The sequence below is a fragment of the Ambystoma mexicanum genome, chromosome 13 (assembly GCF_040938575.1).
Source record: "Ambystoma mexicanum isolate Mex_15411 chromosome 13, UKY_AmexF1_1, whole genome shotgun sequence".
NCBI classification, from domain to species: domain Eukaryota; kingdom Metazoa; phylum Chordata; class Amphibia; order Caudata; family Ambystomatidae; genus Ambystoma; species Ambystoma mexicanum.
In genome coordinates, this window is record NC_090938.1 from 335,025,937 (window position 1) to 335,094,656 (window position 68,720).

Consider the following 68,720-nt stretch of genomic DNA (forward strand, 5'->3'; position numbering starts at 1 on the left):
CCCATCTAGGACAATTATTGATTATTTGCCATGCTTGGGTGCACGCTAGTTGGGCTGCTATCTGGTACTTCTGGAGGTCTGGGACCCCCAGGCCGCCAAGTTTTGCATTCTCCATCATCGAGTCTCTTGGTATTCTGGCTTTTTTCCCCCTCCAGATGAATTGCAGCATTTTCCTCTGTAAATTCCAAAGTGCAGGGGTCGGGATCATCACCGGGAGGGCGGAACATGCATACAAAAATCTTGGGAGCAGGTTCATCTTGCATGCTGTGATCCTGCCCATCAGGGAGATCTCCTGAGACGCCCAGCGTTTCAGGTCGGTCTCCAGTTCTTGGAAGAGTGGAGAGAAGTTCCTGCGGTAGACATCTGTCGGTTTGACCAGAATCTGGACCCCCAGGTAGTTGATAGCCTTTGTTTTCCACTGGATTGGCCACATTTAGATGAGGTCTTCTCGCTCTCTCAGTGAAATCTTTATTCCCAGCGCTGCTGATTTAGTGAATTTAATAGTGAAGCCCGTAACCTTACCGTAGTTGCTCAGTTCGGTCAAGGTGTGTGCCAATGAACTTCGGGGGTCAGTGATGGTCAGAAGGACGTCGTCCGCGTAGAGGGCCAAATTATGGTGTGTGGGGCCTACCTGAAGCCCCTTAATGGAGTGGTTCAGTCTGATCCGTTGGGCGAAGGGCTCCATGATCAAGGCAAATAGGAGTGGGGACAGTGGACATCCCTGTCTTGTTCCGCAGGTCAGCGTGATAGGGGCTGAGAGATTGCCATTTATTCTCAGTAGGGTTCTGGGTGCTTTATAGTTGGCTAGGATCATCATGCGGAATTCCGGCCGAAATCCAAAGGACTCCAGGGTAAGCCTCATAAATGTCCAACCTTGTCAAACGCCTTGGTTGGGTCCAATGCCATAAGCACCATCCTTCTTTCTCCATGTGTGGGTAGATCCACTAAGTTCAAAGCTCTGCGAATATTGTCCGCTGTAGATCGGTTCTTCAGAAAGCCGCACTGGTCGGGCTGGATGATAGCTGGAAGGGTGTGGGCTAGCCGAGTCGCCAGAACCTTAGAGTAGATATTGGCGTCAATGTTGAGGAGGGCGATGGGTCTATAGGAGGCTGGACATCTCGGGTCACCTCCAGGTTTGGGGAGCAAGATGGTAATCAACTCTTGTATGGAAGGGGTTATCACGCGAGTCTCTCTAAAGGAGTTGCACAGCTGGGCCAGTGGGGCGAGTAGTTGGTACTTGAAAACCCTGTATAACCTGGTTGTATAGCCATCCGGACCTGGCACACGAGATTTAAGTGCTTGTATGGCTTCATCTACCTCCTCTGTGGAGATTGGTGCGTCCAGGAGGTCTCGTGTAGAGTCTGGGATTCGAGGGAGAGCTGCTTTGCGAAGGTATTCCCTTTGTTCGCCCACATCCCGTGGTGGAGCAGTCATTATCTGCTTCAGATGTTCAGCTGCCAGGCGTTGTTTGTCCTGTTCTGCGTATTGGATTTGACCATGCGTGTCCCGAGCCCAATAATTGTGTTGTTTCGTTTTGTTTTGGCTAGTTTGGCCACCAGTAGTTTATTTGCTTTATTGTTTTTGGCATAATAAAATAAAGCTAGGGTGAAGTCCCCGGAAGATGGGGGGTGGGATTTGTCTAACGTAGGGTCCAGCACTCCGTTGAAGTCGCCACCGATGATAACTTGGCCTTCTAGAAAAGAGGGGAGAGTGGCGCATAGGGAGTCGTAGAAGGCGGCTTGAGCCGAATTGGGAGCATATATCGACACAAGAGAGTATAGTTCCCCAAGTAGTAGGCATTTCACCGCAACAAACCGGCCCTCCGGGCAAAGCTTTGTGTCGAGGATCTGGGGGTTCACCCCCTTCCCAAAGAGAATAGCCGTGCCCCCTTTTTTGGAGTTTCCAGATGCAATAAATTGTTTCGGGAAGAGACGGGAGCGTAGACGTCCAAAATCAGCTGGTAGTAAGTGTGTTTCCTGCAGCATGGCTACCGCGGCTCCTTCGTTTTGAAGTTTTTGCAATATTGACTTGCGTTTGGCTGGGGAGTTTAGAACATTCAGTGAGACGAAATTCAGGATAGAGTGATCTGGGGTGCTAGGCGAGGGAGTCGCTATGTCTGGAGGGGGCACAGGGAATGGGGTTGGGTCAGCCAGCATCTTGTGGGCATTGCGGATGCGTGCTTCCCTGCCATTGAGATTTTTGCTCCTGTCTCCAACAGGGAGGTGGAGATTTAACTGAAGGGGGGGCAGGTTTGTGTGTCCAGCACCCCCCCTTGGCCAACATGGCCACATAACTGTTCATAGCCAACATGGCCAAACTTGTAGGTATCGCCTTCCAAGGACTTAGATGGGTTGTTCCTCGGAAGCGGGCATGAGCCGTGGGTGAGGCAGCCGCCCCGACCGCTGGGGACTTCTTTCGTTTCTCAAGGACAATGGGGTTCCTTTAGTTATGGCTATTTCTTTCTTCTGAACCTCGGGACTCTGGACCAGGAGTTTGCCTTAGCAATGGGTGATTTTGGAAGGTCAGAGTCCGAGGCCCTCTCAGAGTTCATGGGTGACCGCGCTTCAAAGGGTATCGGGTTCATGATCTTTTCGGCATCTTCCAGGTGGCTGATTCTTCGTTGGGTGCCTGATTGCAGAAATGGCTTCCTTTGTCGTGACGAAGTGCACTCTGGTGATGACATCTGGTGGGGAGTCCGCTTCCACTCCCTGGCGAGGGCGCATCCTGTGAGTGCGGTCCAGGAGGAGTTGTGAGTTTTCGAAATCCGGTAGGAGAGCTTGGAACAGGTCCCCCACGTATTCCGCCAGGTTTCTGTCCAGAACTGAGGTTGGGACCCCTCGGATGCAGAGGTTGTTGCGTCGGGCCCTGTTTTCTAGATCTTCTTGTTTGAATTCTAATATTTCACATTTATCTTGGAGGAGTTTGACTGAGCGCTGAACCCCCGCCAGGGTAGACACTTGGTCCTGTGTCCGATCCTCTATTTCTCCCAGCCTCTTTTCGGCGTCTGTTACCCTCTGGTCGGTGTTTTCCAATTTGGTAGATAGTTCCAACATGCATGATCTGAATTCTGATTTAATGTCTGCCATGAAGGCGTTGATATTGTTTTTCGTGGCAAGGGTACCTTTGTCTTCCGGGGCTTCTAGAGAGGTGGAACCATGGGGTTCCTGTTTTTTTAGTCTACATCAAGATTGTAGCAATGTCTGTGGTTTTGCCGGATTTGGTTTGTTTAGACATCACGTTCCCCCAGGCGACGTGGAGCTCCTGTCTCCTGTATATCTCGGAGTCGAGGGGAGGATTGCTGCGATGCTGGGGGCCAGAGAGACACAGTGGGTAGATAGGGGGTTGCAGAAGGTGGGCCGGGGCACCCCAGGAAGATGGAGAATCACTGCGTGTGACCGGTAGGTAAGGGTCGTGTCTGGTTATCCCCTCTTGTTTGCTGGTGGGAGCTCACCAGGCCCGTTCAGGACTCGATGTGTAAGTCCTAGCTTGTTTTCAAACTGTAGCTTGTCTCTCTCGGAAGCTGATCGGAGCTGCAGCAGGGGGAGAGCGGGGGAATCAGATTTTACCCCCCTCCCCAGAATCACCTTCTCTCCAGGCCGGGGCTTCTTCGTCTGTTCTCGGCACGGCAAGCCGCGTCTGAAATGGGGTCTTCCCGGTCACTTTCTGTCCGTCCGGAAGGGTGGACCGCCGTCGGTACCCTGCAGCCGGAGTCAGGGGGAGAGCCCGCGTGCTTCGGCCAGGCCGCACAGGCCGCATTGAGATGATGAGTCATGGCCCACAAGCCGGGCAAGAGGAAGGAAAGGGAGGCAATCCACGGCAAGGGAAGTTTTATGTGCGGGCCGCTGTAGTGGGGGAGATCGCAATGGAGATCTCCCGAAATCAGGAGCTCCTCCCCCTCTCTACGCCGCTCCCTGGCTTCTGCGATCCTCTGGGCCCCTATCCGCCATCTTGAAGGAAGGTGCGGGCGGAGAGATTAAAGCCTTGTATCTCCGCGGTAGGACTTCGGAAGCCTCCCGGAGTGCGGCCACTTCTGCAGCAGGCTTTCAGCAAGCCTCGGTCATGTTATGGTCCATCGTGCCAGCCTAATATTGGTCCCAATTCGTCATGGCAGCGGGCACCCTACGGAGGCCATCAAGGGAGCGACCGCATCGACGGCGCTCCAGGCCACGCACCCTCACATTATTGGATTTTTAAGTGAAGACTATACAGCCTGTAGCAACATGATATGGCCCGAAGTATGACATTGTATACTTTCTGTTGCTCCCTTGTAGGTGATGCTGATTATCCCCCTGATGCCATGGCTGATAACCCCAGTGAGGCAACCACACAACCATCACGAGCAGGCATACAACCGTGCGTACTCGGTGCACAATTGAGCATACATTTGGCCTGTTAAAGGCGAGGTTCCGCTGCCAGAGCGGAACAGGGGGAGCACTAATGTAAAGCCCTGTAAAGGTAGGAAAGATAGTGCTTGCCTGTGCCATGTTGCACAACATGTGTATCATGCGCAACGTCCCACTGCCCCCCAACATGGAAATGCACCCACCAGAGGCGGAGGAGGACAGTGATGAGGAGCTTCCAATTGCACAGCGCCTTGATGGCATGAATGGACGTGTAGCATGAGATGAACTTATACACCACTACTTCTGATCACCTGACACAAACGCGACACAGGCCAGCTAGCGCACTGGGCACTGCACATTAATAAAACCACTCACTTACACTGCAAAATCAATGTCCAGTCATGATTTGTTTGCAACACCAACTGTAATTTGTGCTGTGAAAATATATACAAATGCGTAACGGATTAACTGGTAATACTATCCCCCCACTAACTATCCCTCCCCACCCCCCTCCCCAACTGTCTGTAGGCAAGTCCTGTCATGTTTGGCTATGTTCATTTACAAAAGTCACAGACGGGGCACTTATGTGTCCATTGCCTGTTTTCTTCCCCTTTTTAGTCTGATGTGCGGCTGTGTGCCGAGCAGGAAAGCCGCATGGAACGCTTTCTTGGGCTGCTCTGCACCAAACTAGCAGGTGTTGTGCTTGTCGATGGTGCGGGGGGAGTGCCAAGGGCCGTCTGTCCGGGAAAGCCTGGAGTAACATGGCCATTGTCTCTGTGATGCAAGACATCACACCGTTCCCCTCCCGTACCCTCCTTTCATCTGTGCGATAGCATGTGTACAGCAACCAAGTGCACGTGATTTAAGGCATCCAGTGGCCTGGACGCTCTCGCGCATGAGTTGCGCCTCTTGAAGGTGCTTCTGCACTAGCGATGTAAGGGCATCCTGGCGTTGCTCCATTCTGGTCAGTCGTCCATGATTATCCCGCACACTGGGGAATGGAGAACGTTGTGGGCTAATTGGGCACATGGGGCTGAATAGCATGGGCTCATCAATGCTGTGGTCAGTGGTATCTCCGGTTTCCACAGCACCGTCGTCAGCTGTGTCCTCTACAATACACGCATGTGGACAGCCTTGTGGCTGTGGGGTTGGTGGCGGCACTGCTACATCTCGGGCTGCCTGGATGGGTTCATCTTGTGGGGCCTGAGATGGGTGGGCTGGTTGCACCACTGGGGCCTGAGGTGTGTGGGCTGGTTGCACCATTTGGGCCTGAGGTAGGTGGGCTGGTTGCACCACTTGGGCCTGAGGTAGGTGGGCTTGTTGAACCATTGGGGCCTGAGGTGGGTGGGCTGGTTGCACCATTAGGGCCTGAGGTTGCTCAACGGATGCAACTGGGGTCGCAGTTGCAGGCTGGTCTGTTTAGGCTTTGGAGTCCTGGTTGAGGTGGTGGTGGTCCATTGGGCTCCTCAGCGCCGATGCCTCGTGCCCCTTGAGGTGCTGGGATGGGCATCCTCATTGCCAGATGATGTGCCTGAGGGAGTCAGAAAGGCAGGTCATCAGTGATTAATATGGATTGATGAGGCAGAGATTTATGCTCTGGCTTTTTAATGACAGTGCTGTGTCAGGGACATTGCGGGGGACATGGCATGGTGCACACAAGTTTGTGTCATGCATACTGTGTGGGTTGATGTGTGATGTACGTACATGGTGTGTGGTGTGCCGGAGATACTGTCGTGGTGTACTGGCAATTGCTGGGTAGGGTTTTAGGGGTGTGGCACACACGCTGTATGATGTCGTGTTGTGGAGGGTTGTGCCATGGATGGGGTCGCCATTTGCCTGCTGCCTGTAGCACTTACAGGAATAGGTGGCAATTTGTGCTCATGGGTCAGGCTGGCTGGGATGTGGGAGTTGCATGTTTCCTTGTTGTGTGACGCTGGTCATTTGTGGGTGGTGAAGGTGCTTGGCATTGACATGACTTTGTGCCAGGGCTAGCAATGCAGACACACATCAATTTTGCTGTGGCAGGTGGATGTGTCTCTGAGTGGGAGCAGGAGCATGTTCTGTTGGTGATACAGGGTGCCTGTGGTATGTTCTATGTGTATTTGTGGTTTGAGTGAGGTTTTGGGGGGATTGTTGGTATTACTGGCATGCCGGCGCTGCCGTTTCCGGCATGCCGGAATGTGCATACACGCCAAAACGTAATCATCCGGTGTTTCCTGCATCACAGGTTGACAGACACAGTGGCACCGGCCTGCTAGTAATTAGGATTAATGTAATGAGGCCCAAAGAGTCCATCTGTGACTGAAAATGCAACAGGGAGCTGTATCATCACTGGCACAATCATCTTTTTAAAACTTCACCATGGTTATTCATTCCTCCATGGGCCTTGCAGTTTTGCATGCTGCCTTTAAAAGAAAATATATATATTTCACCATTAGAGTCGGGGATTTAGCAACTTTTTTTCTGGTAATTTCTGCCAACTAAAAACATGCAAAATACAGTAATATCAAAGTTGACATAGAGGCGTCTCCATCCCTGGACCTTTGGATTTTCTCACTTGACACAATGTCGGCCAATCACACTTTGGGCACTTAATGCATAAAACTGACACCACCGTTGTATGGCATCAGCATCCTGGTTCTGTCGAGCAACCTTCTTATCAGACAGGCCGTCAGTAGAGCACCTTCCACCAGCTTCCTCTGCAGCTTGGCTCCAAGAAGTTGGGGCTCCCAGGTCACTAACCTATTTGCACACAGAAAAAGCGTGTTAGGCAATATGGTGTTATTTTTCCCTGGGCTCCTTGCAACATGGCATTTCCACAAAATGTGGCTTACTCTGTTTCTTTGTCTGAAGTGTACATTTGCTTACCATTCACATCAACAAACATCTGACATTACTAGCATAGTTAGAATTGAGTTATATGTCAAGTAAGTGCTGTTATCATCATTTCCCCATCCCACCCCACATTCTCTGTTTCTCCACTCCATCTGCATGTGCAGGATGTAAAATTGATGAGCAACTCAGCCCCTGGTTGTAGCCTATAAAAACCTGATTTGCTTGACAGCTACCAGAAGTTTCCCCTTGTGAAGTCGTGCCATATAAATAGAAATATGTGACATTAACTCTGTGTGTATGGAAATGTGTGCTAAAGAGAATTAGGAAACATTTAGAAGGAATTTAACCATAATGTGTCATGTATAATTAATGGTCGAAGTGTACGACAACAAATGGACCTGTGTTCACTATTGGTCTGCCCCCTCTCTCCACAAATCCCATTGCCACACCGCCTAAGACACGCAATACAAAACCCATATCTGGGTTTGTTTCGCCCTTCCTCCATTCCACCCGACCACTGTGCAAAGGCTGAAAGAAACATAGTGAAAATAAGTCTGTTTGTTTCCGACGAGACCCTGCTGGCATAGAACATGACTTTCCTCTGAAAAACGCTGCCAGGCCTTTGTACTTCGAGGATGGCACCAAGCCTAACAGCACTGACATCACTATTTTCTATGGACTTGGGCCAAAGTATGCAATATGGGGTGCCCTTACTAATTCTTCTGATTTTGGTGAATGTTTCTTCACAGGATAGACAAGAATGCTGTGGATTCATGAGGAAAGCCCATATCAAACAATTCTTTCAAGACAAAGAATTGGCTGAATTGACAAACGATACAGGTCTACACAGAAAATACACCTTCTTTGTACCCATTCAGGCACACAGTGCAGAGGTTAGAGTCTTTGAAAACAGAGTATTAGCAGACCTAGAGACTCTTGATCAACGGAATATAGGAACTACTACCTTTCAGAATATGAATAAGAAAGAACAGGCCATTCAGAACCTGCTAAATAATGGAAGGATTATAATTCGGAAGGCGGACAAGGGTAGAGCAATTGCTATCCAGAATAGATCTGCCTACATACAAGAATGCAACAGACAACTATCAGATGCTATAAGCTATGAAAAGTTGACAAGTGATCCAACAGACAGATTACAGCTAGCAATAACGAACAAAGTCAAAAAAGCCAGACAAAGAGGTTGGGTAACACAAAAAGAAACAGAATTCCTCATAATGAACTAACCAAGGTCCCCGTAATTCTACACACTCCCCAAGATTCATAAATCCTTAATAATTCCCCCTAGCCGTCTGATAATTTCTGGCGTGAACTCAGTTTTGGAAGCTCTGTAGATGTATTTCTTCAACGTTTAGTACGTAAAATGGCACCGTACATATAAGATAAGACACAGATCATCAAAGAAATAGAAGGTACACCATTTGACCCCGAAAAAGAACTAGGTCTGGACGTGGAAGCTGTCTATACGAGTATTCCACAAAGAGCCTCAATAAATACTTTGGAAGAACGACTACTATCAGAACAAGGTGTTATGTCGACACCGTCTTCCTTTATCCTATCGTGCACAGAAATGGTGCTAACTGAAAATTTCTTTCACTTTAATGGATAATTTTACCGACAGAAACACTGTACAGCCATGGGTGCCACACATCACCCGCATTACATAGTGGGAAATAGTTATGTTTCACGACTAACTAGTTTAAACATATTGGACAGGAGCATTGGTTAGTCCTATCTCATCTGAATATTGATATCTTGAAGTCTGCAATATGTGAATGTAATAATACACATTGTATGCACTAAAGAGTGGAAAAGTATTATTTTGCATAGTTATTTCTTTTTGACATATCTTGGAAAAGTACATAGAATAATACCATCTCATCTGCTTTACAATTCCAATCAATCAATGCATTCATTCAGACCTTTCTCTACACTTTTGGTTAGAAAGATCAACTGTTGTTCTTTAATCAACAGTTTATTTTTATTGTTATTCATGTCATTCCTTGTTTTCCACTGAAACAGGACTGTCAATTTTGGATTTGTTCTATTGTATAGATTGCTTCTATCCAGTGTGTTACAAGTGGTGCATTCAATACCCTATTTTTGATGCAACTTTTGTGTTCTGTAATCCTGGTTTTGATCTTCCTTTCTTTTTTCCCTGTATGCAGTTTCCGGAAGGGGCACCATATGCCTTAGATCCCCACTTTTTAATTACAATTCGTAAATTTGGTTTGTCTCCAAGGTTTAGTGAGTCCAATATCCACTTCTTCAGTCTTTGTTGTTTGCACACAACTGCCACTGGGAAAATGTCTCTTTACCAGCAGTATACCCCATGTTACTGTCAGTGTTTTTTGTTCTTGATTTCTTATACTTATGTCATTTCGGGTGATCTGGTCCTTAAGGTTCTTCTTCTAATGGCTATTAATGGTTTATTGATTGAGCCTTTACCTTTCTCCATAACCTTCCAATTTGTGTTAATGATCTTTTTGATAGGGTTAGATTGGTTAATGTAATAGTGTTATGTAGGGTGTGACCCAAAAACCTCTGCTGAGACGACCGTACCCAGTTACACTATTGTTGATACTTAGGTTAGTAACCTGCAGAGGGGTTGTTCAACTGGCTTGTGATGTTTTCCTTCTAGTCCCAATTTTTGTTTTGCAGTACCATGCCCAACTGTATGCATAAAGTCAAGTCATTGTGTGCTTCCTGTGCTAACATTCTTCAGAACAGGGGTGTTTTTAGGATAGGGTTGCCTTTGTTTGGCCGTGAAATCAGTGATGCCAGATCTATGTTCTCCCTTGCTTGGTTTGCACTTATCAGGATTGAATGTGAGGCTTGCATCTACCAGTATTTGGTAGACGGTATAATCTTTATATTGGATTTGTCTGATAAATCTTTCACTTCACTTGAATATCGATAACACTCCCAATAGTTGATCATTGCCTGGGTCAGTTTCACGATGGGTATTTTCTGGTACCTTTCAGTTTTCGTCAATTATAATTATGGCTTCCAGGTTTATGGTATTTATTTTTCTGCCATTTCCTTCTTTATTTATCCATACTTATTTTTTTGGCCCTTTTTTCTGTATTTATCCATATTTATTTTGTGTCATATAAAAAATAATTTGCAACCAGTATTTTCTGCATTTATTTTAAAAAAAGAATGCATTTATGAAAGCACACATGCAGCCAAATAGGAAAGAAATGCTAGCTAGCTCCATTTTTTCCATAACAAGCGGTTGCTCCTGTGACTGCTTCAGCCTTAAGATATATGCTGTCAGCAATTTCAAAAGCTTTAATACTATTTTTATACAACTTGTACACCCTCCATGCTGCCAATCTACAATGTGATTGGCCTGCAGTGTAAGAGTGACATCAAAGAGAACCGGACAGAAAGAACTGTTTTTCCGTTTTTTTTCTCAATTTTTATAAATAAATATAGACAGAATGCAGATTGATTTCGTCTGTATTTATGTGTAAAAATCTGTAAAAATGGAAAACTGGAAACCTTAATGATACTACTGTTGACATTGCACCCGTGTCAATAATGAATAGGGCTGTGTGATTTTAGTATTTTTTAAAATGTTTAATTGCATCAATTGTACTCCACAGGGAAAATGTGTTCGGCAGTTTCATTGTTATTACAGAGACAACTTCAGGTTTGGCTGCCATTAAATAAATGTCTCTTGGAGGACTTGGATGATTCACATGATGTTGTTGTGCCATTTGTGTCACTCAGTGTCCTCCCTGGAATTCTGAAAGGGTCTGCTTCCATGTCTTTGAGCGGGTGGCGTGCTTCCTTGGCACACCCAATACAAGTGGTTCGTCCTGTGTTTGCTGCATGTTCACGCCAGTCTTTGTGTGAGTGTGGCCCCCCGCATCTGCAGCAAGCTAATTTCTCTCTTGATGGCTGATATTCCTGTATACATGTTTCCTGGGTTGTGCCTTTCAGTGCACCTGGGAATTTCTGCTCTCTCTTTTTCTTGTGTATGAGCAAAGAATGGTTTGATGCTGCTAGTCCATTTTAGAAATCCTACAAAATCCAAGTTTTGATATCTATTTTGACAGAAAATATTATGCTCAGATGATAAATGCACTAGCTTTCAAAGTCCCGCAGAGTCCATCAGATTGTAGTCGCAGAGCATCTGCATGAGAAGAACGCTTTCACGTTGTCTTCCCTTTGTTGTTTCTACTTCGGCATCTTAAGTTTCTAGTCTTTCAGGCTTGTGATATTGCTCAATGGTTTCATCAAATAGAAGTTTTTTGAACGCATCATTTATTTACTCTGAGGTGTATTTCCTCATTGGAGAAAATATGAAAATCGCAGTAAGTCAATAGGCTCTTTAGGTGTGTCACGAAATTGTTGAAATTATAGTATTGTTGCATTACGTTGTGTGGTAAGCTAGAAGCCATCACCAACCTTTATATGGGCGAAATCGATCACATTGTACTGGGCTGTTCTGCCCGCTACCAGGTGTGGGCCCCAGAGGTTTAAAGGAAAAAGATTTGCTTTCTCTGGTCTTCCCCCAAGACACGATAGCCACCTACCCATGTCATCAAGCTTGAAGGAGAAGAGGTAGTGAGAGGAGTATAAGTACTTGCTACACTTAAGTACTTGTGACTTTATGGATCATAGGGCCAGCCCAGCTGTAGCTAGTCAGCATAGGAACATAAGGCATAACAAGTTGTATCAAACAGGCATGGGCCAAACGCTGAGTTTGTCCCCGTAGCCACATTGCTCGATAATGGAGCTGTGCAAATCTTGCGATCAGCATCAGTAGAAAATGCAGCCAGAGGCTGCAAACCTTTTTAAAGTTTCACCCATGCTTAAGACCCCTTGCGTCCTCATCCTGCTTGAGATCTCTTCTGCCTTTGATACTGTTAACCATGCCATCCTGCTCAACTGTCTCCCTGATAACCTGGGTATCACTGGTCAGGCTCTGGCGTGGCTGACTTCTTTCCTCTCCAACCAACCCTCCCAGGTTCAACTTGAGTCCTTCCTCTCTGCTATCTTTTTCTCTACCTGTGGTGTCCCCCAGGGTCTAACCTCTCTCCCTGGCTGTTCAACCAATACCTAGCACTCTTGGCCCACCGCATAGCTGCTCTACACAGCTCATCTTCAGGCTACCCTCGGCCTCCTCCTCTACTTCCCTCATCTCTGACTGTCTGTCTGCTATCCAGAAGTGGTGTGCCGCCAATTACCTCTGCCTTAATGCCAGTAAGACTGAGATTCTCTTCATCGGCACACCTGCTCCCTCCTTTCCTGTAGCTCTCTGGCCGGCCTCTCTTGGCCCCCTTCCGGCTCCCACCTGCAAGGCAAAAAATCTCAGGGTCATCTTCGACTCCACACTCTCCTTCTCTCCTCACATCTCTGACGTCTCTAAGAAGTCACACTACCAGCTACACCTCCTTAGAGGTATTCTTCCTTTCCTCTCCTTCCCCCAGAACCTCACTGTCTCTAGAGCGATGGTTCTCTCCAGGCTGGACTATGGCAACAGCTTCTTTCTAAATCTACCTGCTTCTACTCTTCGCCCTCCTTATCCAGGACAGGACTGCAACACTTGTCCTTGGCCTTAAGCCCAGGGATCCTATCTCTCCAGGACTGAAATCTCTGTACTGGCTCCCAGTGGCTGCGAGGATTAAATTCAAAACCCTCTGCATCGTCCACAAGGCCTTCTGGGGCCTAGGGCCTCAATACCTTCAACTCCCTCTTCCTAAATACCTTCCTTCTCGAGCTCTTCACTCATCTGCCTCCAATTCCCTCAGGGTCAGTCGCGTCTCCAAGCAACGAGTTGGTGATGGATCTCATGCTTCGGCATTGGCCTCCCTCTGGAACAGCCTCCCTGCATCCCTGTAACTTGAGGAGAATCATCTTCGGTTCTAGAAGCACCTCAAAACTTTTCTCTTTGCAGCCGCTTTTTCTCCTCCTCTCCCTTGCTGATTTCCTGGCTGACACTGACGCTGCACTGGTTACCTGGCCACTCTCTGATATCGGGCCCAGATCCACTCCCCCGCCAGTCGCACTCGCGTTCCAGGTCTGCACTTACCCTTTCACTTGCTATCTGCTGGCCGTACTTTTACTTATTGTTTATTATTGTCTTATCCCATGTACTACACTGTCCTCCACCCTCCACACTTCTCCTCCTTCCCCTGGCCATGCACTTGCACGATCTGATTGACATCTGGCCTAGTAGGATTGTTGTCTGTCTTCCCTCTGTTCCCCCTCCCTTGTCTCGTCGCGCCTCAAAACACTTGTGTATAGGCGCGTTATAAATGCCATATATCATATCATAATAAGGTAACACTGATGAACGTAGACTCCTTACCAGATTAACCAAACGCAAAGAGCAAATATTTATTCATTATGAGATACCATTGAAAACCAAGTACCAACAAACTATTCAGAACAGAGAACCCTAGCAAGCTGGGGAAGGAACTTATCAGGAATCATGAGTCATCTTACAAGAAAGTCCACAGCCTCATGGGTATAAAAGAGGCTGCAGGCACTCATTTGGTGTCCTGAACCCAGAGGAGTTAGACATATCTGCCACGGCTCCCTGCCTGGGAGGTAGACTGCTGCCTGAGCTTGGGGAGCTTTGGAGGTTTACAGACCGAGATGAATCTAGAGGACCTTGTTCTGTGCCTCTTAAAGTAGGGGAAGAGTCCATCTGAAAGAAAATGAACATGTCGCTAGAGCTGGTAAAGCAGACCTTTGGCATGTGAAGGTTGGAGAAGAAACCCCCAGAAGAAGTGCCTTCGGAGAAACTGAGTCTAGAGCACGAGGACTAAAGAGAAATGAAAAACTGGTGAAAATGAGAATTCTGGAAATGGGTAAAAGTGATAACCTGGTGATAAGGATGCCAGTGTACCTTTCAGAGTGGAGAAAGAGAAGTCTGTCAAGATTTGTGTGTGGAACCTGGGAAGGATAAAGTAGAGGGTGGATATATTAGGTAGTTTGCTCTTGCCCTCTGTTTCTATTTTCCGCTTATCGATTCGTTACCTATGTGGGGGCCAGTAGCTGCACAGCTACATAGAGACTGGTATCCACCAACCACTCAGTACGTATTGGGTTTGGGTGTTCTCTGTGAGCCTGTGCGCTTGGTTTTATCAGTTATATTAGCGTTATCTATTCAATACGTTGCTGTAAACTTGTTGGTTGTCTACAGTATTTTTGTAGTTCATTCAGATTGTTAATACATATTCACATACAAGTTCCAATCATATGTATTGATATATTGGTGCGAACAAACTCTGCTAGGAGGCACGTGCAAGCGTTTTGCCATTGCTTGGGCTTTATCAAGGCACAAGTAACGCAGTTAGTGCAACAATTCTATCTTAGTTTCTAACATATGTATTTTGACATATTGTCCACCTTATCTAGATCACATTCATATTGGATTTTCTTTTTTTTTTAGGTATAGTAAAGGATGTTGAGTAGACTTGTGTCTTGCGGTTATTATATATAAGATAAGGATGTCGTGGATTGAGTATCATGGCTTGTACCTGAAACAAACAAGGAGGAACAGAAACTCCACGAAACAGTGCCACAAATAAATATTTCACGTCAGGGTTTATGAGCTCCAGGGATTGTGATTTATGTGTACGGCTTGTTGTTGAGCCTTGGGGTGGTATTTCATGGCCACTTGCTAGAATCAGAGGTGTGTGCATGTAAATGATCCGGCACACAATGATTTTTTTACTTTGGCTCTTTTATTGGCTTATATAAGCACATCAAGGCGAAGGAGATACTCTCCAGACCATGTATGTATTCTGACCTTCTTTTCGCTCTTCTTTTTTACTTGGAGGTCACTATGAGTGCTCACGCAGGACACACCAGCTGGTGCTCATTTGTAGTGTAGGTCCTACATCACCTGAGGAATATGTTTCGTTGAGGCCCCAATGGGTCTTTGCCATTGCATAATGGAAGCTAGAAACCCCTCCAATGCCATCCTTTATTTTCAGAATTATTTGGGGCAGGTTTTTTAAGGGAAATCAAAATGTTCTCTAGAAAACCTTCATCCCAGCACAACAGCTAACAAAGGGATAATTTCAAGAATTGATAGACTAGGACACTCATAGTTGCCCATTGCCTGATCCCTCGAAAAGCTGCCTGTCGGATATCATTCATCGACCTGAAGTGAGGACTCTTACTAAACAGGATATGCGGGTTCCTGAGAAGGAGCTGCTGCCAGCACACGCTGGCCTACAACATATCACGTCATTGAGATTTATGTGTTAAGATAGATTTATAGAGCGATTGCCACGGAAGCCCCCATTTACATTCTTAAAACGGAAGAGTAAAATCACATTTTAATAATCAGGATAATACAATATCATCCTTAATACATTATCAGTCTTTGCTCCCCTAACACTACTCTTGGGAGGATAGCTCAGGGGCAACGCGCTCGCCTTGGAAGCAAGACGACACGGAACAACGCAGGTCCGATCCCGGGTTCCGGGTTTAGAAACCTCTGGGTATAAAGTGCGTTATAGATAAACAATCATATAATATCAGTTAAAATTACATCCAGTTCATTCCCATAAATCTAAAACAATCTAAATGCTCTGTTTCATCTCAGTCAAGTTAATATATATGAATGCACACAACAATAAAACAGTTAATATGAGATTAAAATAGTAAAAAACACAAAGCCCCTAATTACACCCACTTTGATCTTCTCAACCATACCAGATGTAAGTATTTCGAGATGAAGAAGACCGCTTTATATGTATACTGCACTGAGCTTAGGTGCTCTTTCGGATCTGACAGGTAAAGTGATGGGGAGCTTGGTTAAAGGCAAAGGTAAAAAGTTGTGCCTAGCTCTTGATGAGTGTAGAGCCAGGAGCGAGCTTGGTAAGGGGAGCAAAGGCAAAGGCAAAGGCAAGCAGTTGTGCCTAGCTCTTGGTGAGTGTAGAGCCAGGAGCGAGCTTGGTTAGGGTAGTAAAGGAAAAGGCAAACAGTTGTGCCTTGCTCTTGGTGAGTGTCGAGCTAAGAGCGATCTTGGTTAGGGGAGTAAAGGCAAAGGCAAGCAGTTGTGCTTAGTCTTGGTGAGTGTAGAGCCAGGAGCGAGCTTGGTTAGGGGAGTAAAGCAAACAGTTGTGCCTAGCTCTTGATGAGTGCAGAGCCAGGAGCAACCTTGGTTAGAGGAGCAAAGGCAAGCAGTTGTGCCTAGCTCTTGGTGAGTGTAGAGCCAGGAGCGAGCTTGGTTAGGGGAGTAAAGGCAAAGGAAAACAGTTGTGCCTTGCTCTTGGTGAGTGCAGAGCCAGGAGCGAACGTGGTTAGGTGAGTAAGGGCAAAGGCAAGCAGTTGTGCCTCGCTCTTGGCAAGTGTAGAGCTAAGAGCGATCTTGGTTAGGGGAGTAAAGGCAAAGGCAAGCATTTGTGCTTAGTCTTGGTGAGTGCAGAGCCAGGAGCAAGCTTGGTTAGAGGAGTAAAGGCAAAGGCAAGCAGTTGTGGCTATCTCTTGGTGAGTAAAGGCAAAGGCAAGCAGTTGTGGCTAGCTCTTGGTGAGTGTGGAGCCAGGAGCGAGCTTGGTTAGGGGAGTAAAGGCAAACAGTTGTGCCTAGCTCTTGGTGAGTGTGGAGCCAGGAGCGAGCTTGGAGAGGGGAACAAAGGCAAAAGCAAGCAGTAGTACCTAGGTCTTGGTGAGTGTAGAGCCAGGAGCGTGTTTGGGGAGGGGAGTAAAGGCAAGCAGTTGTGCCTAGCTCTTTGTGAGTGTAGAGCCAGGAGCGAGCTTGGTTAGGGGAGTAAAGGTAAACATTGTGCCTAACTCTTGGTGAGTGTAGAGCCAGGAGCGAGCTTGGTTAGGGGAGTAAAGGCAAACAGTTGTGCCTAGTTCTTGGTGAGTGTAGAGCCAGGAGCAAGTTTTGTTAGGGGAGTAAAGGCACAGGCAAGCAGTTGTGCTTTGCTCTTGGTGAGTGTAGAGCCAGGCACCAGCTCAGTTAGGGGAGTAAAGGCAAAGGTAAGCAGTTGTGCCTAGCTTTTGGTGAGTGTAGAGACAGGAGCGAGCTTGGTGAGGGGAGCAAAGGCAAAAGCAAGCAGTAGTGCCTAGCTCTTGGTGAGTGTAGAGCCAGGAGCGTGCTTGGTTAGGGGAATAAAGGCAAAGACAAGCAGTTGTGCCTAGCTCTTGGTGAGTGTAGAACCAAGGGCGAGATTTGTTAGGGGAGTAACGGCAAAGGCAAGCAGTTGTGCCTTGCTCTTGGTGAATGTAGAGCCAGGAGTGAGCTTTGTTAGGGGAGTGAAGGCAAACAGTTGTGCTTAGCTCTTGTGAGTGCAGAGCCAGGAGCGAGCTTTGTTAGGGGAGTAAAGGCACAGGCAAGCAGTTTTGCCTTGCTCTTGGTGAGTGTAGAGCCAGAAGCGAGCTTGGTTAGGGGAGCAAATGCAAAGGCAAGCAGTTGTGTATAGCTCTTTGTGAGTGTAGAGCCAGGAGCGAGCTTGGTTAGGGGAGAAAAGGCAAACATTGTGCCCAGCTCTTGGTGAATGTAGAGCCAGGAGCGAGCTTGGTTAGGGGAGTAAAGGCAAACATTGTGCCTAGCTCTTGGTGAGTGTAGGGCCAGGAGCGAGCTTGGTTAGGGGAGTGAAGGCAAACAGTTGTGCCTAGCTCTTGGTGACTGTAGAGCCAGGAGCGAGCTTGGTTAGGGGAGTAAAGGCAAACAGTTGTGCCTAGATCTTGGTGAGTGTAGAGCCAGGAGCGAGCTTGGTTAGGGGAGTAAAGGCAAACAGTTGTGCCTAGTTCTTGGTGGGTCTAGAGCCAGGAGCAAGTTTTGTTAGGGGAGTAAAGGCACAGGCAAGCAGTTGTGCTTTGCTCTTGGTGAGTGTAGAGCCAGGCACCAGCTCAGTTAGGGGAGTAAAGGCAAAGGTAAGCAGTTGTGCCTAGCTTTTGGTGAGTGTAGAGACAGGAGCGAGCTTGGTGAGGGGAGCAAAGGCAAAAGCAAGCAGTAGTGCCTAGCTCTTTGTGAGTTTAGAGCCAGGAGCGTGCTTGGTTAGGGGAATAAAGGCAAAGACAAGCAGTTGTGCCTAGCTCTTGGTGAGTGTAGAACCAAGGGTGAGATTTGTTAGGGGAGTAACGGCAAAGGCAAGCAGTTCTGCCTTGCTCTTGGTGAATGTAGAGCCAGGAGTGAGCTTTGTTAGGGTAGTAAAGGCAAAGGCAAGCAGTTTGTGGCTAGCTCTTGGTGAGTGTAGAGCCAGGCGCGAGCTTGGTTAGGGGAGTGAAGGCAAACAGTTGTGCTTAGCTCTTGGTGAGTGTAGAGCCAGGAGCGAGCTTTGTTAGGGGAGTAAAGGCACAGGCAAGCAGTTTTGCCTTGCTCTTGGTGAGTGTAGAGCCAGAAGCGAGCTTGGTTAGGGGAGCAAATGCAAAGGCAAGCAGTTGTGTATAGCTCTTTGTGAGTGTAGAGCCAGGAGCGAGCTTGGTTAGGGGAGAAAAGGCAAACATTGTGCCCAGCTCTTGGTGAATGTAGAGCCAGGAGCAAGCTTGGTTAGGGAAGTAAAGCCAAACAGTTGTGCCTAGCTTTTGGTGAGTGTAGAGCCAGGAGCGAGCTTGGTTAGGGAAGTAAAGGCAAACAGTTGCACCTAGCTCTTGGTGAGTGTAGAGCCAGGAGCGAGCCTGGTTAGGGGAGTAAAGGCAAACAGTTGTGCCTAGCTCTTGGTGAGTGTAGAGCCAGGAGGCGAGCTTGGTTAGGGGAGAAAAGGCAAACAGTTGCGCCTAGCTCTTGGTGAGTGTAGAGCCAGAAGTGAGTTTTGTTAGGGGAATAAAGGCACAGGCAAGCAGTTGTGCTTTGCTCTTGGTGAGTGTAGAGCCAGGAGCGAGCTTTGTTAGGGGAAAAAATACAAAGGCAAGCAGTTGTGTATAGCTCTTTGTGAGTGTACAGCCAGGAGCGAGCTTGGTTAGGGGAGTAAAGGCAAACATTGTGCCTAGCTCTTGGTGAGTGTAGGGCCAGGAGCGAGCTTGGTTAGGGGAGTAAAGGCAAACAGTTGTGCCTAGATCTTGGTGAGTGTAGAGCCAGAAGCGAGTTTTGTTAGGGGAGTAGAGGCACAGGCAAGCAGTTGTGCTTTTCTCTTGGTGAGTGTAGAGCCAGGCACCAGCTTGGTTAGGGGAGTAAAGGCAAAGGTAAGCAGTTGTGCCTAGCTCTTGGTGAGTGAAGAGCCAGGCGTAAGCTTGGTGAGGGGAGAAAATGCAAAAGCAAGCAGTAGTGCCTAGCTCTTGGTGAGTTTAGAGCCAGGAGCATGCTTGGTTAGGGGAGCAAATGCAAAGGCAAGCAGTTGTGTATAGCTCTTGGTAAGTGTAGTGCCAGGAGCAAGCTTGGTTAGTGGAGCAAGCACAAGCAGTTGTGCCTAATTTGTGGGGTGTGTAGGGCCAGGAGCAAGCTTGGTTAGGGGAGTAAAGGCAAAGGCAAGCAGTTGTGCCTAGCTCTTGATGAGTGTAGAACCAGGATCGACTTTGGTTAGGGGAGTAAAGACAAAGGCAAGCAGTTGTGCCTAGCTCTTGGTGAGTGTAGAGCCTGGAGCGAGTTTTGTTAGGGGAGTAAAGGCACAGGCAAGCAGTTGTGCTTTGCTCTTGGTGAGTGTAGAGCCAGGCACCAACTCGGTTAGGGGAGTAAAGGCAAAGGTAAGCAGTTGTGCCTAGCTCTTGGTGAGTGTAGAGCCAGGAGCGAGCTTGGTGAGGGGAGCAAAGGCAAAAGCAAGCAGTAGTGCCTAGCTCTTGGTGAGTGTAGAGCCAGGAGCGTGCTTGGTTAGGGGAATAAAGGCAAAGGTAAGCAGTTGTGCCTAGCTCTTGGTGAGTGTAGAGCCAGGAGCGTGCTTGGTTAGGGGAGTAACGGCAAAGGCAAGCAGTTGTGTCTTGCTCTTGGTGAGTGTAGAGCCAGGAGTGAGCTTTATTAGGGTAGTAAAGGCAAAGGCAAGCAGTTGTGGCTAGCTCTTGGTGAGTGTATAGCCAGGCGCGAGCTTGGTTAGGGAAGTGAAGGCAAACAGTTGTGCTTAGCTCTTGGTGAGTGTAGAGCCAGGAGCGAGCTTTGTTAAGGGAGTAAAGGCACAGGCAAGCAGTTTTGCCTTGCTCTTGGTGAGCGTAGAGCCAGAAGCGAGCTTGGTTAGGGGAGCAAATGCAAAGGCAAGCAGTTTGTGGCTAGCTCTTGGTGAGTGTAGAGCCAGGCGCGAGCTTGGTTACGGGAGTGAAGGCAAACAGTTGTGCTTAGCTCTTGGTGAGTGCAGAGCCAGGAGCGAGCTTCGTTAGGGGAGTAGAGGCACAGGCAAGCAGTTTTGCCTTGCTCTTGGTGAGCGTAGAGCCAGAAGCGAGCTTAGTTAGGGGAGCAAATGCAAAGGCAAGCAGTTGTGGCTAGCTCTTGGTGAGTGTAGAGCCAGGCGCGAGCTTGGTTAGGGGAGTGAAGGCAAACAGTTGTGCTTAGTACTTGGTGAGTGTAGAGCCAGGGGCGAGCTTTGTTAGGGGAGTAGAGGCACAGGCAAGCAGTTGTGCTTTGCTCTTGGTGAGTGTAGAGCCATGCACCACCTTGGTTAGGGGAGTAAAGGCAAAGGTAAGCAGTTGTGCCTAGCTCTTGGTGAGTGTAGAGCCAGGAGGGAGTTTGGTTAGGGGAGTAAAGGCACAGGAAAGCAGTTGTGCTTTGCTCTTGGTGAGTGTAGAGCCAGGCACCAGCTCGGTTAGGGGAGTAAAGGCAAAGGTAAGCAGTTGTGCCTAGCTCTTGGTGAGTGTAGAGCCAGGAATGAGCTTGGTGAGGGGAGCAAAGGCAAAGGCAAGCAGTAGTGCCTAGCTCTTGGTGAGTGTAGAGCCAGGAGCGTGCTTGGTTAGGGGAATAAAGGCAAAGGCAAGCAGTTGTGCCTAGCTCTTGGTGAGTGTAGAACCAAGGGCGAGATTTGTTAGGGGAGTAACGGCAAAGGCAAGCAGTTGTGTCTTGCTCTTGGTGAATGTAGAGCTAGGAGTGAGCTTTGTTAGTGTAGTAAAGGCAAAGGCAAGCAGTTGTGGCTAGCTCTTGGTGAGTGTAGAGCCAGGTGCGAGCTTGGTTAGGGGAGTGAAGGCAAACAGTTGTGCTTAGCTCTTGGTGAGTGTAGAGCCAGGAGCGAGCTTTGTTAGGGGAGTAAAGGCACAGGCAAGCAGTTTTGCCTTGCTCTTGGTGAGTGTAGAGCCAGAAGCGAGCTTGGTTAGGGGAGCAAATGCAAATGCAAGCAGTTGTGTATAGCTCTTTTTGAGTGTAGAGCCAGGAGCGAGCTTGGTTAGGGGAGTAAAGGCAAACATTGTGCCTAGCTCTTGGTGAGTGTAGAGCCAGGAGCGAGCTTGGTTAGGGGAGTAAAGGCAAACAGTTGTGCCTAGCTCTTGGTGAGTGTAGAGCCAGGAGCGAGCTTGGTTAGCGGAGTAAAGGCACAGGCAAGCAGTTGTGCTTTGCTCTTGGTGAGTGTAGAGCCCGGCACCAACTCGGTTAGGGGAGTAAAGGCAAAGGTAAGCAGTTGTGCCTAGCTCTTGGTGAGTGTAGAGCCAGGAGCGAGCTTGGTGAGGGGAGCAAAGGCAAAAGCAAGCAGTAGTGCCTAGCTTTTGGTGAGTGTAGAGCCAGGAGCGTGCTTGGTTAGGGGAATAAAGGCAAAGGCAAGCAGTTGTGCCTAGCTCTTGGTGAGTGTAGAACCAAGGGCGAGATTTGTTAGGGGAGTAACGGCAAAGGCAAGCAGTTGTGTCTTGCTCTTTGTGAGTGTAGAGCCAGGAGTGAGCTTTATTAGGGTAGTAAAGGCAAAGGCAAGCAGTTGTGGCTAGCTCTTGGTGAGTGTATAGCCAGGCGCGAGCTTGGTTAGGGGAGTGAAGGCAAACAGTTGTGCTTAGCTCTTGGTGAGTGTAGAGCCAGGAGCGAGCTTTGTTAAGGGAGTAAAGGCACAGGCAAGCAGTTTTGCCTTGCTCTTGGTGAGCGTAGAGCCAGAAGCGAGCTTAGTTAGGGGAGAAAATGCAAAGGCAAGCAGTTGTGGCTAGCTCTTGGTGAGTGTAGAGCCAGGCGCGAGCTTGGTTAGGGGAGTGAAGGCAAACAGTTGTGCTTAGCACTTGGTGAGTGTAGAGCCAGGGGCGAGCTTTGTTAGGGGAGTAGAGGCACAGGCAAGCAGTTGTGCTTTGCTCTTGGTGAGTGTAGAGCCATGCACCACCTTGGTTAGGGGAGTAAAGGCAAAGACAAGCAGTTGTGCCTAGCTCTTGGTGAGTGTAGAACCAAGGGTGAGATTTGTTAGGGGAGTAACGGCAAAGGCAAGCAGTTGTGCCTTGCTCTTGGTGAATGTAGAGCCAGGAGTGAGCTTTGTTAGGGTAGTAAAGGCAAAGGCAAGCAGTTGTGGTTAGCTCTTGGTGAGTGTAGAGCCAGGCGCGAGCTTGGTTAGGGGAGTGAAGGCAAACAGTTGTGCTTAGCTCCTGGTGAGTGTAGAGCCAGGAGCGAGCTTTGTTAGGGGAGTAAAGGCACAGGCAAGCAGTTTTGCCTTGCTCTTGGTGAGTGTAGAGCCAGAAGTGAGCTTGGTTAGGGGAGCAAATGCAAAGGCAAGCAGTTGTGTATAGCTCTTTGTGAGTGTAGAGCCAGGAGCGAGCTTGGTTAGGGGAGAAAAGGCAAACATTGTGCCCAGCTCTTGGTGAATGTAGAGCCAGGAGCAAGCTTGGTTAGGGAAGTAAAGCCAAACAGTTGTGCCTAGCTTTTGGTGAGTGTAGAGCCAGGAGCGAGCTTGGTTAGGGAAGTAAAGGCAAACAGTTGCACCTAGCTCTTGGTGAGTGTAGAGCCAGGAGCAAGCCTGGTTAGGGGAGTAAAGGCAAACAGTTGTGCCTAGCTCTTGGTGAGTGTAGAGCCAGGAGGCGAGCTTGGTTAGGGGAGAAAAGGCAAACAGTTGCGCCTAGCTCTTGGTGAGTGTAGAGCCAGAAGTGAGTTTTGTTAGGGGAATAAAGGCACAGGCAAGCAGTTGTGCTTTGCTCTTGGTGAGTGTAGAGCCAGGAGCGAGCTTTGTTAGGGGAAAAAATACAAAGGCAAGCAGTTGTGTATAGCTCTTTGTGAGTGTAGAGCCAGGAGCGAGCTTGGTTAGGGGAGTAAAGGCAAACATTGTGCCTAGCTCTTGGTGAGTGTAGGGCCAGGAGCGAGCTTGGTTAGGGGAGTAAAGGCAAACAGTTGTGCCTAGCTCTTGGTGACTGTAGAGGCAGGAGCGAGCTTGGTTAGGGGAGTAAAGGCAAACAGTTGTGCCTAGATCTTGGTGAGTGTAGAGCCAGAAGCGAGTTTTGTTAGGGGAGTAGAGGCACAGGCAAGCAGTTGTGCTTTTCTCTTGGTGAGTGTAGAGCCAGGCACCAGCTTGGTTAGGGGAGTAAAGGCAAAGGTAAGCAGTTGTGCCTAGCTCTTGGTGAGTGAAGAGCCAGGCGTAAGCTTGGTGAGGGGAGAAAATGCAAATTAGGGTAGTAAAGGCAAAGGCAAGCAGTTGTGGCTAGCTCTTGGTGAGTGTATAGCCAGGCGCGAGCTTGGTTAGGGAAGTGAAGGCAAACAGTTGTGCTTAGCTCTTGGTGAGTGTAGAGCCAGGAGCGAGCTTTGTTAAGGGAGTAAAGGCACAGGCAAGCAGTTTTGCCTTGCTCTTGGTGAGCGTAGAGCCAGAAGCGAGCTTGGTTAGGGGAGCAAATGCAAAGGCAAGCAGTTTGTGGCTAGCTCTTGGTGAGTGTAGAGCCAGGCGCGAGCTTGGTTACGGGAGTGAAGGCAAACAGTTGTGCTTAGCTCTTGGTGAGTGCAGAGCCAGGAGCGAGCTTCGTTAGGGAAGTAGAGGCACAGGCAAGCAGTTTTGCCTTGCTCTTGGTGAGCGTAGAGCCAGAAGCGAGCTTAGTTAGGGGAGCAAATGCAAAGGCAAGCAGTTGTGGCTAGCTCTTGGTGAGTGTATAGCCAGGCGCGAGCTTGGTTAGGGAAGTGAAGGCAAACAGTTGTGCTTAGCTCTTGGTGAGTGTAGAGCCAGGAGCGAGCTTTGTTAAGGGAGTAAAGGCACAGGCAAGCAGTTTTGCCTTGCTCTTGGTGAGCGTAGAGCCAGAAGCGAGCTTGGTTAGGGGAGCAAATGCAAAGGCAAGCAGTTGTGGCTAGCTCTTGGTGAGTGTAGAGCCAGGCGCGAGCTTGGTTAGGGGAGTGAAGGCAAACAGTTGTGCTTAGTACTTGGTGAGTGTAGAGCCAGGGGCGAGCTTTGTTAGGGGAGTAGAGGCACAGGCAAGCAGTTGTGCTTTGCTCTTGGTGAGTGTAGAGCCATGCACCACCTTGGTTAGGGGAGTAAAGGCAAAGGTAAGCAGTTGTGCCTAGCTCTTGGTGAGTGTAGAGCCAGGAGGGAGTTTGGTTAGGGGAGTAAAGGCACAGGCAAGCAGTTGTGCTTTGCTCTTGGTGAGTGTAGAGCCAGGCACCAGCTCGGTTAGGGGAGTAAAGGCAAAGGTAAGCAGTTGTGCCTAGCTCTTGGTGAGTGTAGAGCCAGGAGTGAGCTTGGTGAGGGGAGCAAAGGCAAAGGCAAGCAGTAGTGCCTAGCTCTTGGTGAGTGTAGAGCCAGGAGCGTGCTTGGTTAGGGGAATAAAGGCAAAGGCAAGCAGTTGTGCCTAGCTCTTGGTGAGTGTAGAACCAAGGGCGAGATTTGTTAGGGGAGTAACGGCAAAGGCAAGCAGTTGTGTCTTGCTCTTGGTGAATGTAGAGCTAGGAGTGAGCTTTGTTAGTGTAGTAAAGGCAAAGGCAAGCAGTTGTGGCTAGCTCTTGGTGAGTGTAGAGCCAGGTGCGAGCTTGGTTAGGGGAGTGAAGGCAAACAGTTGTGCTTAGCTCTTGGTGAGTGTAGAGCCAGGAGCGAGCTTTGTTAGGGGAGTAAAGGCACAGGCAAGCAGTTTTGCCTTGCTCTTGGTGAGTGTAGAGCCAGAAGCGAGCTTGGTTAGGGGAGCAAATGCAAAGGCAAGCAGTTCTGTATAGCTCTTTTTGAGTGTAGAGCCAGGAGCGAGCTTGGTTAGGGGAGTAAAGGCAAACATTGTGCCTAGCTCTTGGTGAGTGTAGAGCCAGGAGCGAGCTTGGTTAGGGGAGTAAAGGCAAACAGTTGTGCCTAGCTCTTGGTGAGTGTAGAGCCAGGACCGAGCTTGATTAGCGGAGTAAAGGCACAGGCAAGCAGTTGTGCTTAGCTCTTGGTGAGTGTAGAGCCAGGAGCGAGCTTTGTTAAGGGAGTAAAGGCACAGGCAAGCAGTTTTGCCTTGCTCTTGGTGAGCGTAGAGCCAGAAGCGAGCTTAGTTAGGGGAGAAAATGCAAAGGCAAGCAGTTGTGGCTAGCTCTTGGTGAGTGTAGAGCCAGGCGCGAGCTTGGTTAGGGGAGTGAAGGCAAACAGTTGTGCTTAGCACTTGGTGAGTGTAGAGCCAGGGGCGAGCTTTGTTAGGGGAGTAGAGGCACAGGCAAGCAGTTGTGCTTTGCTCTTGGTGAGTGTAGAGCCATGCACCACCTTGGTTAGGGGAGTAAAGGCAAAGGTAAGCAGTTGTGCCTAGCTCTTGGTGAGTGTAGAGCCAGGAGGGAGTTTGGTTAGGGGAGTAAAGGCACAGGCAAGCAGTTGTGCTTTGCTCTTGGTGAGTGTAGAGCCAGGCACCAGCTCGATTAGGGGAGTAAAGGCAAAGGTAAGCAGTTGTGCCTAGCTCTTGGTGAGTGTAGAGCCAGGAGTGAGCTTGGTGACGGGAGCAAAGGCAAAGGCAAGCAGTAGTGCCTAGCTATTGGTGAGTGTAGAGCCAGGAGCGTGCTTGGTTAGGGGAATAAAGGCAAAGGCAAGCAGTTGTGCCTAGCTCTTGGTGAGTGTAGAACCAAGGGCGAGATTTGTTAGGGGAGTAACGGCAAAGGCAAGCAGTTGTGTCTTGCTCTTGGTGAATGTAGAGCTAGGAGTGAGCTTTGTTAGTGTAGTAAAGGCAAAGGCAAGCAGTTGTGGCTAGCTCTTGGTGAGTGTAGAGCCAGGCGCGAGCTTGGTTAGGGGAGTGAAGGTAAACAGTTGTGCTTAGCTCTTGGTGAGTGTAGAGCCAGGAGCGAGCTTTGTTAGGGGAGTAAAGGCACAGGCAAGCAGTTTTGCCTTGCTCTTGGTTAGTGTAGAGCCAGAAGCGAGCTTGGTTAGGGGAGCAAATGCAAAGGCAAGCAGTTGTGTATAGCTCTTTTTGAGTGTAGAGCCAGGAGCGAGCTTGGTTAGGGGAGTAAAGGCAAACATTGTGCCTAGCTCTTGGTGAGTGTAGAGCCAGGAGCGAGCTTGGTTAGGGGAGTAAAGGCAAACAGTTGTGCCTAGCTCTTGGTGAGTGTAGAGCCAGGAGCGAGCTTGGTTAGGGGAGTAAAGGCAAACAGCTGTGCCTAGCTCTTGGTGAGTGTAGAGCCAGGAGCGAGCTTGGTTAGGGGAGTAAAGGCAAACAGTTATGCCTAGTTCTTGGTGGGTGTAGAGCCAGGAGCCAGCTTGGTTAGGGGAGTAAAGGCAAACAGTTGCGCCTAGCTCTTGGTGAGTGTAGAGCCAGGAGCAAGTTTTGTTAGGGGAGTAAAGACACAGGCAAGCAGTTGTGCTTTGCTCTTGGTGAATGTAGAGCCAGGAGTGAGCTTTGTTAGGGTAGTAAAGGCAAAGGCAAGCAGTTGTGCCTAGCTCTTGGTGAGTGTAGAGCCAGGAGCGAGCTTGGTTAGGGGAGTAAAGGCAAGCAGTTGTATCTAGCTCTTGGTGAGTGTAGAGCCAGGCGTGAGCTTGGTTAGGGGAGTGAAGGCAAACAGTTGTGCTTAGCTCTTGGTGAGTGTAGAGCCAGGAGCAAGTTTTGTTAGGGGAGTAAAGGCACAGGCAAGCAGTTGTGCTTTGCTCTTGGTGAGTGTGGAGCCAGGCACCAGCTTGGTTAGGGGAGTAAAGGCAAAGGTAAGCAGTTGTACCTAGCTTTTGGTGAGTGTAGAGACAGGAGCGAGCTTGCTGAGGGGAGCAAAGGCAAAAGCAAGCAGAGTTCCTAGCTCTTGGTGAGTGTAGAGCCAGGAGCGTGCTTGGTTAGGGGAATAAAGGCAAAGACAAGCAGTTGTGCCTAGCTCTTGGTGAGTGTAGAACCAAGGGCGAGATTTGTTAGGAGAGTAACGGCAAAGGCAAGCAGTTGTGCCTTGCTCTTGGTGAATGTAGAGCCAGGAGTGAGCTTTGTTAGGGTAGTAAAGGCAAAGGCAAGCAGGTGTGCCTAGCTCTTGGTGAGTGTAGAGCCAGGAGCGAGCTTGGTTAGGGGAGTAAAGGCAAGCAGTTGTGGCTAGCTCTTGGTGAGTGTAGAGCCAGGCGTGAGCTTGGTTAGGGGAGTGAAGGCAAACAGTTGTGCTTAGCTCTTGGTGAGTGTAGAGCCAGGAGCAAGTTTTGTTAGGGGAGTAAAGGCACAGGCAAGCAGTTGTGCTTTGCTCTTGGTGAGTGTGGAGCCAGGCACCAGCTCGGTTAGGGGAGTAAAGGCAAAGGTAAGCAGTTGTGCCTAGCTCTTGGTGAGTGTAGAGCCAGGAGCGAGCTTGGTGAGGGGAGCAAAGGCAAAAGCAAGCAGTAGTGCCTAGCTCTTGGTGAGTGTAGAGCCAGGAGCGTGCTTGGTTAGGGGAATAAAGGCAAAGACAAGCAGTTGTGCCTAGCTCTTGGTGAGTGTAGAACCAAGGGCGAGATTTGTTTGGGGAGTAACGGCAAAGGCAAGCAGTTGTGCCTTGCTCTTGGTGAATGTAGAGCCAGGAGTGAGCTTTGTTAGGGTAGTAAAGGCAAAGGCAAGCAGTTGTGGCTAGCTCTTGGTGAGTGTAGAGCCAGGCGCGAGCTTGGTTAGGGGAGTGAAGGCAAACAGATGTGCTTAGCTCCTGGTGAGTGTAGAGCCAGGAGCGAGCTTTGTTAGGGGAGTAAAGGCACAGGCAAGCAGTTTTGCCTTGGTCTTGGTGAGTGTAGAGCCAGAAGCGAGCTTGGTTAGGGGAGCAAATGCAAAGACAAGCAGGTGTGTATAGATCTTTGTGAGTGTAGAGCCAGAAGTGAGCTTGGTTAGGGGAGCAAATGCAAAGGCAAGCAGTTGTGGCTAGCTCTTGGTGAGTGTAGAGCCAGGCGCGAGCTTGGTTAGGGGAGTGTCATGACCGCTGCCTCCAAGGAGTCAGATCCAGCCCAACATCCTTGGAAGCAGGGTCACAACTTCCATTCCAGGCACCAGCCGGTCCCCACAGGGGCCTTTTGGACCTTGTCCTGGCGCCAGTGGCGCCAGGCTCATAAGGGAACCCAGTCCCGGCACAGGAAGTGCCGGGCTCATATTGAGAGGAATGGTGCTTGGGTGGACCTACCTGCTGCAGACCATGCTGCTCACTTACCTGTAGGATGAGATCCTCATCCATTCCTGGCTGGAACTACTTTACCTTCTGGGTGTGGCCAGCACCACTCCCTGGGACTGGATACTGGAACTGTTCTGAGAGCTGGAACTTCTTTCCTGCCTGGGCAAGGCTGTGGAAGGAGACACCTAAGCACTCCAGTGGCTTATTTAAACCACACCCGATCAGTGCAACGTGCTTCGCGTTATTCTGCACTAGCAGCAGGACGCTCACCGTGTCAGCTCCAGAGAATCTTCAGCTTCAGCACCTGTGAACAAGAATTCTTTATCTTACCTCCCGGAAAACCAGTCTTCATTCTTCAGCAGCGTCTGAAAGAGAACAAGGACACCAGGTTAGGACAAGGCAAAACCAGCGCTGCACTTACCTCGTCCATCGGTGCATCCCGAGGCCGCGTGCCGCACTCTTCATACTCCGACAACCCTGCGGAAACAAAGGACATTGGTTAGTGAACCTCCGTGATATTTTGCTTACCTGTGCTACTTACGCCTCGATCTCCGCCAAGCGCTGTTCAACCGCACCTGCAAAAACAAGAAGGACATCATTAGGGGCACAGTACGCCATCACTACTCACGTGTCTTCTACTCCGGCACGTACCTCGGCGTCCATCTCCAACACCGGATGCTACGGCTACCTGAAAAAGGGAAAAGAGACATTAAAAAGTGCATTTAACTTCGAATAACATTCTTTTACTTACGTGGCTCCACGAGCTCCGGCATTCTTCTCGTTTACCGTATCTGCATACCGGACCTGCAAAGGCAAGAGACATTTAAGGGGACATATAAATAAGACTCCATATTCAAGCATTTACCGTTCTTGCGGTTAACGACGGCCTTGCTCCCCGACTTCATCCTCTGCAATCAAGAGGCGAGGTTATGAACCAGTGAAGCAACTGGCATTAGCGCCCCTGCACAGGCGCAGGATGGAGAGCTCCGCTTTCACCTATCTAATGTGAGCACATTCAGCCTACGAGAAACGTGGGGAGTCCAGAAAGGGGAAAGTCAGATTGGCCAACCAGACGTACATTAACCCTTTGTTCTCCTACTTGCAGACACCTCACCCTCCGGGTCAAAATTACGGTGAGGAGAGGGCCCATCCAGGGTGTTATCAGAGGCCTGCGCGTGACCCTAGAAGACACTGAAATCTCCCAGCCCGGACCTGCGCCTCCGAGGGATTCAGGTGAGCGTTACAGATCGCGAAGCCAACGCAAATTTCCCACCCAGGCGCAATGGATACCTCCGACACAGATCAATTGGCCCAATTGCTTGGGGCACTGAGAGCTGAAGTACAGGCATCCCGCCAAGAGACAAATGCTTTACGAAGGGAATTGATCATTTCCAAAGAGCGAACGGATGATCTGGCCAGACAGTTGTTACAAACACAAGCGGGACAGACGTCTCTGCCTGACTCGGGAGGGAGCTACACTCCTACAACCTCAAATAATCCGGTGCAAATTAATCTGCCAGGGAATGTGCCTTTGGCCCCGCCCGAACGTTTTTCTGGTGATCCAAAACGGTTTGCAGTATTCCTTAATCAATGCCGCTTGCACTTTCTGTGTAGACCCGCCGCATTCCCAACAGACCAAACCAAAGTAGCGTTCGTACTTTCCTATCTTAGCGGTAGTGCTGCAGATTGGTGCATTCCTCTTGTGACACAGGATGATCCGATCCTCCATAACTTTCAAGATTTCCAGACCAGTATGGAAAAGTTGTTCGCAAGACACTCACAGGGGCAGGCCTTGGACAATGAACTCCTATCACTAAGACAAGGGAATCAGGATCTCCTGGCATACATAGCATCTTTTAACAGACTGGTGGTTGAGACTAGGTGGCCCGAGGAAAAGAGAATCACACTTTTCTACAGAGGGCTGCGTGGAGAACTTAAAGATGTCTTAGCACAGGTGGTGAATCCTCCGCAAGATTGTTCCGATTATATCGACCTAGTAGTCCAATTAGATCACCGGCTACAGAACAGGAAGACCGATCCTTCCAGATTTGAAACCCAAATATTTTCAAGACCTCAGAGCTCCGCTAAAGGAAAGGATTCCGTGGAGCCCATACAGATAGGGATTGTTAAAGGACCATTAACCCAAAAGGAGCGGGAAAGGAGAAGACAATTACAGCTGTGCCTCTACTGTGGGAATTCCGGACATTTCCTTCGTGATTGTCCAGTGAAACCGGTCAAGAAGGCTGTAGGAGCTTCCGATAAGAATGCTGAAAAACTAGAATCGGGAAACGACCTCGCCCGACAAGTGTAGAGGTCCGCTTGCCGAGCGTTAAAACCAGTTCCTTGACCTCGCATTTGGTAATGCCTATGGTCCTCATAAGTCCAGATCGGCCAGATCGCATGCATGCTATTAAAGCATACATTGATAGCGGAGCGATCGGTAACTATGTAGATCAAGATATGGCAACCAGGATGAATCTTCCTCTATGTTCTAAGATGGTTAAAGACGTAATCACTACAGTGGATGGTACAGAAATAACTTCCGGACCGGTTTCTCACACCACCATGGAAGTGTTGTTGCTATGCCAAGATGGACATCGGGAGAAGATCGTGTTTGATGTAATCAAGGCCCCGCAGTTTCAAGTAATCCTGGGAATTCCTTGGTTGGAAAAGCACAATCCTCAGATAGACTGGCGAGCCAAGGTAATCCGGTTTCCAGAATGCGCCCCAACTTGCTATCCTCGACCCGATATCAGGCTAGCAGCCATCGCTTCCGAGAGCCCCCAATTGCCTCCAGAATACCAAGAGTTCCGCGACGTCTTCCAGAAAGATCAGGCCAACACTTTGCCCCCGCATCGGTCATACGACTGCCAGATAGACCTAATGCCTGGATCTACTCCTCCGTGCAGTAGAATATATGCTCTCACTGAGCCAGAAAATCTCCATCTCAGGCAATACTTGGACCAGTATCTGGCTAACGGATTTATTCGTCCCTCGAAATCTCCAGTTTCTTCAGCTTTTTTTTCGTTCCGAAAAAAGAAGGTGACCTGAGAACATGTATCGACTACCGCGCCCTGAACCAGATTACAGTCAAAAACAGATATCCTTTGCCTCTGATTACCGAATTATTGGACCAAGTTAAAGGTGCCTGCATATACACAAAGCTAGATCTCAGAGGAGCTTACCACTTGGTATGCATTAAGGAGGGTGACGAATGGAAGACGGCCTTTCACACTAAATTCGGATTGTTTGAGTATCAAGTAATGCCTTTTGGACTATGCAACGCACCGGCCGCCTTCCAGTTCTTTATGAATGACGTTTTCCGAGAACTTATTGATGTGTGAGTAATTGTTTATATCGATGACATCCTGGTACACTCATCCTCAGAAGCTGAACACCGAAGACATGTCACAGCGGTTCTACAGAGACTTCGTCAACACCGTTTGTTTGCTAAATTGGAGAAGTGTACTTTTCATGTAAAGGAAGTCGAATTCTTGGGGTTCATCTTGTCACCCAATGGAGTTCACATGGACTCAAGAAAGGTGGACGCTATCACCAAATGGCCGTCCCCGACTTCCGTGAAAGGAGTACAGAGCATGTTGGGCTTCGCTAATTTTTACCGGAGATTCATTCCAGAATTCTCTCGAGTAGTTCAACCCATCACGGCCCTCCTGAAAAAGAATAAAAAATTCGAGTGGACTCCAGAGGCCGAACAAGCCTTCCAAGAATTGAAAGCCAAATTTATCTCTGCTCCAGTCTTGAAGCATCCTCGTCCAGAACTTCCTTATATCGTCGAGACAGACGCATCCAGCCTCGCAATGGGGGCTGTGCTCTCACAAAGAGACCCCGAAACACACCAATTACACCCTGTGGCATTTTGGTCCCGCAAATTTTCGGCCCCCGAAATCAACTATACAATTACGGACAAAGAACTTCTGGCAATTAAGTCCGCCTTTAAGGCCTGGCGGCATTATCTCCTGGGAGCCCGGCACACTGTCACTGTAATCACTGATCATCGTAACCTCCAGTATCTGAAGTCAGCCAAGGCCCAATCTTCGAGACAACTCCGCTGGGCATTATTCTTCGCGGAATTTGATTTTGTGATCACGTATCGACCAGGCAATAAGAACGGAAAAGCAGATGCCCTTTCCCGAATAGGGGTAGACGAACCCACAGCTAATCCAGAGCTGGTACCAATAATCCCCAAACAAAAGATACTGGGAGTAATCAACACGCTATCCCTTGAAGATATCGAAGCGAAAGTCAGTCAACTAATAACTCCTGAAGATTCATTGAATTGGCAACTGAAAGGAAAAGATTTTACGATAGATCAGAATCTATTGTATTTCCAAGGAAGACTATATTTGCCATGTGTTGACTTACAGAAGCAGGTCATCACCTGCTACCATGATTCACTAATAGAAGGACATCCTGGAGTTGCCAAAACCTTAGAGAAAATCAAAAGACTTTTTTGGTGGCCATCTTGGAGGAAAGATATTAGAGATTTTGTGGCTTCTTGCGGCATCTGCGCACAAAACAAGAGTCAGAAGGAAAGACCAGCAGGTCTGCTACACCCAATAGACATTCCACCTTGCCCTTGGCATACTCTCTCAATGGATTTTATCACGGATATACCCCCCTGCTCCGGATACAACACAATTCTAGTAATCGTGGACCTTTTTTCAAAAATGGCTCATTTTATTCCACTGAAAGGTTTACCCACAGCTCCCGTTTTGGCCCAAGAATTCCTTGAAAACATCGTCCGGTTGCACGGTTTCCCTTCAGTGTTAATCTCCGATCGAGGGAGCCAATTTATTTCCCATTTTTGGCGAAATTGTTGTCGTTTAGCGCAAATTGATGTACGACTTTCCACCAGCCATCACCCCCAAACTGACGGGCAGACTGAGAGGACTAACCAAACTCTGGAACAATATCTACGCTGCATGCTGCAACAATCGGAGGGCACTTGGAAGGATGTCCTTTGGATTGCTGAATACGCCTACAACAATTCAATCCATTCAGGAACTGGAAAAACCCCTTTTTTTCTGCTGTATGGAATTCATCCTCGAACCTCTAATTTGGATCCACCTCAAGCTCTCGGAACGCCCGCTGTAGACCATCTGCATGCGACAATAACTCAAGCATTTAAGGAAGCCACTGCCCACCTTCAACGAGCCAAGGAAATGTATAAGAAAGGAGCGGATCGACATCAAAAAGAGGCCCCTCAATATCAAGTAGGAGATCAAGTCTGGCTGTCCACTAAACATTTATCCCTAAAAGGACCACGCACCTTCAACCCAAGGTATTTAGGACCCTACACGATCACGGCTGTGATAAATCCGGTGGCTGTGAAATTGGAGTTACCTACTCGGATGAAGATACATCCCGTTTTCCATGTTTCTCTCCTAAAACCTATGCAACCCGGAACCCGTTTGACTAAACCTCCAGAGCCAATCCAGGTTGATGGAGAACTCGAATTTGAAATTCGAAACATCTTGGATTCCAAAATTTCCAAATCGAAACTATACTACCTGATTGATTGGAAGGGATTCGGCCCCCAGGAAAGATCTTGGGAGCCTTCAGAATATGTCCATGCACCTCGTCTAGTCAGGAAGTTTCATTGAACTTTTGCCAATAAGCCAAAGCCTCCAGAGAAGACAAGCTTGGGAGGGGCCTTGAGGGGGGGTGCTGTCATGACCGCTGCCTCCAAGGAGTCAGATCCAGCCCAACATCCTTGGAAGCAGGGTCACAACTTCCATTCCAGGCACCAGCCGGTCCCCACAGGGGCCTTTTGGACCTTGTCCTGGCGCCAGTGGCGCCAGGCTCATAAGGGAACCCAGTTCCGGCACAGGAAGCGCCGGGCTCATATTGAGCGGAATGGTGCTTGGGTGGACCTACCTGCTGCAGACCATGCTGCTCACTTACCTGTAGGATGAGATCCTCATCCATTCCTGGCTGGAACTACTTTACCTTCTGGGTGTGGCCAGCACCACTCCCTGGGACTGGATACTGGAACTGTTCTGAGAGCTGGAACTTCTTTCTTGCCTGGGCAAGGCTGTGGAAGGAGACACCTAAGCACTCCAGTGGCTTATTTAAACCACACCCGATCAGTGCAACGTGCTTCGCGTTATTCTGCACTAGCAGCAGGACGCTCACCGTGTCAGCTCCAGAGAATCTTCAGCTTCAGCACCTGTGAACAAGAATTCTTTATCTTACCTTCCGGAAAACCAGTCTTCAGTCTTCAGCAGCGTCTGAAAGAGAACAAGGACACCAGGTTAGGACAAGGCAAAACCAGCGCTGCACTTACCTCGTCCATCGGTGCATCCCGAGGCCGCGTGCCGCACTCTTCATACTCCGACAACCCTGCGGAAACAAAGGACATTTGTTAGTGAACCTCCGTGATATTTTGCTTACCTGTGCTACTTACGCCTCGATCTCCGCCAAGCGCTGTTCAACCGCACCTGCAAAAACAAGAAGGACATCATTAGGGGCACAGTACGCCATCACTACTCACGTGTCTTCTACTCCGGCACGTACCTCGGCGTCCATCTCCAACGCCAGCTGCTACGGCTACCTGAAAAAGGGAAAAGAGACATTAAGAAGTGCATTTAACTTCGAATAACATTCTTTTACTTACGTGCCTCCACGAGCTCCGGCATTCTTCTCGCTTACCGTATCTGCATACCGGACCTGCAAAGGCAAGAGACATTTAAGGGGACATATAAATAAGACTCCATATTCAAGCATTTACCGTTCGTGCGGTTAACGACGGCCTTGCTCCCCGACTTCATCCTCTGCAATCAAGAGGCGGGGTTATGAACCAGTGAAGCAACTGGCATTAGCGCCCCTACACAGACGCAGGATGGAGAGCTCCGCTTTCACCTATCTAAGGTGAGCACATTCAGCCTACGAGAAACGTGGGGAGTCCAGAAAGGGGAAAGTCAGATTGGCCAACCAGACGTACATTAACCCTTTGTTCTCCTACTTGCAGACACCTCACCCTCCGGGTCAAAATTACGGTGAGGAGAGGGCCCATCCAGGGTGTTATCAGAGGCCTGCGCCCGACCCTAGAAGACACTGAAATCTCCCAGCCCAGACCTGCGCCTCCGAGGGATTCAGGTGAGCGTTACAGGGAGTGAAGGCAAACAGTTGTGCTTAGCTCTTGGTGAGTGTAGAGCCAGGAGCGAGCTTTGTTAGGGGAGTAGAGGCACAGGCAAGCAGTTTTGCCTTGCTCTTGGTGAGCGTAGAGCCAGAAGCGAGCTTGGTTAGGGGAGCAAATGCAAAGGCAAGCAGTTGTGGCTAGCTCTTGGTGAGTGTAGAGCCAGGCGTGAGCTTGGTTAGGGGAGTGAAGGCAAACAGTTGTGCTTAGCTCTTGGTGAGTGTAGAGCCAGGAGCGAGCTTTGTTAGGGGAGTAGAGGCACAGGCAAGTAGTTGTGTTTTGCTCTTGGTGAGTGAAGAGCCAGGCACCAGCTTGGTTAGGGGAGTAAAGGCAAAGGTAAGCAGTTGTGCCTAGCTCTTGGTGAGTGTAGAGCCAGGCGTAAGCGTGGTGAGGGGAGAAAATGCAAGCAGTAGTGCCTAGCTCTTGGTGAGTGTAGAGCCAGGAGCCTGCTTGGTTAGGGGAGCAAATGCAAAGGCAAGCAGTTGTGTATAGCTCTTGGTAAGTGTAGTGCCAGGAGCAAGCTTGGTTAGTGGAGCAAACGCAAGCAGTTGTGCCTAATTTGTGGGGAGTGTAGAGCCAGGAGCAAGCTTCGTTAGGGGAGTAAAGGCAAAGGCAAGCAGTTGTGCCTAGCTCTTGGTGAGTGTAGAGCCAGGAGCGAGTTTTGTTAGGGGAGTAAAGGCACAGGCAAGCAGTTGTGCTTTGCTCTTGGTGAGTGTAGAGCCAGGCACCAGCTCGGTTAGGGGAGTAAAGGTAAAGGTAAGCAGTTGTGTCTAGATCTTGGTGAGTGTAGAGCCAGGAGCGAGCTTTTTGAGGGGAGCAAAGGCAAAAGCAAGCAGTAGTGCCTAGCTCTTGGTGAGTGTAGGGCCAGGAGCGTGCTTGGTTAGGGGAATAAAGGCAAAGGCAAGCAGTTGTGCCTAGCTCTTGGTGAATGTAGAGCCAGGAGTGAGCTTTGTTAGTGTAGTAAAGGCAAAGGCAAGCAGTTGTGGCTAGCTCTTGGTGAGTGTAGAGCCAGGGGCAAGCTTGGTTAGGGGAGTGAAGGCAAACAGTTGTGCTTAGCTCTTGGTGAGTGTAGAGTCAGGAGCGAGCTTTGTTAGGGGAGTAAAGGCACAGCCAAGCAGTTTTGCCTTGCTCTTGGTGAGTGCAGAGCCAGAAGCGAGCTTGGTTAGGGGAGCAAATGCAAAGGCAAGCAGTTGTCTATAGCTCTTTGTGAGTGTAGAGCCAGGAGCAAGCTTAGTTAGGGGAGTAAAGGCAAACATTGTGCCTAGCTCTTGGTGAGTGTAGAGCCAGGAGCGAGCTTGGTTAGGGGAGTAAAGGCAAACAATTGTGCCTAGCTCTTGGTGAGTGTAGAGCCAGGAGCGAGCTTGGTTAGGGGAGTAAAGGCAAACAGTTGTGCCTAGCTCTTGGTGAATGTAGAGCCAGCAGCGAGCTTGGTTAGGGGGGTAAAGGCAAACAGTTGCGCCTAGCTCTTGGTGAGTGTAGAGCCAGAAGCGAGTTTTGTTAGGGGAGTAAAGGCACAGGCAAGCAGTTGTGCTTTGCTCTTGGTGAGTGTAGAGCCAGGAGCGAGCTTTGTTAGGGGAAAAAATGCAAAGGCAAGCAGTTGTGTATAGCTCTTTGTGAGTGTAGAGCCAGGAGCGAGCTTGGTTAGGGGAGTAAAGGCAAACATTGTGCCTAGCTCTTGGTGAGTGTAGAGCCAGGAGCGAGCTTGGTTAGGGGAGTAAAGGCAAACAGTTGTGCCTAGCTCTTGGTGACTGTAGAGCCAGGAGCGAGCTTGGTTAGGGGAGTAAAGGCAAACAGTTGTGCCTAGCTCTTGGTGAGTGTAGAGCCAGAAGCAAGTTTTGTTACGGGAGTAGAGGCACAGGCAAGCAGTTGTGCTTTGCTCTTGGTGAGTGTAGAGCCAGTCACCAGCTTGGTTAGTTGAGTAAAGACAAATGTAAGCAGTTGTGCCTAGCTCTTGGTGAGTGTAGAGCCAGGAGCGAGCTTGGTGAGGGGAGCAAAGGCAAAAGCAAGCAGTAGTGCCTAGCTCTTGGTGAGTGTAGAGCCAGGAGCGTGCTTGGTTAGGGGAATAAAGGCAAAGGCAAGCAGTTGTGCCTAGCTCTTGGTGAGTGTAGAACCAAGGGCGAGATTTGTTAGGGGAGTAACGGCAAAGGCAAGCAGTTGTGTCTTGCTCTTGGTGAATGTAGAGCCAGGAGCGAGCTTTGTTAGGCGAAAAAATGCAAAGGCAAGCAGTTGTGTATAGCTCTTTGTGAGTGTAGAGCCAGGAGCCAGCTTGGTTAGGGGAGTAAAGGCAAACATTGTGCCTAGCTCTTGGTGAGTGTAGAGCCAGGAGCGAGCTTTGTTAAGGGAGTAAAGGCACAGGCAAGCAGTTTTGCCTTGCTCTTGGTGAGCGTAGAGCCAGAAGCGAGCTTGGTTAGGGGAGCAAATGCAAAGGCAAGCAGTTGTGGCTAGCTCTTGGTGAGTGTAGAGCCAGGCGCGAGCTTGGTTAGGGAAGTGAAGGCAAACAGTTGTGCTTAGCTCTTGGGGAGTGTAGAGCCAGGAGCAAGCTTGTTTAGGGGAATAAAGGCAAAGGCAAGCAGTTGTGCCTAGCTCTTGGTGAGTGTAGAGCCAGGAGCGAGCTTGGTTAGGGGAGTAAAGGCAAACAGTTGCGCCCAGCTCTTGGTGAGTGTAGAGCCAGGAGCGAGTTTTGTTAGGGAATTAAAGGCACAGGCAAGCAGTTATGATTTGCTCTTGGTGAGTGTAGAGCCAGGCATCAGCTTGGTTAGGGGAGTAAAGGCAAAGGTAAGCAGTTGTGCCTAGCTCTTGGTGAGTGTAGAGCCAGGAGCGAGTTTGGTTAGGGGAGCAGAGGCGAAGGCAAACAGTTTTGCCTAGCTCTTGGTGAGTGTAGAGCCAGGCGCAAGCTTGGTGAGGGGAGCAAATGCAAAAGCAAGCAATAGTGCCTAGCTCTTGGTTAGTGTAGAGCCAGAGCAAGATTGGCTAGGGGAGCAAAGGCAAAGGCAAGCAGTTGTGCCTAGCTCTTGGTGAGTGTGGAGCCAGGAGCAAGCTTGTTTAGGGGAATAAAGGCAAAGGCAAGCAGTTGTGCCTAGCTCTTGGTGAGTGTAGAGCCAGGAGCAAGCTTGTTTAGGGGAATAAAGGCAAAGGCAAGCAGTTGTGCCTAGCTCTTGGTGAGTGTAGAACTAAGAGCAAGCTTGGTTAGGGGAGTAAAGGTAAAGGCAAGCAGTTGTGCCTAGCTCTTTGTGAGTGTCGAGCCAGGAGCGAGCTTGGTTAGGGAAGTAAAGGCAAACTGTTGTGCCTAGTTCTTGGTGAGTGTAGAGCCAGCAGCGAGCTTGATTAGGTAGTAAAGGCAAACAGTTGCGCCCAGCTCTTGGTGAGTGTAGAGCCAGGCACCAGCTTGGTTAGGGGAGTAAAGGCAAAGGTAAGCAGTTGTGCCTAGCTCTTGGTGAGTGTAGAGCCAGGCGCAAGCTTGGTGAGGGGAGAAAATGCAAAAGCAAGCAGTAGTGCCTAGCTCTTGGTGAGTGTAGAGCCAGGAGCATGCTTGGTTAGGGGAGTAAAGGCAAACAGTTGTGCCTAATTCTTGGTGAGTGTAGAGCCAGGAGTGAGCTTGGTTAAGGGAGTAAAGGCACGCAGTTGTGCTTTGCTCTTGGTGAGTGTAGAGCCAGGCACCAGCTCGGTTAGGGGAGTAAAGGCAAAGGTAAGCAGTTGTGCCTAGCTCTTGGTGAGTGTAGAGCCAGGAGCGAGCTTGGTGAGGGGAGCAAAGGCAAAAGCAAGCAGTAGTGCCTAGGTCTTGGTGGGTGTAGAGCCAGGAGCGTGCTTGGTTACTGGAATAAAAGCAAAGACAAGCAGTTGTGCTTAGCTCTTGGTGAGTGTAGAACCAAGGGCGAGATTTGTTAGGGGAGTAACGGCAAAGGCATGCAGTTGTGCCTTGCTCTTGGTGAATGTAGAGCCAGGAGTGAGCTTTGTTAGGGTAGTAAAGGCAAAGGCAAGCAGTTGTGGCTAGCTCTTGGTGAGTGTAGAGCCAGGAGCGAGCTTGGTTAGGGGAGTAAAGGCAAACAGTTGTGCCTAGCTCTTGGTGAGTGTAGAGCCAGGAGCGAGCTTGGTTAGGGGAGTAAAGGCAAACAGTTGCGTCTAGCTCTTGGTGAGTGTAGAGCCAGAAGAGAGTTTTGCTAGGGGAGTAAAGGCACAGGCAAGCAGTTGTGCTTTGCTCTTGGTGAGTGTAGAGTCAGGAGCGAGCTTTGTTAGGGTAAAAAATGCAAAGGCAACCAGTTGTGTATAGCTCTTTGTGAGTGTAGAGCCAGGAGCGAGCTTGGTTAGGGGAGTAAAGACAAACAGTTGTGCCTAGCTCTTGGTGACTGTAGAGCCAGGAGCGAGCTTGGTTAGGGGAGTAAAGGCAAACAGTTGTGCCTAGATCTTGGTGAGTGTAGAGCCAGGAGCATGCTTGGTTAGGGGAGCAAATGCAAAGGCAAGCAGTTATGTATAGCTCTTGGTAAGTGTAGTGCCAGGAGCAAGCTTGGTTATTGGAGCAAACGCAAGCAGTTGTGCCTAATTTGTGGGGAGTGTAGAACCAGGATCGACTTTGGTTAGGGGAGCAAAGGCAAAGGCAAGCAGTAGTGCCTAGCTCTTGGTGAGTGTAGAGCCTGGAGCGTGCTTGGTTAGGGGAATAAAGGCAAAGGCAAGCAGTTGTGCCTAGCTCTTGGTGAGTGTTGAACCAAGGGCGAGATTTCTAAGGGGAGCAACAGCAAAGGCAAGCAGTTGTGCCTTGCTCTTGGTGAATGTAGAGCCAGGAGTGAGCTTTGTTAGTGTAGTAAAGGCAAAGGCAAGCAGTTGTGGCTAGCTCTTGGTGAATGTAGAGCCAGGAGTGAGCTTTGTTAGTGTAGTAAAGGCAAAGGCAAGCAGTTGTGGTTAGCTCTTGGTGAGTGTAGAGCCAGGGGCAAGCTTGGTTAGGGGAGTGAAGGCAAACAGTTGTGCTTAGCTCTTGGTGAGTGTAGAGTCAGGAGCGAGCTTTGTTAGGGGAGTAAAGGCACAGCCAAGCAGTTTTGCCTTGCTCTTGGTGAGTGCAGAGCCAGAAGCGAGCTTGGTTAGGGGAGCAAATGCAAAGGCAAGCAGTTGTCTATAGCTCTTTGTGAGTGTAGAGCCAGGAGCAAGCTTAGTTAGGGGAGTAAAGGCAAACATTGTGCCTAGCTCTTGGTGAGTGTAGAGCCAGGAGCGAGCTTGGTTAGGGGAGTAAAGGCAAACAATTGTGCCTAGCTCTTGGTGAGTGTAGAGCCAGGAGCGAGCTTGGTTAGGGGAGTAAAGGCAAACAGTTGTGCCTAGCTCTTGGTGAATGTAGAGCCAGCAGCGAGCTTGGTTAGGGGGGTAAAGGCAAACAGTTGCGCCTAGCTCTTGGTGAGTGTAGAGCCAGAAGCGAGTTTTGTTAGGGGAGTAAAGGCACAGGCAAGCAGTTGTGCTTTGCTCTTGGTGAGTGTAGAGCCAGGAGCGAGCTTTGTTAGGGGAAAAAATGCAAAGGCAAGCAGTTGTGTATAGCTCTTTGTGAGTGTAGAGCCAGGAGCGAGCTTGGTTAGGGGAGTAAAGGCAAACATTGTGCCTAGCTCTTGGTGAGTGTAGAGCCAGGAGCGAGCTTGGTTAGGGGAGTAAAGGCAAACAGTTGTGCCTAGCTCTTGGTGACTGTAGAGCCAGGAGCGAGCTTGGTTAGGGGAGTAAAGGCAAACAGTTGTGCCTAGCTCTTGGTGAGTGTAGAGCCAGAAGCAAGTTTTGTTACGGGAGTAGAGGCACAGGCAAGCAGTTGTGCTTTGCTCTTGGTGAGTGTAGAGCCAGTCACCAGCTTGGTTAGTTGAGTAAAGACAAATGTAAGCAGTTGTGCCTAGCTCTTGGTGAGTGTAGAGCCAGGAGCGAGCTTGGTGAGGGGAGCAAAGGCAAAAGCAAGCAGTAGTGCCTAGCTCTTGGTGAGTGTAGAGCTAGGAGCGTGCTTGGTTAGGGGAATAAAGGCAAAGGCAAGCAGTTGTGCCTAGCTCTTGGTGAGTGTAGAACCAAGGGCGAGATTTGTTAGGGGAGTAACGGCAAAGGCAAGCAGTTGTGTCTTGCTCTTGGTGAATGTAGAGCCAGGAGCGAGCTTTGTTAGGCGAAAAAATGCAAAGGCAAGCAGTTGTGTATAGCTCTTTGTGAGTGTAGAGCCAGGAGCCAGCTTGGTTAGGGGAGTAAAGGCAAACATTGTGCCTAGCTCTTGGTGAGTGTAGAGCCAGGAGCGAGCTTTGTTAAGGGAGTAAAGGCACAGGCAAGCAGTTTTGCCTTGCTCTTGGTGAGCGTAGAGCCAGAAGCGAGCTTGGTTAGGGGAGCAAATGCAAAGGCAAGCAGTTGTGGCTAGCTCTTGGTGAGTGTAGAGCCAGGCGCGAGCTTGGTTAGGGAAGTGAAGGCAAACAGTTGTGCTTAGCTCTTGGGGAGTGTAGAGCCAGGAGCAAGCTTGTTTAGGGGAATAAAGGCAAAGGCAAGCAGTTGTGCCTAGCTCTTGGTGAGTGTAGAGCCAGGAGCGAGCTTGGTTAGGGGAGTAAAGGCAAACAGTTGCGCCCAGCTCTTGGTGAGTGTAGAGCCAGGAGCGAGTTTTGTTAGGGAATTAAAGGCACAGGCAAGCAGTTATGATTTGCTCTTGGTGAGTGTAGAGCCAGGCATCAGCTTGGTTAGGGGAGTAAAGGCAAAGGTAAGCAGTTGTGCCTAGCTCTTGGTGAGTGTAGAGCCAGGAGCGAGTTTGGTTAGGGGAGCAGAGGCGAAGGCAAACAGTTTTGCCTAGCTCTTGGTGAGTGTAGAGCCAGGCGCAAGCTTGGTGAGGGGAGCAAATGCAAAAGCAAGCAATAGTGCCTAGCTCTTGGTTAGTGTAGAGCCAGAGCAAGATTGGCTAGGGGAGCAAAGGCAAAGGCAAGCAGTTGTGCCTAGCTCTTGGTGAGTGTGGAGCCAGGAGCAAGCTTGTTTAGGGGAATAAAGGCAAAGGCAAGCAGTTGTGCCTAGCTCTTGGTGAGTGTAGAGCCAGGAGCAAGCTTGTTTAGGGGAATAAAGGCAAAGGCAAGCAGTTGTGCCTAGCTCTTGGTGAGTGTAGAACTAAGAGCAAGCTTGGTTAGGGGAGTAAAGGTAAAGGCAAGCAGTTGTGCCTAGCTCTTTGTGAGTGTCGAGCCAGGAGCGAGCTTGGTTAGGGAAGTAAAGGCAAACTGTTGTGCCTAGTTCTTGGTGAGTGTAGAGCCAGCAGCGAGCTTGATTAGGTAGTAAAGGCAAACAGTTGCGCCCAGCTCTTGGTGAGTGTAGAGCCAGGCACCAGCTTGGTTAGGGGAGTAAAGGCAAAGGTAAGCAGTTGTGCCTAGCTCTTGGTGAGTGTAGAGCCAGGCGCAAGCTTGGTGAGGGGAGAAAATGCAAAAGCAAGCAGTAGTGCCTAGCTCTTGGTGAGTGTAGAGCCAGGAGCATGCTTGGTTAGGGGAGTAAAGGCAAACAGTTGTGCCTAATTCTTGGTGAGTGTAGAGCCAGGAGTGAGCTTGGTTAAGGGAGTAAAGGCACGCAGTTGTGCTTTGCTCTTGGTGAGTGTAGAGCCAGGCACCAGCTCGGTTAGGGGAGTAAAGGCAAAGGTAAGCAGTTGTGCCTAGCTCTTGGTGAGTGTAGAGCCAGGAGCGAGCTTGGTGAGGGGAGCAAAGGCAAAAGCAAGCAGTAGTGCCTAGGTCTTGGTGGGTGTAGAGCCAGGAGCGTGCTTGGTTACTGGAATAAAAGCAAAGACAAGCAGTTGTGCTTAGCTCTTGGTGAGTGTAGAACCAAGGGCGAGATTTGTTAGGGGAGTAACGGCAAAGGCATGCAGTTGTGCCTTGCTCTTGGTGAATGTAGAGCCAGGAGTGAGCTTTGTTAGGGTAGTAAAGGCAAAGGCAAGCAGTTGTGGCTAGCTCTTGGTGAGTGTAGAGCCAGGAGCGAGCTTGGTTAGGGGAGTAAAGGCAAACAGTTGTGCCTAGCTCTTGGTGAGTGTAGAGCCAGGAGCGAGCTTGGTTAGGGGAGTAAAGGCAAACAGTTGCGTCTAGCTCTTGGTGAGTGTAGAGCCAGAAGAGAGTTTTGCTAGGGGAGTAAAGGCACAGGCAAGCAGTTGTGCTTTGCTCTTGGTGAGTGTAGAGTCAGGAGCGAGCTTTGTTAGGGTAAAAAATGCAAAGGCAACCAGTTGTGTATAGCTCTTTGTGAGTGTAGAGCCAGGAGCGAGCTTGGTTAGGGGAGTAAAGACAAACAGTTGTGCCTAGCTCTTGGTGACTGTAGAGCCAGGAGCGAGCTTGGTTAGGGGAGTAAAGGCAAACAGTTGTGCCTAGATCTTGGTGAGTGTAGAGCCAGGAGCATGCTTGGTTAGGGGAGCAAATGCAAAGGCAAGCAGTTATGTATAGCTCTTGGTAAGTGTAGTGCCAGGAGCAAGCTTGGTTATTGTAGCAAACGCAAGCAGTTGTGCCTAATTTGTGGGGAGTGTAGAACCAGGATCGACTTTGGTTAGGGGAGCAAAGGCAAAGGCAAGCAGTAGTGCCTAGCTCTTGGTGAGTGTAGAGCCTGGAGCGTGCTTGGTTAGGGGAATAAAGGCAAAGGCAAGCAGTTGTGCCTAGCTCTTGGTGAGTGTTGAACCAAGGGCGAGATTACTAAGGGGAGCAACAGCAAAGGCAAGCAGTTGTGCCTTGCTCTTGGTGAATGTAGAGCCAGGAGTGAGCTTTGTTAGTGTAGTAAAGGCAAAGGCAAGCAGTTGTGGCTAGCTCTTGGTGAGTGTAGAGCCAGGCGCGAGCTTGGTTAGGGGAGTGAAGGCAAACAGTTGTGCTTAGCTCTTGGTGAGCGTAGAGCCAGGAGTGAGCTTTGTTAGGGGAGTAAAGGCACAGGCAAGGAGTTTTGCCTTGCTCTTGGTGAGTGTAGAGCCAGAAGCGAGCTTGGTTAGGGGAGCAAATGCAAAGGCAAGCAGTTGTGTATAACTCTTTGTGAGTGTAGAGCCAGGAGCGAGCTTGGTAAGGGGAGTAAAGGCAAACATTGTGCCTAACTCTTGGTGAGTGTAGAGCCAGGAGCGAGCTTGGTTAGGGGAGTAAAGGCAAACAGTTGTGCCTAGCTCTTGGTGAGTGTAGAGCCAGGAGCGAGCTTGGTTAGGGGAGTAAAGGCAAACAGTTGCGCCTAGCTCTTGGTGAGTGTAGAGCCAGGAGCAAGCTTGGTTAGGGGAGTAAAGGCAAACAGTTGTGCCTAGCTCTTGGTGAGTGTAGAGCCAGGAGCAAGCTTGGTTAGGGGAGTAAAGGCAAACAGTTGTGCCTAGCTCTTGGTGAGTGTAGAACCAGGAGCGAGCTTGGTGAGGGGAGCAAAGGCAAAAGCAAGCAGTTGTGCCTAGCTCTTGGTGAGTGTAGAGCCAGGAGCGTGCTTGGTTAGGGGAATAAAGGCAAAGGCAAGCAGTTGTGCCTAGCTCTTGGTGAGTGTAGAACCAAGGGCGAGATTTGTTAGGGGAGTAACGGCAAAGGCAAGCAGTTGTGTCTTGCTCTTGGTGAATGTAGAGCCAGGAGTGAGCTTTGTTAGGGTAGTAAAGGCAAAGGCAAGCAGTTGTGGCTAGCTCTTGGTGAGTGTAGAGCCAGGTGCGAGCTTGGTTAGGGGAGTGAAGGCAAACAGTTGTGCTTAGCTCTTGGTGAGTGTAGAGCCAGGAGCGAGCTTTGAAAAGGGAGTAAAGGCACAGGCAAGCAGTTTTGCCTTGCTCTTGAGTGTAGAGCCAGAAGCGAGCTTGGTTAGGGGAGCAAATGCAAAGGCAAGCAGTTGTGGCTAGCTCTTGGTGAGTGTAGAGCCAGGCGCGAGCTTGGTTAGCGGAGTGAAGGCAAACAGTTGTGCTTAGCTCTTGGTGAGTGTAGAGCCAGGAGCGAGCTTTGAAAAGGGGGTAAAGGCACAGGCAAGCAGTTTTGCCTTGCTCTTGTTGAGTGTAGAGCCTGAAGCAAGCTTGGTTAGGGGAGCAAATGCAAAGGCAAGCAGTTGTGGCTAGCTCTTGGTGAGTGTAGAGCCAGGAGCAAGCTTTGAAAAGGGAGTAAAGGCACAGGCAAGCAGTTTTGCCTTGCTCTTGGTGAGTGTAGAGCCAGAAGCATGCTTGGTTAAGGGAGAAAATGCAAAGGCAAGCCGTTTTGCCTTGCTCTTGGTGAGTGTAGAGCCAGAAGCGAGCTTGGTTAATGGAGCAAAGGCAAGCAGTTGTGACTAAGTTGTAGTGAGTGTAGAGCCAGGAGCGGGCTTGGTTAGGGGAGCAAAGGCAAAGGCAAACAACAGTTGTGCCCAGCTCTTGGTGAGTATAGAGCCAGGAGCGAGCTTGGTGACGGGAGCAAATCAAAAGCAAGCAATAGTGCCTAGCTCTTGGTGAGTGTAGAGCCAGGAGCGAGCTTGATTAGGGGAGTAAAGGCAAACAGTTGCGCCCAGCTCTTGGTGAGTGTAGAGCCAAGAGCGAGTTTTGTTAGGGAATTAAAGGCACAGACAAGCAGTAGTGCCTAGCTCTTGGTGAGTGTAGAGCCAGGAGCATGCTTGGTTAGGGGAGTAAAGGCAAACAGTTGTGCCTAGTTCTTGGTGAGTGTAGAGCCAGGAGCGAGCTTGGTTAAGGGAGTAAAGGCAAACAGTTGCACCTAGCTCTTGGTGAGTGTAGAGCCAGGAGCGAGTTTTGTTAGGGGAGTAAAGGCACAGGCAAGCAGCTGTGCTTTGCTCTTGTTGAGTGTAGAGCCAGGCACCAGCTCGGTTAGGGGAGTAAAGGCAAAGGTAAGCAGTTGTGCCTAGCTCTTGCTGAGTGTAGAGCCAGGAGCGAGCTTGGTGAGGGGAGCAAAGGCAAAAGCAAGCAGTAGTGCCTAGCTCTTGGTGAGTGTAGAGCCAGGAGCGTGCTTGGTTAGGGGAATAAAGGCAGAGACAAGCAGTTGTGCCTAGCTCTTGGTGAGTGTAGAACCAAGGGCGAGATTTGTTAGGGGAGTAACGACAAAGGCAAGCAGTTGTGCCTTGCTCTTGGTGAATGTAGAGCCAGGAGTGAGCTTTGTTAGGGTAGTAAAGGCAAAGGCAAGCAGTTGTGGCTAGCTCTTGGTGAGTTTAGAGCCAGGAGCGAGCTTGGTTAGGGGAGTAAAGGCAAACGGTTGTGCCTAGCTCTTGGTGAGTGTAGAGCCAGGAGCGAGCTTGGTTAGGGGAGTAAAGGCAAACAGTTGTGCCTAGCTCTTGGTGAGTGTAGAGCCAGGAACGAGCTTGGTTAGGGGAGTAAACGCAAACAGTTGCGTCTAGCTCTTGGTGAGTGTAGAGCCAGAAGTGAGTTTTGTTAGGGGAGTAAAGGCATAGGCAAGCAGTTGTGCTTTGCTCTTGGTGAGTGTAGAGTCAGGAGCGAGCTTTGTTAGGGGAAAAAATGCAAAGGCAAGGAGTTGTGTATAGCTCTTTGTGAGTGTAGAGCCAGGAGCGAGCTTGGTTAGGGGAGTAAAGGCAAACATTGTGCCTAGCTCTTGGTGAGTGTAGAGCCAGGAGCGAGCTTGGTTAGGGGAGTAAAGGCAAACAGTTGTGCCTAGCTCTTGGTGAGTGTAGAGCCAGGAGCGAGCTTGGTTAGGGGAGTAAAGCCAAACAGTTGTGCCTAGCTCTTGGTGAGTGTAGAGCCAGAAGCGAGTTTTGTTATGGGAGTAGAGGCACAGGCAAGCAGTTGTGCTTTGCTCTTGGTGAGTGTAGAGCCAGGAGCGAGCTTAGTTAGGGGAGTAAAGGCAAACATTGTGCCTAGCTCTTGGTGAGTGTAGAGCCAGGAGCGAGCTTGGTTAGGGGAGTGAAGGCAAACAGTTGTGTCTAGCTCTTGGTGAGTGTAGAGCCAGGAGCGAGCTTGGTTAGGGGAGTAAAGGCAAACAGTTGTGCCTAGATCTTGGTGAGTGTAGAGCCAGAAGCGAGTTTTGTTAGGGGAGTAGAGGCACAGGCAAGCAGTTGTGCTTTGCTCTTGGTGAGTGTAGAGCCAGGCACCAGCTTGGTTAGGGGAGTGAAGGCAAAGGTAAGCAGTTGTGCCTAGCTCTTGGTGAGTGTAGAGCCAGGCGTGAGCTTGGTTAGGGGAGTAAAGGCAAACAGTTGTGCCTAGTTCTTGGTGACTGTAGAGCCAGGCGCGAGCTTGGTTAGGGGAGTGAAGGCAAACAGTTGTGCTTAGCTCTTGGTGAGCGTAGAGCCAGGAGCGAGCTTTGTTAGGGTAGTAAAGGCAAAGGCAAGCAGTTGTGGCTAGCTCTTGGTGAGTTTAGAGCCAGGAGCGAGCTTGGTTAGGGGAGTAAAGGCAAACAGTTGTGCCTAGCTCTTGGTGACTGTAGAGCCAGGAGCGAGCTTGGTTAGGGGAGTAAAGGCAAACAGTTGTGCCTAGATCTTGGTGAGTGTAGAGCCAGAAGCGAGTTTTGTTAGGGGAGTAGAGGCACAGGCAAGCAGTTGTACTTTGCTCTTGGTGAGTGTAGAGCCAGGCACCAGCTTGGTTAGGGGAGTAAAGGCAAAGGTAAGCAGTTGTGCCTAGCTCTTGGTGAGTGTAGAGCCAGGCGTGAGCTTGGTGAGGGGAGAAAATGCAAAAGCAAGCAGTAGTGCCTAGCTCTTGGTGAGTGTAGAGCCAGGAGCATGCTTGGTTAGGGGAGCAAATGCAAAGGCAAGCAGTTATGTATAGCTCTTGGTAAGTGTAGTGCCTTGAGCAAGCTTGGTTATTGGAGCAAACGCAAGCAGTTGTGCCTAATTTGTGGGGAGTGTAGAACCAGGATCGACTTTGGTTCGGGGAGTAAAGACAAAGGCAAGCAGTTGTGCCTAGCTCTTGGTGAGTGTAGAGCCAGGAGCGAGTTTTGTTAGGGGAGTAAAGGCACAGGCAAGCAGTTGTGCTTTGCTCTTGGTGAGAGTAGAGCCAGGCACCAGCTTGGTTAGGGGAGTAAAGGCAAAGGTAAGCAGTTGTGCCTAGCTCTTGGTGAGTGTAGAGCCAGGAGCGAGCATGGTGAGGGGAGCAAAGGCGAAGGCAAGCAGTTGTGCCTAGCTCTTGGTGAGTGTAGAACCAAGGGCGAGATTTGTTAGGGGAGTAACAGCAAAGGCAAGCAGTTGTGCCTTGCTCTTGGTGAATGTAGAGCCAGGAGTGAGCTTTGTTAGGGTAGTAAAGGCAAAGGCAAGCAGTTGTGGCTAGCTCTTGGTGAGTGTAGAGCCAGGCGCGAGCTTTGAAAAGGGAGTAAAGGCACAGGCAAGCAGTTTTGCCTTGCTCTTGTTGAGTGTAGAGCCAGAAGCGAGCTTGGTTACGGGAGCAAATGCAAAGGCAAGCAGTTGTGGCTAGCTCTTGGTGAGTGTAGAGCCAGGCGTGAGCTTGGTTAGGGGAGTGAAGGCAACCAGTTGTGCTTAGCTCTTGGTGAGTGTAGAGCCAGGAGCGAGCTTTGAAAAGGGAGTAAAGGCACAGGCAAGCAGTTTTGCCTTGCTCTAGTTGAGTGTAGAGCCAGAAGCGAGCTTGGTTAGGGGAGCAAATGCAAAGGCAAGCCATTTTGCCTTGCTCTTGGTGAGTGTAGAGCCAGAAGCGAGCTTGGGTAGGGGAGCAAAGGCAAGCAGTTGTGACTAAGTTGTAGTGAGTGTAGAGCCAGGAGCGGGCTTGGTTAGGAGAGCAAAGGCAAAGGCAAACAGTTGTGCCCAGCTCTTGGTGAGTATAGAGCCAGGAGCGAGCTTGGTGACGGGAGCAAATCAAAAGCAAGCAATAGTGCCTAGCTCTTGGTGAGTGTAGAGCCAGAGCGAGCTTGGCTAGGGGAGCAAAGGCAAAGGCAAGCAGTTGTGCCTAGCTCTTGGGGAGTGTAGAGCTAGGAGCAAGCTTGTTTAGGGGAATAAAGGCAAAGGCAAGCAGTTGTGCCTAGCTCTTGGTGAGTGTAGAGCCAGGAGCGAGCTTTGTTATGGGAGTAAAGGCAAAGGCACGCAGTTGTGCCTAGCTCTTGGTAAGTGTAGAACTAAGAGCGAGCTTGGTTAGGGGAGTATGGGCAAAGGCAAGCAGTTGTGCCTAGCTCTTGATGAGTGTAGAGCCAGGAGCGTGCTTTGGGAGGGGAGTGAAGGCAAGCAGTTGCGCCCAGCTCTTGGTGAGTGTAGAGCCAGGAGCGAGTTTTGTTAGGGAATTAAAGGCACAGGCAAGCAGTTGTGATTTGCTCTTGGTGAGTGTAGAGCCAGGCATCAGCTTGGTTAGGGGAGTAAAGGCAAAGGTAAGCAGTTGTGCCTAGCTCTTGGTGAGTGTAGAGCCAGGAGCGAGTTTGGTTAGGGGAGCAGAGGCGAAGGCAAACAGTTGTGCCTAGCTCTTGGTGAGTGTAGAGCCAGGCGCGAGCTTGGTGAGGGGAGCAAATGCAAAAGCAAGCAATAGTGCCTAGCTCTTGGTGAGTGTAGAGCCAGAGCAAGATTGGCTGGGGAGCAAAGGCAAAGGCAAGCAGTTGTGCCTAGCTCTTGGTGAGTGTAGAGCCAGGAGCAAGCTTGTTTAGGGGAATAAAGGCAAAGGCAAGCAGTTGTGCCTAGCTCTTGGTGAGTGTAGAGCCAGGAGCAAGCTTGTTTAGGGGAATAAAGGCAAAGGCAAGCAGTTGTGCCTAGCTCTTGGTGAGTGTAGAGCTAAGAGCACGCTTGGTTAGGGGAGTAAAGGCAAAGACAAGCATTTGTGCCTAGCTCTTTGTGAGTGTAGAGCCAGGAGCGAGCTTTGAAAAGGGGGTAAAGGCACAGGCAAGCAGTTTTGCCTTGCTCTTGTTGAGTGTAGAGCCTGAAGCAAGCTTGGTTAGGGGAGCAAATGCAAAGGCAAGCAGTTGTGGCTAGCTCTTGGTGAGTGTAGAGCCAGGAGCGAGCTTTGAAAAGGGAGTAAAGGCACAGGCAAGCAGTTTTGCCTTGCTCTTGGTGAGTGTAGAGCCAGAAGCATGCTTGGTTAAGGGAGAAAATGCAAAGGCAAGCCGTTTTGCCTTGCTCTTGGTGAGTGTAGAGCCAGAAGCGAGCTTGGTTAATGGAGCAAAGGCAAGCAGTTGTGACTAAGTTGTAGTGAGTGTAGAGCCAGGAGCGGGCTTGGTTAGGGGAGCAAAGGCAAAGGCAAACAACAGTTGTGCCCAGCTCTTGGTGAGTATAGAGCCAGGAGCGAGCTTGGTGACGGGAGCAAATCAAAAGCAAGCAATAGTGCCTAGCTCTTGGTGAGTGTAGAGCCAGGAGCGAGCTTGATTAGGGGAGTAAAGGCAAACAGTTGCGCCCAGCTCTTGGTGAGTGTAGAGCCAAGAGCGAGTTTTGTTAGGGAATTAAAGGCACAGACAAGCAGTAGTGCCTAGCTCTTGGTGAGTGTAGAGCCAGGAGCATGCTTGGTTAGGGGAGTAAAGGCAAACAGTTGTGCCTAGTTCTTGGTGAGTGTAGAGCCAGGAGCGAGCTTGGTTAAGGGAGTAAAGGCAAACAGTTGCACCTAGCTCTTGGTGAGTGTAGAGCCAGGAGCGAGTTTTGTTAGGGGAGTAAAGGCACAGGCAAGCAGCTGTGCTTTGCTCTTGTTGAGTGTAGAGCCAGGCACCAGCTCGGTTAGGGGAGTAAAGGCAAAGGTAAGCAGTTGTGCCTAGCTCTTGGTGAGTGTAGAGCCAGGAGCGAGCTTGGTGAGGGGAGCAAAGGCAAAAGCAAGCAGTAGTGCCTAGCTCTTGGTGAGTGTAGAGCCAGGAGCGTGCTTGGTTAGGGGAATAAAGGCAGAGACAAGCAGTTGTGCCTAGCTCTTGGTGAGTGTAGAACCAAGGGCGAGATTTGTTAGGGGAGTAACGACAAAGGCAAGCAGTTGTGCCTTGCTCTTGGTGAATGTAGAGCCAGGAGTGAGCTTTGTTAGGGTAGTAAAGGCAAAGGCAAGCAGTTGTGGCTAGCTCTTGGTGAGTTTAGAGCCAGGAGCGAGCTTGGTTAGGGGAGTAAAGGCAAACGGTTGTGCCTAGCTCTTGGTGAGTGTAGAGCCAGGAGCGAGCTTGGTTAGGGGAGTAAAGGCAAACAGTTGTGCCTAGCTCTTGGTGAGTGTAGAGCCAGGAACGAGCTTGGTTAGGGGAGTAAACGCAAACAGTTGCGTCTAGCTCTTGGTGAGTGTAGAGCCAGAAGTGAGTTTTGTTAGGGGAGTAAAGGCATAGGCAAGCAGTTGTGCTTTGCTCTTGGTGAGTGTAGAGTCAGGAGCGAGCTTTGTTAGGGGAAAAAATGCAAAGGCAAGGAGTTGTGTATAGCTCTTTGTGAGTGTAGAGCCAGGAGCGAGCTTGGTTAGGGGAGTAAAGGCAAACATTGTGCCTAGCTCTTGGTGAGTGTAGAGCCAGGAGCGAGCTTGGTTAGGGGAGTAAAGGCAAACAGTTGTGCCTAGCTCTTGGTGAGTGTAGAGCCAGGAGCGAGCTTGGTTAGGGGAGTAAAGCCAAACAGTTGTGCCTAGCTCTTGGTGAGTGTAGAGCCAGAAGCGAGTTTTGTTATGGGAGTAGAGGCACAGGCAAGCAGTTGTGCTTTGCTCTTGGTGAGTGTAGAGCCAGGAGCGAGCTTAGTTAGGGGAGTAAAGGCAAACATTGTGCCTAGCTCTTGGTGAGTGTAGAGCCAGGAGCGAGCTTGGTTAGGGGAGTGAAGGCAAACAGTTGTGTCTAGCTCTTGGTGAGTGTAGAGCCAGGAGCGAGCTTGGTTAGGGGAGTAAAGGCAAACAGTTGTGCCTAGATCTTGGTGAGTGTAGAGCCAGAAGCGAGTTTTGTTAGGGGAGTAGAGGCACAGGCAAGCAGTTGTGCTTTGCTCTTGGTGAGTGTAGAGCCAGGCACCAGCTTGGTTAGGGGAGTGAAGGCAAAGGTAAGCAGTTGTGCCTAGCTCTTGGTGAGTGTAGAGCCAGGCGTGAGCTTGGTTAGGGGAGTAAAGGCAAACAGTTGTGCCTAGTTCTTGGTGACTGTAGAGCCAGGCGCGAGCTTGGTTAGGGGAGTGAAGGCAAACAGTTGTGCTTAGCTCTTGGTGAGCGTAGAGCCAGGAGCGAGCTTTGTTAGGGTAGTAAAGGCAAAGGCAAAGGCAAGCAGTTGTGGCTAGCTCTTGGTGAGTTTAGAGCCAGGAGCGAGCTTGGTTAGGGGAGTAAAGGCAAACAGTTGTGCCTAGCTCTTGGTGACTGTAGAGCCAGGAGCGAGCTTGGTTAGGGGAGTAAAGGCAAACAGTTGTGCCTAGATCTTGGTGAGTGTAGAGCCAGAAGCGAGTTTTGTTAGGGGAGTAGAGGCACAGGCAAGCAGTTGTACTTTGCTCTTGGTGAGTGTAGAGCCAGGCACCAGCTTGGTTAGGGGAGTAAAGGCAAAGGTAAGCAGTTGTGCCTAGCTCTTGGTGAGTGTAGAGCCAGGCGTGAGCTTGGTGAGGGGAGAAAATGCAAAAGCAAGCAGTAGTGCCTAGCTCTTGGTGAGTGTAGAGCCAGGAGCATGCTTGGTTAGGGGAGCAAATGCAAAGGCAAGCAGTTATGTATAGCTCTTGGTAAGTGTAGTGCCTTGAGCAAGCTTGGTTATTGGAGCAAACGCAAGCAGTTGTGCCTAATTTGTGGGGAGTGTAGAACCAGGATCGACTTTGGTTCGGGGAGTAAAGAGAAAGGCAAGCAGTTGTGCCTAGCTCTTGGTGAGTGTAGAGCCAGGAGCGAGTTTTGTTAGGGGAGTAAAGGCACAGGCAAGCAGTTGTGCTTTGCTCTTGGTGAGAGTAGAGCCAGGCACCAGCTTGGTTAGGGGAGTAAAGGCAAAGGTAAGCAGTTGTGCCTAGCTCTTGGTGAGTGTAGAGCCAGGAGCGAGCATGGTGAGGGGAGCAAAGGCGAAGGCAAGCAGTTGTGCCTAGCTCTTGGTGAGTGTAGAACCAAGGGCGAGATTTGTTAGGGGAGTAACAGCAAAGGCAAGCAGTTGTGCCTTGCTCTTGGTGAATGTAGAGCCAGGAGTGAGCTTTGTTAGGGTAGTAAAGGCAAAGGCAAGCAGTTGTGGCTAGCTCTTGGTGAGTGTAGAGCCAGGCGCGAGCTTTGAAAAGGGAGTAAAGGCACAGGCAAGCAGTTTTGCCTTGCTCTTGTTGAGTGTAGAGCCAGAAGCGAGCTTGGTTACGGGAGCAAATGCAAAGGCAAGCAGTTGTGGCTAGCTCTTGGTGAGTGTAGAGCCAGGCGTGAGCTTGGTTAGGGGAGTGAAGGCAACCAGTTGTGCTTAGCTCTTGGTGAGTGTAGAGCCAGGAGCGAGCTTTGAAAAGGGAGTAAAGGCACAGGCAAGCAGTTTTGCCTTGCTCTAGTTGAGTGTAGAGCCAGAAGCGAGCTTGGTTAGGGGAGCAAATGCAAAGGCAAGCCATTTTGCCTTGCTCTTGGTGAGTGTAGAGCCAGAAGCGAGCTTGGGTAGGGGAGCAAAGGCAAGCAGTTGTGACTAAGTTGTAGTGAGTGTAGAGCCAGGAGCGGGCTTGGTTAGGAGAGCAAAGGCAAAGGCAAACAGTTGTGCCCAGCTCTTGGTGAGTATAGAGCCAGGAGCGAGCTTGGTGACGGGAGCAAATCAAAAGCAAGCAATAGTGCCTAGCTCTTGGTGAGTGTAGAGCCAGAGCGAGCTTGGCTAGGGGAGCAAAGGCAAAGGCAAGCAGTTGTGCCTAGCTCTTGGGGAGTGTAGAGCTAGGAGCAAGCTTGTTTAGGGGAATAAAGGCAAAGGCAAGCAGTTGTGCCTAGCTCTTGGTGAGTGTAGAGCCAGGAGCGAGCTTTGTTAGGGGAGTAAAGGCAAAGGCACGCAGTTGTGCCTAGCTCTTGGTAAGTGTAGAACTAAGAGCGAGCTTGGTTAGGGGAGTAAGGGCAAAGGCAAGCAGTTGTGCCTAGCTCTTGATGAGTGTAGAGCCAGGAGCGTGCTTTGGGAGGGGAGTGAAGGCAAGCAGTTGCGCCCAGCTCTTGGTGAGTGTATAGCCAGGAGCGAGTTTTGTTAGGGAATTAAAGGCACAGGCAAGCAGTTGTGATTTGCTCTTGGTGAGTGTAGAGCCAGGCATCAGCTTGGTTAGGGGAGTAAAGGCAAAGGTAAGCAGTTGTGCCTAGCTCTTGGTGAGTGTAGAGCCAGGAGCGAGTTTGGTTAGGGGAGCAGAGGCGAAGGCAAACAGTTGTGCCTAGCTCTTGGTGAGTGTAGAGCCAGGCGCGAGCTTGGTGAGGGGAGCAAATGCAAAAGCAAGCAATAGTGCCTAGCTCTTGGTGAGTGTAGAGCCAGAGCAAGATTGGCTGGGGAGCAAAGGCAAAGGCAAGCAGTTGTGCCTAGCTCTTGGTGAGTGTAGAGCCAGGAGCAAGCTTGTTTAGGGGAATAAAGGCAAAGGCAAGCAGTTGTGCCTAGCTCTTGGTGAGTGTAGAGCCAGGAGCAAGCTTGTTTAGGGGAATAAAGGCAAAGGCAAGCAGTTGTGCCTAGCTCTTGGTGAGTGTAGAACTAAGAGCACGCATGGTTAGGGGAGTAAAGGCAAAGACAAGCATTTGTGCCTAGCTCTTTGTGAGTGTAGAGCTAGGAGCGAGCTTGGTAAGGGGAGTAAAGGCAAACTGTTGTGCCTAGTTCTTGGTGAGTGTAGAGCCAGGAGCGAGCTTGATTAGGGGAGTAAAGGCAAACAGTTGCGCCCAGCTCTTGGTGAATGTAGAGCCAGGAGCGAGTTTTGTTAGGGAATTAAAGGCACAGACAAGCAGTTGTGCTTTGCTATTGGTGAGTGTAGAGCCAGGCACCAGCTTGGTTAGGGGAGTAAAGGCAAAGGTAAGCAGTTGTGCCAAGCACTTGGTGAGTGTAGAGCCAGGCGCGAGCTTGGTGAGGGGCGAAAATGCAAAAGCAAGCAGTAGTGCCTAGCTCTTGGTGAGTGTAGAGCCAGAAGCATGCTTGGTTAGGGGAGCAAATGTAAAGGCAAGCAGTTGTGTATAGCTCTTGGTAAGTGTAGTGCCAGGAGCAAGCTTGGTTAGGGGAGCAAACGCAAGCAGTTGTGCCTAATTTGTGGGGAGTGTAGAGCCAGGAGCAAGCTTGGTTAGGGGAGTAAAGGCAAAGGCAAGCAGTTGTTCCTAGCTCTTGATGAGTGTAGAACCAGGATCGAGTTTGGTTAGGGGAGTAAAGACAAAGGCAAACAGTTGTGCCTAGCTCTTGGTGAGTGTAGAGCCAGGAGCGAGCTTGGTTAGGGGAGTAAAGGCAAACAGTTGTGCCTAGCTCTTGGTGAGTGTAGAGCCAGGAGCGAGCTTGGTTAGGGGAGTAAAGGCAAACAGTTGCGTCCAGCTCTTGGTGAGTGTAGAGCCAGGAGCGAGTTTTGTTAGGGAATTAAAGGCACAGGCAAGCAGTTGTAATTTTCTCTTGGTGAGTGTAGAGCCAGGCATCAGCTTTGTTAGGGGAGTAAAGGCAAAGGTAAGCAGTTGTGCCTAGCTCTTGGTGAGTGTAGAGCCAGGAGCGAGTTTGGTTAGGGGAGCAGAGGCGAAGGCAAACAGTTGTGCCTAGCTCTTGGTGAGTGTAGAGCCAGGCGCGAGCTTGGTGAGGGGAGCAAATGCAAAAGCAAGCAATAGTGCCTAGCTCTTGGTGAGTGTAGTGCCAGAGCAAGATTGGCTAGGGGAGCAAAGGCAAAGGCAAGCCGTTGTGCCTAACTCTTGGTGACTGTAGAGCCAGGAGCAAGCTTGTTTAGGGGAATAAAGGCAAAGGCAAGCAGTTGTGCCTAGCTCTTGGTGAGTGTAGAGCCAGGAGCAAGCTTGTTTAGGGGAATAAAGGCAAAGGCAAGCAGTTGTGCCTAGCTCTTGGTGAGTGTAGAACTAAGAGCGAGCTTGGTTAGGGGAGTAAAGGCAAAGGCAAGCAGTTGTGCCTAGCTCTTTGTGAGTGTAGAGCCAGAAGCGAGCTTGATTAGGGGAGTAAAGGCAAACAGTTGCGCCCAGCTCTTGGTGAGTGTAGAGCCAGGAGTGAGTTTTGTTAGGGAATTAAAGGCACAGGCAAGCAGTTGTGCTTTGCTCTTGGTGAGTGTAGAGCCGGGCACCAGCTTGGTTAGGGGAGTAAAGGCAAAGGTAAGCAGTTGTGCCTAGATCTTGGTGAGTGTAGAGCCAGAAGCGAGTTTTGTTAGGGGAGTAGAGGCACAGGCAAGCAGTTGTGCCTAGATCTTGGTGAGTGTAGAGCCAGAAGCGAGTTTTGTTAGGGGAGTAGAGGCACAGGCAAGCAGTTGTGCTTTGCTCTTGGTGAGTGTAGAGCCAGGCACCAGCTTGGTTAGGGGAGTAAAGGCAAAGGTAAGCAGTTGTGCCTAGCTCTTGGTGAGTGTAGAGCCAGGCGTGAGCTTGGTAAGGGGAGAAAATGCAAAAGCAAGCAGTAGTTCCTAGCTCTTGGTGAGTGTAGAACCAGGAGCATGCTTGGTTAGGGGAGCAAATGCAAAGGCAAGCAGTTATGTATAGCTCTTGGTAAGTGTAGTGCCAGGAGCAAGCTTGGTTATTGGAGCAAACGCAAGAAGTTATGCCTAATTTGTGGGGAGTGTAGAGCCAGGAGCGAGTTTTGTTAGGGGAGTAAAGGCACAGGCAAGCAGTTGTGCTTTGCTCTTGGTGAGTGTAGAGCCAGGCACCAGCTTGGTTAGGGCAGTAAAGGCAAAGGTAAGCAGTTGTGCCTAGCTCTTGGTGAGTGTAGAGCCAGGAGCGAGCTTGGTGAGGGGAGCAAAGGCAAAAGCAAGCAGTAGTGCCTAGCTCTTGGTGAGTGTAGAACCTGGAGCGTGCTTGGTTAGGGGAGTAAAGGCAAAGGCAAGCAGTGGTGCCTAGCTTGTGATGAGTGTAGAGACAGGGGCGAGCTTGGTTAGGGCAGTAAAGGCAAAGGAAAGCAGTAGTACCTAGCTCTTGGTGAGTGTAGAACCAGGAGCGAGCTTTGTTAGGGGAGTGATGGCAAGCAGTTTTGCCTAGCTCTTTGAGAGTGTAGAGCCAGGATAGAGCTTGGTTAGGGGAGTAATGGCAAAGGCAAGCAGTTGTGCCTTGCTCTTGGTGAATGTAGAGCCAGGAGAGAGCTTTGTAAGGGTAGTAAAGGCAAAGGCAAGCAGTTGTGGCTAGCACTTGGTGAGTGTAGAGCCAGGCGCGATCTTGGTTAGGGGAGTGAAGGCAAACAGTTGTGCCTAGCTCTTGGTGAGTGTAGTGCCCGGAGCAAGCTTCGTTAGGGGAGTAAAGGCAAAGGCAAGCAGTAGTGACTAGCTCTTGGTGAGTTTAGGGCCAGGAGCGAGCTTGGTTAGATGAGTAAAGGCAAAGGCAAGCAGTGGTGCCTAGCTTGTGATGAGTGTAGAGACAGGGGCGAGCTTGGTTAGGGGAGTAAAGGAACAGGCAAGAAGTTGTGCCTAGCTCTTGGTGCATGTAGATCCAGGAGCGAGCTTGGTTAGGTGAGTAAAGGCAATGGCAAGCAGTAGTGCCTAGCTCTTGGTAAGTGTAGGGGCAGGAGCGAGCTTCATTAGGGGAATAAAGGAAAAGGAAAGCAGTAGTGCCTAGCTCTTGGTGAGTGTAGAACCAGGAGCATGCTTGGGTAGGGAAGTAAAGGCACGGCAAGCAGTTGTGCTTACCTCTTGGTGAGTGTAGAGCCAGGAGCGAGGTTGGTTAGAGGAGTAAAGGCAAACAGTTGTGCCTAGCTCTTGGTGAGTGTAGAGCCAGGAGCGAGCTTGGTTAGGGGAGTAAAGGCAAAGGCAAGCAGTTGTGCCTAGATCTTGGTGAGTGTAGAGCCAAGAGCGAGCTTGGTTAGGGGGGTAAAGGCACAGGCAAGCAGTTTTGCCTAGCTCTCGGTGAGCGTAGAGCCAGGAGCGAGCTTGGTTAGGGGAATAAAGGCAAAGGCAATCAGTTGTCCCTAGCTCTTGGTGAGTGTAGAGCTTGGAGCTTGCTTGGTTAGGGGAGTAAAGGCAAAGGCAAGCAGTTGTGCCTAGCTCTTGGTGAGTGTAGAACTAAGAGCGAGCTTGGTTAGGGGAGTAAAGGCAAAGGCAAGCAGTTGTGCCTAGCTCTTTGTGAGTGTAGAGCCAGGAGCGAGCTTGATTAGGGGAGTAAAGGCAAGCAGTTGTGCCTAGCTCTTGGTGAGTGTAGAGCCAGGAGCGAGTTTTGTTAGGGGAGTAAAGGCACAGGCAAGCAGTTGTGCTTTGCTCTTGGTGAGAGTAGAGCCAGGCACCAGCTTGGTTAGGGGAGTAAAGGCAAAGGTAAGCAGTTGTGCCTAGCTCTTGGTGAGTGTAGAGCCAGGAGCGAGCATGGTGAGGGGAGCAAAGGCGAAGGCAAGCAGTTGTGCCTAGCTCTTGGTGAGTGTAGAACCAAGGGCGAGATTTGTTAGGGGAGTAACAGCAAAGGCAAGCAGTTGTGCCTTGCTCTTGGTGAATGTAGAGCCAGGAGTGAGCTTTGTTAGGGTAGTAAAGGCAAAGGCAAGCAGTTGTGGCTAGCTCTTGGTGAGTGTAGAGCCAGGCGCGAGCTTTGAAAAGGGAGTAAAGGCACAGGCAAGCAGTTTTGCCTTGCTCTTGTTGAGTGTAGAGCCAGAAGCGAGCTTGGTTACGGGAGCAAATGCAAAGGCAAGCAGTTGTGGCTAGCTCTTGGTGAGTGTAGAGCCAGGCGTGAGCTTGGTTAGGGGAGTGAAGGCAACCAGTTGTGCTTAGCTCTTGGTGAGTGTAGAGCCAGGAGCGAGCTTTGAAAAGGGAGTAAAGGCACAGGCAAGCAGTTTTGCCTTGCTCTAGTTGAGTGTAGAGCCAGAAGCGAGCTTGGTTAGGGGAGCAAATGCAAAGGCAAGCCATTTTGCCTTGCTCTTGGTGAGTGTAGAGCCAGAAGCGAGCTTGGGTAGGGGAGCAAAGGCAAGCAGTTGTGACTAAGTTGTAGTGAGTGTAGAGCCAGGAGCGGGCTTGGTTAGGAGAGCAAAGGCAAAGGCAAACAGTTGTGCCCAGCTCTTGGTGAGTATAGAGCCAGGAGCGAGCTTGGTGACGGGAGCAAATCAAAAGCAAGCAATAGTGCCTAGCTCTTGGTGAGTGTAGAGCCAGAGCGAGCTTGGCTAGGGGAGCAAAGGCAAAGGCAAGCAGTTGTGCCTAGCTCTTGGGGAGTGTAGAGCTAGGAGCAAGCTTGTTTAGGGGAATAAAGGCAAAGGCAAGCAGTTGTGCCTAGCTCTTGGTGAGTGTAGAGCCAGGAGCGAGCTTTGTTAGGGGAGTAAAGGCAAAGGCACGCAGTTGTGCCTAGCTCTTGGTAAGTGTAGAACTAAGAGCGAGCTTGGTTAGGGGAGTAAGGGCAAAGGCAAGCAGTTGTGCCTAGCTCTTGATGAGTGTAGAGCCAGGAGCGTGCTTTGGGAGGGGAGTGAAGGCAAGCAGTTGCGCCCAGCTCTTGGTGAGTGTAGAGCCAGGAGCGAGTTTTGTTAGGGAATTAAAGGCACAGGCAAGCAGTTGTGATTTGCTCTTGGTGAGTGTAGAGCCAGGCATCAGCTTGGTTAGGGGAGTAAAGGCAAAGGTAAGCAGTTGTGCCTAGCTCTTGGTGAGTGTAGAGCCAGGAGCGAGTTTGGTTAGGGGAGCAGAGGCGAAGGCAAACAGTTGTGCCTAGCTCTTGGTGAGTGTAGAGCCAGGCGCGAGCTTGGTGAGGGGAGCAAATGCAAAAGCAAGCAATAGTGCCTAGCTCTTGGTGAGTGTAGAGCCAGAGCAAGATTGGCTGGGGAGCAAAGGCAAAGGCAAGCAGTTGTGCCTAGCTCTTGGTGAGTGTAGAGCCAGGAGCAAGCTTGTTTAGGGGAATAAAGGCAAAGGCAAGCAGTTGTTCCTAGCTCTTGGTGAGTGTAGAGCCAGGAGCAAGCTTGTTTAGGGGAATAAAGGCAAAGGCAAGCAGTTGTGCCTAGCTCTTGGTGAGTGTAGAACTAAGAGCACGCTTGGTTAGGGGAGTAAAGGCAAAGACAAGCAGTTGTGCCTAGCTCTTTGTGAGTGTAGAGCTAGGAGCGAGCTTGGTAAGGGGAGTAAAGGCAAACTGTTGTGCCTAGTTCTTGGTGAGTGTAGAGCCAGGAGCGAGCTTGATTAGGGGAGTAAAGGCAAACAGTTGCGCCCAGCTCTTGGTGAATGTAGAGCCAGGAGCGAGTTTTGTTAGGGAATTAAAGGCACAGACAAGCAGTTGTGCTTTGCTCTTGGTGAGTGTAGAGCCAGGCACCAGCTTGGTTAGGGGAGTAAAGGCAAAGGTAAGCAGTTGTGCCAAGCACTTGGTGAGTGTAGAGCCAGGCGCGAGCTTGGTGAGGGGCGAAAATGCAAAAGCAAGCAGTAGTGCCTAGCTCTTGGTGAGTGTAGAGCCAGGAGCATGCTTGGTTAGGGGAGCAAATGTAAAGGCAAGCAGTTGTGTATAGCTCTTGGTAAGTGTAGTGCCAGGAGCAAGCTTGGTTAGGGGAGCAAACGCAAGCAGTTGTGCCTAATTTGTGGGGAGTGTAGAGCCAGGAGCAAGCTTGGTTAGGGGAGTAAAGGCAAAGGCAAGCAGTTGTTCCTAGCTCTTGATGAGTGTAGAACCAGGATCGAGTTTGGTTAGGGGAGTAAAGACAAAGGCAAACAGTTGTGCCTAGCTCTTGGTGAGTGTAGAGCCAGGAGCGAGCTTGGTTAGGGGAGTAAAGGCAAACAGTTGTGCCTAGCTCTTGGTGAGTGTAGAGCCAGGAGCGAGCTTGGTTAGGGGAGTAAAGGCAAACAGTTGCGTCCAGCTCTTGGTGAGTGTAGAGCCAGGAGCGAGTTTTGTTAGGGAATTAAAGGCACAGGCAAGCAGTTGTAATTTTCTCTTGGTGAGTGTAGAGCCAGGCATCAGCTTTGTTAGGGGAGTAAAGGCAAAGGTAAGCAGTTGTGCCTAGCTCTTGGTGAGTGTAGAGCCAGGAGCGAGTTTGGTTAGGGGAGCAGAGGCGAAGGCAAACAGTTGTGCCTAGCTCTTGGTGAGTGTAGTGCCAGAGCAAGATTGGCTAGGGGAGCAAAGGCAAAGGCAAGCCGTTGTGCCTAACTCTTGGTGACTGTAGAGCCAGGAGCAAGCTTGTTTAGGGGAATAAAGGCAAAGGCAAGCAGTTGTGCCTAGCTCTTGGTGAGTGTAGAGCCAGGAGCAAGCTTGTTTAGGGGAATAAAGGCAAAGGCAAGCAGTTGTGCCTAGCTCTTGGTGAGTGTAGAACTAAGAGCGAGCTTGGTTAGGGGAGTAAAGGCAAAGGCAAGCAGTTGTGCCTAGCTCTTTGTGAGTGTAGAGCCAGGAGCGAGCTTGATTAGGGGAGTAAAGGCAAACAGTTGCGCCCAGCTCTTGGTGAGTGTAGAGCCAGGAGTGAGTTTTGTTAGGGAATTAAAGGCACAGGCAAGCAGTTGTGCTTTGCTCTTGGTGAGTGTAGAGCCGGGCACCAGCTTGGTTAGGGGAGTAAAGGCAAAGGTAAGCAGTTGTGCCTAGATCTTGGTGAGTGTAGAGCCAGAAGCGAGTTTTGTTAGGGGAGTAGAGGCACAGGCAAGCAGTTGTGCCTAGATCTTGGTGAGTGTAGAGCCAGAAGCGAGTTTTGTTAGGGGAGTAGAGGCACAGGCAAGCAGTTGTGCTTTGCTCTTGGTGAGTGTAGAGCCAGGCACCAGCTTGGTTAGGGGAGTAAAGGCAAAGGTAAGCAGTTGTGCCTAGCTCTTGGTGAGTGTAGAGCCAGGCGTGAGCTTGGTGAGGGGAGAAAATGCAAAAGCAAGCAGTAGTTCCTAGCTCTTGGTGAGTGTAGAACCAGGAGCATGCTTGGTTAGGGGAGCAAATGCAAAGGCAAGCAGTTATGTATAGCTCTTGGTAAGTGTAGTGCCAGGAGCAAGCTTGGTTATTGGAGCAAACGCAAGCAGTTATGCCTAATTTGTGGGGAGTGTAGAGCCAGGAGCGAGTTTTGTTAGGGGAGTAAAGGCACAGGCAAGCAGTTGTGCTTTGCTCTTGGTGAGTGTAGAGCCAGGCACCAGCTTGGTTAGGGCAGTAAAGGCAAAGGTAAGCAGTTGTGCCTAGCTCTTGGTGAGTGTAGAGCCAGGAGCGAGCTTGGTGAGGGGAGCAAAGGCAAAAGCAAGCAGTAGTGCCTAGCTCTTGGTGAGTGTAGAACCTGGAGCGTGCTTGGTTAGGGGAGTAAAGGCAAAGGCAAGCAGTGGTGCCTAGCTTGTGATGAGTGTAGAGACAGGGGCGAGCTTGGTTAGGGCAGTAAAGGCAAAGGAAAGCAGTAGTACCTAGCTCTTGGTGAGTGTAGAACCAGGAGCGAGCTTTGTTAGGGGAGTAATGGCAAGCAGTTTTGCCTAGCTCTTTGAGAGTGTAGAGCCAGGATAGAGCTTGGTTAGGGGAGTAATGGCAAAGGCAAGCAGTTGTGCCTTGCTCTTGGTGAATGTAGAGCCAGGAGAGAGCTTTGTAAGGGTAGTAAAGGCAAAGGCAAGCAGTTGTGGCTAGCACTTGGTGAGTGTAGAGCCAGGCGCGATCTTGGTTAGGGGAGTGAAGGCAAACAGTTGTGCCTAGCTCTTGGTGAGTGTAGTGCCCGGAGCAAGCTTCGTTAGGGGAGTAAAGGCAAAGGCAAGCAGTAGTGACTAGCTCTTGGTGAGTTTAGGGCCAGGAGCGAGCTTGGTTAGATGAGTAAAGGCAAAGGCAAGCAGTGGTGCCTAGCTTGTGATGAGTGTAGAGACAGGGGCGAGCTTGGTTATGGGAGTAAAGGAACAGGCAAGAAGTTGTGCCTAGCTCTTGGTGCATGTAGATCCAGGAGCGAGCTTGGTTAGGTGAGTAAAGGCAATGGCAAGCAGTAGTGCCTAGCTCTTGGTAAGTGTAGGGGCAGGAGCGAGCTTCATTAGGGGAATAAAGGAAAAGGAAAGCAGTAGTGCCTAGCTCTTGGTGAGTGTAGAACCAGGAGCATGCTTGGGTAGGGAAGTAAAGGCACGGCAAGCAGTTGTGCTTACCTCTTGGTGAGTGTAGAGCCAGGAGCGAGGTTGGTTAGAGGAGTAAAGGCAAACAGTTGTGCCTAGCTCTTGGTGAGTGTAGAGCCAGGAGCGAGCTTGGTTAGGGGAGTAAAGGCAAAGGCAAGCAGTTGTGCCTAGATCTTGGTGAGTGTAGAGCCAAGAGCGAGCTTGGTTAGGGGGGTAAAGGCACAGGCAAGCAGTTTTGCCTAGCTCTTGGTGAGCGTAGAGCCAGGAGCGAGCTTGGTTAGGGGAATAAAGGCAAAGGCAATCAGTTGTCCCTAGCTCTTGGTGAGTGTAGAGCTTGGAGCTTGCTTGGTTAGGGGAGTAAAGGCAAAGGCAAGCAGTTCTCCCTAGCTCTTGGTGAGCGTAGAGCCAGGAGCGAGCTTGGTTAGTGGAGTAAAGGCAAAGGTAAGCAGTTGTGCCTAGCTCTTGGTGAGTGTAGAGCTAGGAGCTTCCTTGGTTAGGGGAGTAAAGTCAAAGGCAAGCAGTTGTGCCTAGCTCTTGGGGAGTGTAGAGCCCGGAGCAAATGTTATAAGTGCAGGTGTGTTTTCTAGGTGGTGACTGCTTTTTATAGCTGATGCGTTTTGTTTCCAGATGGGAGGCCTCAACTCTTTGACTTGTCAGGGTGCTTTAGTAGATTGGTGAGGTTTGCAGGTTGACTGTGAAGAGTAAGTGTTGGACCAGCACAGCCCACTGCGCTCTCCGTATCTGCCAGTATTACCTAGAAATACCACCCAGGGATATACCAACAAAACACTCATTCTTTGCTTGAAGTTTGGCTGGCGGAAGAAAAGGAGTGCAGAGAATGACCCTTTCCCAAAAATGTTCAATGCGAGAAAGATTGAACATTAAAGTCTGTGAACGTGGTTAACAGTGTACCACCATCAATGTATTAAAAAGAGTACTATTTTGCCAGTACCACCAAACATATGTCATGTCATGTTGCCAGGAAGATGGCTCAGCAATTAAAGAATGAATCCTCCAACACGGGTCCACCTGCATTTGGCAAATTTGAATTGTAACAGGACCACCTCAGCCCTTCATCATTATTTGCTTGATAAAGTACCATTTAACTAGATAATAATAATAATGCCTATTATCAAAGGGCTTAGAAATGAGAAGAAATCCATCATGAAGCACTACATGAAAATGTGACATTGTTTTGTTACAGGATGTCTACAGGAGGTCCTTGCCCTCTAGGGCTCACCCCCAGTTAACTTTTTTTGCCACAGAGAATTCCAAAGGCCCTTTCCTAGCATTGTGAATGGGCATCAGTTGGAAGTCTCTGGAGGATGTGTTCTAGTTTGAGCGGCGCAGCAGGCCCTTGCGTGGTTTTCCCCCCTCACTCCTCTTCTGTAATGATCAGCAAGTTCCAGATGTCGCACCATTGCTCCCTGATATTAGTGGCTGCTTATTGGCCAGCGAAAACCCGGTTCTTGTACCTACTTTGTCTAGAAAGAGGGGCCAATATTCTTTCCAAAGGTCCAGGATCTTCTTTAACAGCATGAGTGTGTGTGGGAGTGTTATCCACCTCTGCCCTCGATTGCTAAACCCATCTTCCTGGTTACTGAGACGTTAACCATTGCCTATTTAGATTTCTCTCCAGAGAACCTGATGTCAGAGATGGCCTTAATAATCCACAGAATTTGTGAGATAATTCAAAGGTTTTTATTTTTAAAAAGGTCAAAATAACTGTTTTTATTCAATTTAGGGTGCAGGCAGGGTACTCTATTGGGCTTACCTCTTTTGTTGCTCATCATTGTCATGCCTTCCTAAACCAGGCATCAGTTGCCATAGCTTGCGATCAGTAACACCTACTATCTAATCCTAGCTTTTAAGTAAGGGCCTAAAGGCAAAAGCCTTACTTATTTTGCTGCGTAGTGGGATTTTCCAGGGGGCCTTAACCTAACACTGCCCAATTTCTCAACAGGCAGTAATGTTTTATTGGGCCTGTAACAGACACCCTGGATCAATCTCTCACTCACTTACTCCCTTTCTCTCCTATCCCTGATCTTACTACTTCTTTCCTTCCTCCTCTCTGCTACTCTCATTCACTCTACTACTCTCACCCCTTCTCTATCCTCTCTCCCAACCCCCAGGTCACTTACTCCGAGAAATGGTTCCCGTCTCATCCTCCCAGGGATATGGGGCCCATCTCACCCTCCAGGGATAAGGCGCTCTGCTCACCCTTCTCTACTAAATTCACTCTCATCTCCCTACATCACATCTTCATATCTGTGCCTCTATGTCTAGTCTTACCACATGCTCTGCCTTTCCCTTCCAACTACCTTCCCCCTCTTCCTGCTTCATTCCGCCCACCACTATTTCCACTTCTACCTGGCACTCTCTCCACCCCTTCCTACCATACACTTTCTCTATTACTCCCAGTCTCTAATTCCCTCTACCATTTCTCTCCCGTCTCTCGCTATCTTCAGTCTCCTTTCACCCTCATCTTTGACACCCCCTTGTATAACACGACATACAACTGGTACTTCTCTCCCTCACAGCCAAACCCTCACCTGTTCACTGCTCCAACTCTGCAAACAACTCTTCAGGACTCCATTGCACGTCCACCTTTCACCTGCACTCTTGGCCCACCACCACACCTACTCACCTCTCCCCTGCAACCCACACTCGGACTTCCATTCACTTCCTTTTTATAGTGCTGTTTACCGTGTCCTAACTCACCCCATTCCATTGCTTGCAGCACTCCCCTGATTGTGTGCGAATCTACTCCTTTTCTTTTCCCTAGGCCTGGATTACACAAGTGCAAGCCCTGCCCCCTTTTCAGTCTGTATGTGCAGGCAAGCAGTCCATTGCTCAGGCTACTGGTTTTCCCTGTGGCTTCCTTCAAGTGACGGTGAAGTTTGTTGCCAATTTGGTTTGGGGAGGGTTTGTTTGTTTCTTGTTTCCCTGCAGTCTCTCCTCACTCCCAATTAATTTTCTTCTACTTCACTGGTCGGTCTGAGGTTGGGAGGTCGTATATTGGGTGTCTCATCTCTGTTTGACAACAAGAAGTTAATTCCATTCCTGTTCGTCATTCTGTTCGCCTGGTTCCGCTTTGCGTTTTCTTAGTTGCTCCCGATGCATTCTGGGAGTCGTGGTTCTGAAATAAAAAAGCGAGAACACTGGCTATAAAAGGTACTGGGAGGTATTGTATTTTAGATGGTGGTACTCACGTTTGCATTCCAGGAATCTGTTGGTGTTTCAGGCACTCCCCATCTTACCCCTTCCGCCCCAACTGCCTTACTCCTCTTCTGAGAGGGGTACCTGATCCAACCTGACAGTGTTATGTCCCTGACCCTCAAACTTAGAATAATCTTAGCTGTGGCGAAATCGTCCACCCTTTACTGGTGTAAGAGCAACTGGACACGGTTCTGCCAACAGGCTTAAGATAGGTACTTAAATCCTCTTACCTGTTAGATGATTGACGTTTTATTTTTTATGTCTCATCTCAATAAGAGTGGTGTACAGATGGGCACATGCAGAACTAACTTGGCAGCCAAAGGAGCATTTAGAAATTCGGTGGAGTTGATTCTCTCCTCAGGGAATCCTTTAGTCAGGAGGGTTTACTTAATTTTACATTAAAGTTGGTTCTTCTGGTTGTGTTCTCCCCGAGCAGAAGGGCCTGTGAAATTGAGGCTTTTTCTTCTTCGGAATCTTGAATCCTGTTTTCCCAGGACACGGTGGTGGTGTTGACGCATCCATCATTCCTTCCAAAGGTTGTCTCATCTTTCCACATTAATCAGGAGATTTCTCTGCTGACCTTCTTTCTATCCTCTTGTTGGAGGACCGAGGAATCTCTTTATTGTCTGAATGTTAGAAGGGCTCTAAAGTTTTACCTGGCGCACAAATGCCTTTTTAAAGTTGAAATCTCTGTTTGTGAACCTTAGTGGTTCCTTACCGTGCCATCAAGCTTTCAAAGATTTGAATACTCTGTGGATGGTGGCAGCAATACTGGAGGCTTAAAAAATACAAATAAATCACCCCAGTGGCTTGCACACTCACTCGGTAAAGGCAGATGCCACAGATGACACCTTCCAAAGGCAGGTGCCCTGGTACATGATCAGAAGATCCGCTACCTTGTCTACCCCCTTCACATTCTTCCTGCCTTACTGCATGGACAGTAGCTCTCTCTGATGCAGCTGTCGGCCAGGCAGCATTTACAGCAATAAAGGTTCCTCCTCCCAAGGGGTTTATGTGCTGCAAAGTCACTATGGTGAGTAACATTTTCCTTTTAAGTCATTTGTGGAGTACATATTATTGGGTTCCTTTGGTCTGCCCCTTTCCTGTTACTCCTACAGGGATCCTGAGTGCTTTAGATGAAGCAGTTAATTGCACAAGAGGGAGGGCAGCGGAGGAGCAGAAAATGTTTCTCTAAGGTAGGAGCAAAAAAATGGAGCCAGAGAGGCAGGTGGGTAGGTTTGATGCAATAGGGAGGAGAGAGTAGGGCAGATTCTCTAAACCTTTTTTGGCACAAGTGATGACATACATTAATGCATATCATCACTTGTGCCAAAAAAGGTGCATTCAAATCCACAAAGTGCATCTCATTCTGGTGCCCCTTTTGCCCCTGAGCATTTGCACAATTCAGGGGCTGTTTCTTTACATTTTGAAGTGTATCACAAATGCACAGAAAACTAAGCCATACTCCTACGTCCCGTCCCCTTTCCTCCATACTTATGGGGACATCTCTCCGTCCTGTGGGACGGGACCGGAGCACTTTGTAAAAAGCATCCAAATTTTTTTCAAAAATGTGTCCGTCCTCTCTTTCCTGCACGGGGCCTGGCACGCGGCCGTAACCCCGCCCACCTTGGCTCCGCCCCGCGCATCGCCCACCAGTCCTTTTCTCTGCACGATCGGGGATGGACGCACTTGCATCCTCAGAAGATTTTCTTCCGTTTTTCCCTCTCTGGCTCTTGCTAGCGTTCGTTTACTAGTCTGTCTATGTCTTTTAAACTAGATTTTCCAGACTGTTCATCGTGTCACCGTCGCTTCACGAGGGCGGATCCCCATCCTCTTTGTTTAGAATGTTTGGGTCCGGAACACCGTTGGGACTCCTGTTTTTACTGTGACTCCCTTTCGGTCCGGGCTCTTCAACGTCGGTTGGAGCGGTGGGAGGAGGTGTTCGGTCGGACTCCTCCTTCGCATTTTCAGGCGTTCATCGACGAGAAGAAAAAACACCCGGTAAGTTCTTTGATTTTCAGAGCACCCCGGCCGGGGGATACCTTCCCGGGTTCCTCTCGAGCCGGGAGGGGCATTGATCGCTCTGTTACCGGGGTTCGCCCTGAGGTACCTGTCGGGCCTAATAATTCTACCAGAATTTTCTCTGAGGGTGTCCGTAAGGGGCCTGTGTTCACCGGAGTACACTCCAAGGCCCCTCCTGTGGGGGCTGTGTGTAGACCCAGTTCTACTG